The sequence below is a fragment of the Carcharodon carcharias genome, chromosome 21, assembly GCF_017639515.1.
Source record: "Carcharodon carcharias isolate sCarCar2 chromosome 21, sCarCar2.pri, whole genome shotgun sequence".
Taxonomy (NCBI): domain Eukaryota; kingdom Metazoa; phylum Chordata; class Chondrichthyes; order Lamniformes; family Lamnidae; genus Carcharodon; species Carcharodon carcharias.
In genome coordinates this window covers 59,283,576-59,355,664 of record NC_054487.1, presented here as the reverse complement: position 1 = coordinate 59,355,664, position 72,089 = coordinate 59,283,576, and positions in this window count along the sequence as shown.

Here is a 72,089-nt window from a genome sequence, read left to right as displayed (position 1 = left end):
CTAATAGCACAATGGGTGATTGATTTTTCTCATAAATCAAATATGAAAATGTAGAGAAAAGCTTAGATATCCATTTAGTCTTTACTGTGATGACTAGAGAGATGACAGTTAGCAGACTTACACTGTTTAAATTACTTTAGAATGTTGGAAAAATATGTCCACAGATTATTTGCTGACCAGATTATGGCATTCTGAGTAGAATATGTATGAGGGTTTATTTTCTATTTAACTTTCCCATTGGGGTCAGAAAAGCTCTGTTCTTGCATGATACAGTAATCAATGATGTCAGAAAAGATTTAAATGCGGTTATGGTACATTAGGTTTCCTTCATCTGGCAAACTCTTCAACTTCAGCAGTCTACGCTCGTCAACCAAGGTCAGTAGTGAAGTCATTTTCAAACTTCTGTTTTACTTTGAAAATAAACCTAAAAGCAAATGTAGTCAACTATCAGATTTGCAGAAAAAGAATTGCGTAAACTTGCACAGAAAAGTGAATTTTGCGTCAACTTAAAAATCGAGGTGGTGCACCAACGAGCAACTAGTATATTAAGCTATCTAGCACCATCAATAGTTGTAGAACCAAAAGCCGCACCTAACTGAGAAGCATTCTATCAAAAGTTGCTCCATTTGATCAAGGAGTGATTGCTTGCAGCAAAATAGCCAAATGCTCCTTTGTTACATTAAAGTGGAGGGTCTGAAGTCAACACAATACATTCAAAGCTCATCTTGCAGCGGTGATCATGAGCTGACCCTCTGTGGCTTTGGAGCCTAATAATATTACTGCTGTCATGTCAATGATCTCAACAAATTTCACCCTTGCTACCACAGGTATACCATGCATACAGGACCTTATTTCCACTTGTGAGCTGCTGAAACCCAAAAATCAAACAACATTGAGTTAATGCCAGTAGATGTATAGCTTCTCTTGTTGGGATATGCAGTTTGAATGGATAACAGCAGTCTTTCCAAGCATGTTCTGTGTAGCAGGTTCATAACTTGATTGTGTTCTTAGGTTAGGAGGGTTTAAAAAAATGTACTTCAGACATAAACAATTGGATGCTCATCTGGTAGACCAACTAGGATGCAACTGAAGATTGACCAACTTTAAATGGACGGTCATCAAAAGTAAGAAAGTGTTTGCTGTGGGAAAGCATCAATAACAACCACTGTGACAATCAATCAATCAAAACAGCCCATTTGCGCACATTGTGCGAAGCCTTCATTCATGGATTGAACTACACAGTTACAAGCAGGCATGTGGAAAACAATTTTTGACCAATCATCTTCAAGATCACAACAGAGTTTAAGAAGCCCTAAATCTGAATCTATGGCAATTATTCTAAACTGTAACTGTGATAGATACTAAGTGTACAGGGGAGCAAATAAAAATTACGCAATTGTTCAGCACAACATGGAAATACAAGCTGAGGCAAATAAAGGCACAAAATAACCCAGTTATGGTTAGTGCGGGTGATTGGGCACAACAATAATATTTTTGAAAATAAGAGCTCTGCAAGTTAGTAATATTTATTCAAAGTCTACAAATTTTAGCCCACAACAAAATTGCATCCAAAAGCTGCACTGACTGAAGAACATTTCTCTTAATTATTCTGCAGCTCCCTGCATGGGAGATACAATTATCTAGTCATTGTAAAATACAACCTTCGTGAAATTTTTGATCACTAAGTTCAAGAAAACGGAAGCCAGGTTGATAAAGTATTGAATAAAGGTTCCCTCTTCTTCCATGGTTTTTCTGATCTAGCTGTTGACTCAATATTTTTCCTGCAAGTTTACTATTTTGCGACTTTGCTATTTTAATTGCTCCAGCTTTGGTGCCTTCAGTTGCCTGGGCCCAAAGCTCTGGGGGAGAATTTTCTCCCTGTCCGGAGGGCTGAGCGGGAGCGGGCATGGGCAAGCGTGCAGCTGATTGCCGCCCGTGATCGGCTGCGTGCTGCCATTTGACATGGACAGGCCAATTAAGGCCCGCCCAGTGTGACACACACCCGGAAGTGCTGAGCACTCCCTGTGCAGGTGGGGGGAGGAGGCTGAGTCGGGGCCTGCGATCTTTCCCTGAGGCACGTAGCTGGACGGGCAGCTCCATTAATTATTTTAATTAGTTTTTAAATTACCTTAATAGCCTTTGACAGTTCGGCGGGTGCGCAGCTGACCCTGGTGTGTGCCCGCAGAACTGAAGATCGAATGACGCATGGTGACATTGGGACGCATGCCCGATGTCACCGTGTGTCATTTTATGCGCCGGCAAGCAGGGCCTACCCTCGCTCGCTGAACAGAAGATTCAGGCCCTTATGTAGTTAAATGTCATACTTTGTTTTATAATGCTCCTGTGAAGTGCCTTGGGATATTTTATTACATTAAAGGGCGTTATACAAATATAAGTTTATGTTGTCATTCTGTTGGTGTTCTGCTACATCAACCAATCTTCTACACTGTTTCCATATGCACAAGAAATAGAAAAGGAATGTTCTTAATGTTCCTAATTAATATTAGTTTTGCCTACCAATATCCCTTCCCTTCAAAATTGCTCTTGAAACCCAATTCTTTGGCCAAATGTCGATTACCCATCTTGATCTCCTTTTCTGTTTGCTGTCCATTTTCCCTTGAGCCTCTGTGAAGCCCCTTGGGATTTATTTTATACAATTAAGTTGATAATTAAATGCATATTTTTGATATGGTTGTTGGTGTTGATATTTGGATGAATAGTAAGGTGCATCTTTGGATAAATTTACTAATGCTTTGTTGCACTGTTTGTTATTGCAGGCCCAAAGATACTCAAAAACTAGTTAGAAAGCTTTCTTACTTCTTTTCATGGGAAATTATCTGTTGAGAGAAACATCAATGGATAGGATTTTGAAAACATTACTAATAATGGCCTAAAAGCAATGACTATACCTGTTGTTTACAATCAATTTAACAAGGTATATTTGTAAATCTTACGCAAAATAATCATGCCATGGAGCTGTTATATAGCAGTCTATTCTTTGAATTTAGTTTTGCAGGGTTAAAAAGAATTGACCAAGTAGCCAGCCAGAAATTTTACAAAGTTGCTAAGTAAACAATTAGTTCCATAAAGCTGATTGGCCAGATGTTTAAGGAGGATAAGTTGAATTGCAAACAAATGTTTAGAGTAAGAAATGAGAGGCTATGGTGATTCTGTAAATGCTAACAAGTCAGAGGAAAATGATGAAAGAGGCTGTTGTGAAGGGATCAAAGAAGAGGTGTGTGGGTGTGCTTGTAAAGAGATTGTGGCCTTGTGCTGCATAGCGAAGGAAATGGCGGGAAGGTGATTATTGAGAGTGCCGAGGAGGCAGTGAAGGATGTTTTAAAAAACATATCTATTCAGGGGTTTTGGGCATCATTGATAAGGCTAACATTTATTTCCTATCTTTAATTGCCCTTGTGAAATTGGTTTTGAACGACCTTCTTTTACCACGGTATAGGTACTCCCACAGTGCTGCTCGGCAAGACTTCTGGGATTTTGGTCCAGCAAAGATGAAAGAACAAGTGATATATTTCTAAGACACATGGTTTGTGACTTGGAGGGGAACTTGAAGGTGATGGTGTTCCCATGTCCCTGCTGTCCTTGTTCTTCTAGTTGGTAGAGGTTGCTGTTTTGGGAGGTGCTGTTGAAAAACCCTTGATGAATTGCTGCAGTACATCTTGTAGATGGTACACACTGCAGCCACATTGCACCAGTGGTGGAGCAAGTGTATGTTTAAAGTGCAAATCAAGTAGGTTGCTTTGTCTTAGATGGTATTGAGCTTTTTGCATGTTGTTACTGCACTCATCCAGGCAAGTGGCAAGTATTCCATTACACTCCTGAGTTGTGCCGTATATATGGTGGATAGAGTTTGGGGAGTCTGGAGGTGAGTTATTCTCTGCAGATTTCCCAGCCTCTGACCTGCTTTTGTAGCCAAAGCGTTTATTTGGCTGGTCCAGTTCAGGTTCTGGTCAATTGTGACACCTAAGATATTGATGATGGAGAATTTGATAATGATCCTCCTCCTCCTTAAGGTACCAAATCCTAAGAAGATGGTTACAACTATGGACTTCCATTGGATTGGTCCACAATTGTGCTTGGCAAGGATCGTAGTGGCTTGCTGTTGCCTTCTGTATTATGGCTAACCAAGGAACTCTCCTGCTCTCACTGCCTGCCATCAGGCATATTGGAAGAATTTACAGGCTGCTAATCAACCTGTTTGGTCATGTTATAAAATCATCTTCTATGCCCATCAAGTCCTGAAGTGGGCCTTGAACCCAGAGATTCAGATGCTAACACTGCACCACAAGACCTCCTTTGATAATGATAATGACATTAAATGTAAAGGTAAGGTGCTTAAGCTCTGGTTGAAAATTGTCATTCTCTGGCACCTTTGTGGCATGAGTAATATTTGACACTTATCAGACCAAGCCTGAATACTGTCCAGGTCTTATTGCATATGGACATGGACTGTTTCATTATCCAAGGAATTATGAATGGTTCTACTGAACACTATACAATCATCAGCAAATGTCCTCATTTCTGAAGTATGATTGAGGGAAGGCCATCGATGAAGTAACTGAAGATGTTTTGGCCTAGGACACTGCCCTGAGAAACTCCTGTAGCTGTGACCTGAAATGATTGGCCTCAATTACCACAACCATCTTCCTTTGAGCTAGGCATGACTGCAACTAGTGCAGAGTTTCCCCTTGATTTCCATTGACTTCAATCTTGCTAGGGTTCCTTGGTGCCACACTCAGTCAAATGCGGCATTGATGTCAAGGACAGTCATTCACCTGTGGAATTCAGGCCTTTCATTCATGTTTGGATCAAACTTGTAATGAGGTTTGGAATGGAGTGGTCCTGGAAGAACCCAAATTAAGCATCGGTGGTGGGTTATTAATGAGTAAGTGCTGCTTGATGATTTTATTTAGGTAAAAGTGCTATGTAAATCTAAGTTGTTGTTGGTCTCTTCTATAAGTTGTCCAATAAGGTGCAATAGCAGAGTATTTAGAACATAAGAACATAAGAAATAGGAACAGGAGTATACTATTCGGCCCCTCGAGCCTGCTGCACCATTCAATATGATCATGACTGATCTTCTTGTGTTTCGATTTCCACATTCTCACCTAACTCCGATAACCTTTGATTCACTTGCCTAACAAGAATCTATTTACCTCTGCCTTAAAAATATTCAATGACCCCGCCTCCACCACTTTCTGAGGCAGAGAGTTCCAAAATTGCATAACCCTCTGAGAGAAAAAAATTCTCCTCATCTCTGTCCTAAAAGGGCGACCCCTAATTTTAAAACAGTGCCCCCTAGCTCTGGACTGACCCACAAGAGAAAACATCCTTTTGAAGTCCACCTTGTGAAGTCCATTCAGGATTTTGTATACTTCAATCAAATCACCCCTCACTCTTCTAAATGCCAGTGGAAACAATCCCAGTCTGTCCAGCCTTTCCTCATAAGACAACCCACAAATTCCAGGTATCAATCTAGTAAACCTCCTTTGAACTGCCTCCAATGTATTTACATCCTTCCTTAAATAAGGACACCAAAACTGCACACTGTATTCGAGGTGCGGTCTCACCAATGCCCTGTATAACTGAAGCATAACATCCTTACTTTAATGTTCAATCCCTCTCGTAATAAAGAATAGCATTCCATTAGCCTTCTTAATTACTTGCTGTACCTGCATACTAACTTTTTGTGACTCATGTACTAGAAAACCTAGATCCCCCAGCACATCAGAAGTATGCAGCTGTTCTCCATTTAAGTAATGCCCTGCTTTTTTTGTTCTTCCTGCCAAAGTGAACAACCATTTTCCCCACATTAAACTTCATTTACCAGATCTTTTCCCACTCACTCAACCTATAAATATCCATCTGCAACCACCTCATGTTCTCTTAAAAATATACTTTCCTACCTACCTTTGTGCCATCTGCAAATTTACTACCATGTCTTCACTCCCAAAGCCCTCTGAATAAATGTTGCTTGAATGTTGGTGAAGTCTTCATAAAATCTCCCAGAAAGTCTGCCCTTTCAAAGGTCCTCTTCACAGCTCTAGTGCCAATGAACATGAAGTGCTGAGTATCCCTTTAAGTAGGGCTTGAAAACAACATCAATGTTGTGTTTACTCCAAACAACTGATTGCTGTTAGGAGAGAGTGTAAAGTGATGGTCACTAAACAGCTGTGCAGCCTCTTTAATGAGCACCAGCAGACATTTTAAGTGCCAAGCAGCTGTCATTGAGGTCCCAGAGAATTGTTCCTTGCGCAAGCTTCAACTCCTTTACCAAGGCGGCCTCTTCTGCTAAATGGAGAACTGGCATTTCAGCTCAAGGCCTCAACTTGGTCACCTCAGAGGATTGTTAGCATCTGCACATGCTACCAAAAATGACCCCTCGGGCTTTCTAATGACTATTGCAGGTGAGTTTTAAACTGAAACTTAACAGGGTGCTTGTGTAGATGGGAGCATGGGGGAAATTTTAGACTGGAAACCTGGTTTCCTGCCCATTGTTTTAACTTTGTAGCATACATCTTTTGGCTCAATCAGATTCCATACCCAGAAACCAGACTGATTGACAGGGTGGTCCAATTGGCTGGGAGGTGATGGTGTAGTGGTATTGTCGCTGGACTAGTAATCCAGAGATCCAGGGTGTTGCTCTGGGGAACCTGGGTTTGAATCCTGCCACGGCAGATGGTTGAATTTGAATTCAATAAAAATCTTGAGTTAAGCCTTCTATGGTGTAAAAATCCATCTTGTTCACTAATGCCCTGTGGGAAGGAAATCTGCTGTCCTTACCTGGTGTGGCCTACGTGTGATTCCAGACCCACAGCAATGTGAAATGGCCTAGCAAACCATATAGTTGTATTAAACCGCTACAAAGTCTCAAACAAGAAATGAAACTGAATGGACCATCTGGCGAGCGACAATGGCAAACTCAGTGTTATCGACTCTGCAAAATCCTCCTTACTAACATCTGAGGGCTAGTGCCAAAATTAAGAGAGCTGTCTCATAGACCGGTCAAGCAACAGCCTGACTTAGTCATCCTCATGGAATCATACCTTACAAATAATGTCCCAGATGCCACCATCACCGGCATGACAGACCCAGCAGGGTGGTGGCACAGTTGGGAGGGAGTTAGCCTGGGAGTCCATAAACCCTTGAAGTTTCAAGGCATCAGGTCAAATAGGGGAAAGGAAACCTCAGCTAATCACTATAGCTGATGAATCAGTGCTCCTCCATATTGAACACCACTTGAAGGAAGCACTGAGGGTGCAGGCTGTACTCTGGATGAGGGACTTCAATATCCATCACTAAGAGTGCCAAGTTCTAAAGGACATTAACTGCTAGATTGGCAGTTGGTGAGGGAAAAACATACTTGAACTCATCCTCATCAATCTGCCTCTGTCCATGACAATATCGGTAGGAGTGAAAACCGCACAGTCATTGTGGAGATGATGTCCCACCTTCACATTGAGGATACCCTCCATCGTGTTGAGTGGTGCTACCACAGTGCTAAATAGGATAGATTTTAATCAGATCTAGCAACTCAAGAGTGGACATCCATGAAGCTGTGGGCCATCAGCAGCAGCAGCAGAATTGTATTCAAACACAATCTGTAACCTCATGGCCTGGCATATCTTCCACTCTACCATTACCATCAAGCCATGGGATCAGCCATGGGTCAATGAAGAGCGCAGGAGGGCATGCCAGGAGCAGCACCAGGCCTACCTAAAAATGAGGTGTCAACCTGGTGAAGCTATAACATCGGACTACTTGCGAGCCAAACAGCATAAGCAGCAATCGATGGACAGACCTAAGTGATTGCACAACCAATGGATCAAACCTAAACTCCGCAGTCCTGCCACATCCAGTCATGAACGGCAGTGGACAATTAAACAGCTCATTGGTAGAGGAGGCTCCACAAATGTCCCCATCCTCAAAGATGGGGGAGCCCTGCACGTCAGTGCAAAACATAAGGCTGAATCATTTGCTACAATCTTCAGCCAGAAGTGCTGAGTTGTTGATCCATCTTGGCCTCCTCCAGGGGTCCCCAGCATCACAGATGCCAGTCTACAGCCAATTCGATTCACTCCACATGAGATCAAGAAATGGCAGAAGGAATTGGATAGTGCAAAGTCTATGGGCCCTGACAATATTCCAGCAATAGTACTGAAGACTTAAGCTCCAGAACTAGTCACACCCCTAGCCAAGCTGTTCCAGTACAATTGCAACATTGGCATCTATCCAGCTTTGTGGAAAATTGCCCATGTATAACCTGCTCACTGATGCCCAGTTTGGGTTCCACCAAGGTCACTCATCTCCTAACCTCATTCCAGCCTTGGTTCAAACATGGACAAAAGAGCTGAGCTCCCAAGGTGAGTGAGAGTGACTGACCTGGACATCAAGGCAGCATTTGACTGAGTGTGGCATCAATGAGCCCTAGCAAAATTGGAGTCAATGGGAATCAGGGGGAAAACCCTCGACTGGTTGGAGTCATACCTAGTACAAAGGAAGAAGGTTGTCGTTGTTGGAGGTCAGTCATTTCAGCTCCAGGACATCACTGCAGGGGTTCCTCAGAGTAGTGTCCTCAGCCCAACCATCTTCAGCTGCTTCATCAATGACCTTCCTTCCAACATAATGTCAGAAGTGGGGATGTTTGCTGGTGATTGCACAATGTTCAGCACCATTCATGACTCCTCAGAAACTGAAGCAGTCCATGTTCAAATGCAGCAAGATCTGCACAATATCCAGGCTTGGGTTGACAAGTGGCAAGTAACATTCATGCCACACAAGTGCCAGGCAACGATCATCTTCAGCAAGAGAGAATCCAACCATCTCCCCATGGCAATACCATCTCTGAATCCCCCACTATCAACATCCTGGGGGTTACCATTGACCAGAAACTGAACTGGGCTAGCCATATAAATAATGTGGCTACAAGAGCAGGTCAGAGGCTAGGAATCTTACTACGAGTAATTCACCCTTAATTCCCCAAAGCCTGCTCACCATCTACAAAGCACAAGTCAGGAATGTGATGGAATACTCTCCACTTGCGTGGATGAGTGCAGCTCTCACAACACTCAAGAAGCTTGACACTGTCCAGGACAAAGCAGCCCACTTGATTGGCACCACATCCACAAACGTTCACTCCCTCCACCACCACCACACAGTGGCAGCAGTGTGTACCATCTACAGCATTGGCTGCAGGAATTCACCAAGGCTCCTTAGATAGCACCTTCCAAACCCACGACTAGTACCATCTAGAAGGACAAGGGCAGCAGATAAATGGGAACAGCACCACCTGTAAGTTCCCCTCCAAATCACTCACCATCCTGACTTGGAAATATATTGCCATTCCTTCACTGTCGCTGGGTCAAATTCCTGGAACTCCTTCCCTAACAGCACTATGGGTGTACCTATGCCACATGGACTGCACCGGTTCAAGAAGGCAGCTCACCGCCACCTCCTCAAGGGCAACTAGGGATGGGCAATAAATGCTGGCCCGGCCAGTGAAGCCCACATCCCATGAATGAATAGAGAAAATGGTTTGATTCACAACCTTGAAGAAGATCCAATCCTGGTGGGTGTCCATTCCCAGGGAAACTCTGATCCCTGACCCCAATCCCTCAGGGGTTACAATCCCAAAACTCCATTGTAGACAGTTGAGATATTGGGGTGAGTGGGACATAGCAATCTTACCCCTCTTAGCCCACAAGCAGCCTGTGAAGGCATGCACCTTCTACCCGGGCTTTCGGGCTTCTCAAGCTCTGAAAAGTCCGGCTGTTTGCTGTAAAACCTGAAAAACGGGTTAAATCAGAGGCTGCAAACCTCATTATAATATTTAAATTTCTCAAGAGAGCTGGCTGTCTCCCACCTCCTTAAAACATAGGAGTGGGAAGATTGAAGTTGGGTTGGGGTCAGGTTCAGATTTTTTTGAAAGTTAACATCTGACCCGGATCCAACCAGTTGCATTTGCTGAAATTTGCTGAAAGCTCACCAGCTGGTGCCTGATGTGGTGTTAAAATCAGTGTCATAGGAGGTGAAACAAAAACAAAACTTGCTGGAACTGAACTCAGAACCGAAGAAGAGTCATACGGACTCAAAACATTAACTCTTGTCTTTCTCTACACAGATGCTGACAGACCAGCTGAGCTTTTCCAGCAATTTTTGTTTTTGTTTCAGATTTCCAGCATCCGCAGTATTTTGCTTTTACCACAGGAGGTGAAATTCGTTTAGACCAGTAACACAAAATTGGTTCGTTGACAATTGCTTTATCTTGAGCTGCAACATAATTTGTGGAAAACTTGAAAATGATTGTCCTTTTTGTGATGGTCGTTTTGAAATGTTTTGCAATGTTCTTTCAGATATTTTATGAATAAAGTATATTTTTGCAAAAAAAAAGTTTTACACCGTACTCTACCCTTCTCTTCCATTTATTTGCAATTTCATAATTCATTGTAGTATTAGCATTTGGAAAATGGGGATTAATTTCTGAGCTGAAAGTACAAAGTTAACATTTACTGAACACAACTTTAATGCTAACTTTGGTAAAATGTAAAGCTCATGGGTCCAATATGATGAGGCACTCTGGGCACAAATTACCAGGACAGCTGCATCAGATAATATCCCAGACATTCATTGGTCCCATGGTGATCCATTTAGCATTGAGGGTAGGACAACTAAAAGATTTATAGATATAATCGATGATTGTTTTCTTGTGCAGCGTATTAACGAGGAAGCTTATGTCAATTGGGTATTAGGTTTCATTTTTAATAGCTACCCTGATGCAGTGTCGGACCTCAATATAGGGAACACCCAAGCAACAACGACTATAATATTATCCAAACCCATTGAACAAACCAAAGCCATTTAAAATTAATGTTGATATCATGTATCAACAGAGCAAGGTTTTCACAGATGGCAGAAGACTCCAATAAAATTGATTGGTAACACGTATGGAGGAGACATTGACAACAGAGAAATAACATTGGGCTGAACTTCACCAACCATTTGGGAACAGGCTGCGAGACAGGTGGGGGTGCTTAAAATTGTGAGAGAAGGTGCAGCGGGGTGAAGTGCCTGTCCTCTTTCCGCCGTCATGTCATCTTGCCAACCACAGGGAGGGTGGTGGACTGCCCCCCCACCCCCCCCCCCCCCACTCCACTCCCTCTGCCCAGAGACCAGTTGAGCCACTTGTGGTCAATTAGGGGCCTCTTTCCATCTCCACTGGCAGTGGTGGGGTAAGTCCTGTCAGCCTCCAAGTGAGCTCAGGGTGGAGGGGGTGCTCCTATTTGGCCACACTTTGGCCAACAATGGCCATGGCTGCCCCCATGACAACAGTGCCACTTGCCCTCACAAACACCACCCCCCACCCCTGACTGCTCTGGCACCCCCAGACCCCACTTACCTGGTTAGGAGGGTGCCATCTTTCCATAGCATCCTCGTATTCCAGGTGCAGTCCCAGCAATGGTCACTGCTCCTGGTGGCACTGCTGAGATGGCTAATCTGCCAGCCCTCCAATTGCCTGGCAGCTCCCGAGAGCAGGCGACCATTATTAATAGGGATGATTGGCCTGGCGGCAACCAATTAGCTGGCTGCCACTGACAGGACATGACCCTAGGTCCCAAAGGCTGTTGAAGTGAGTTGCCCACCAACCCTCCCTCCCCTCCCCCCACAAACCTCACCTCCCGCTTTTGGGCCTGTCATGAAGGTATAATAATTCTCATAATGTTATTGGAATTTATTGTAAAATAGTTGTATCTGTGTCTATATTTGTGTGTGCATGTGTGTGTGTTTGTGTGTGTGTGTAGATTAAAGGCAGCTGGTCTGAAGGCTTTGATGTATTAGAAGATAAGCTAGGTTTGAAATGTTAAATAGGTAGACATAGGTGTAAAGGGAATATTTGCATTTTAAAATAAACTAGACTAGCTTGGATTCAAAGGAGGGAGTGAAATGTGTCACCTAGCTAGGTGAAGTTCAGAATCAGTAAGTTTATTTTTCCCAAAGATTTATTTTAAAATTAGTACCATGAGAGATTTTTATTACCAGAAAGGTAAAGTCCAAAGACTTAGTGAAACAATGGGAATTTGCATTCAAAGGGGAAAATATGTACAAAGGAGCGAAGGCTGTGTGTAACGGTAGGAATTCTAAGATCTAACAAGTGTGAAATGCCTTCAGCATCTAAGCCTCAAGCTGTTGTCTACAAAGAATTGAAGTTAAGGAAACTCACTTTGAACTGGATTGTTCAGGGTATCATGTTTCTTTGCCTGGATCTTTTAAAACCTGTGTGTCTTACTGTTGTCTTAACAGAAGTATAACTAGGAGTTAGATTAATTAGGGGATTTAGAAGTTATCATAGTAGTAATTTGTAGATCTTTGTATTTAAAAACATTTCTTCTATTAATAATGTTTTCATTTAGTTTGGTAAGAAACCTATAAGACTTGGTGGTCTTATTACTATTGAATTCCGGGCATGCATCTCGAAATTTATACAAATTGCAGAACAAGTTGCGGCAGCTGTTTCAAGCTTCCCTTTGGGATTTGAGCAGCTCAGCATTTACCATCAGCTGCGCCATAACAGGGCCCAATGGCAGGATCTCTGTCTTGATGATGACAAACTTCTGCCAATTATTGACCTTCAAAATCCTCTTAATACAAAAGGAAGCCATAAAAGGCCCTACAGTTCAAAGGGACGCTCATAATAAAATTCTGTTTCATCCTTGAGATGTCTGCCAGGATAAATTGGACTTACGAAAAAATACTTTTACAGATTAAGGACCCTACTTCTCAGGTAAGTATTGATCTCAAGTAAAAGCAATAGGAACTCTGATCAGAGTAGCTAAAATGACATTGAGGGAAAAAAATGGTGAATGGCTATGGCAGCAATAGTGAGGTACTTTTCACTTATTTGGAGTGAAGACTACTAAGGACTGTATTGAGCAAATGAGCAATTCTCCGGACAGATTGAGGTGGACAGATCTTTTAAATGGCTGGTGATGCTAAAGTTGGAAATATTGAAATGGATCAAGATGTACACAGGCTAGTATAACAATTGGGCTGCTGTCCCTCATGGCATTCACCAATGGGTATCCAGAAAAAATGGGAACGATGAGCACCTTACTGTTATGACATGGTTGATGATGTGTGCCAGGTGAATCAAATCCACGAGGGAAACTTGGTTGCACTATCACAGCGGTTTTGCAATTTGTACTTATTTTGAGATGCTTGCCTTGAGTTCAGAAATAATGAGTCCACCAAGACTGTAGAGCTTTTTTTTAAAAAACTAAAATGAAAACATTTATTAACAAAAGAGAAAATTTCAAGCACATACATAGGTCTACAAATTACAACTATAATACTCCTAAAATCCCGAATTAATCTGACTCCCAGTTATACCCACTTTAAGGCAACAGTCCAAAATAGATTTTAGATTTTAAACAGATCCAGCAAATTAACACAATACCCTGGACAGTGTAATTCAAAATGATTTTCCCCAACTTTGGTTTCTGCAGACAGCTTATGCACAAAAGCAGGAAGCTTCTCACACTTCTAATAGATCTTACATTGCCTTCCCTGATATATAGCCTCGTTCCCTTTTATATATGTTTTTCCCTTTTTAATATGTAAATTCCATTGTTTCCAAATGTCTTTGGAGCTTTACCTTTCTTATAATATTAATCTTTTAATGTTGCTACTGTTCTCATTAACATCTTTGAAATCCAAATCCCCCTTCAACTATCTAAAAATGCAAATTCCCTTTACACCTTACATGCTAAGACCCCAACCATGTTTACTTATTAGCATATTAAAGACACTTCTACACCTTATTTCTTTTGATAACTTTAACTTGCAGTCTGCTTGGCTACAAAATGTAATTAAATCACACACACAGACGGAAAAACACAACTATCATAAACCTACTTCACAATAAACCAGAAAAATATTATGAAAAATATTAAACCTTTATGACATTACTGCTATAATAAACCGCTTGCCAAATTCTGAGATTGTTCTCATGGATTGAATGAAAACCTGCATGTTACAACTATTTAAGAAGGATAATTATTCAGAACTGTCAAATTACAGGCCTTCAGTTTGATTATAGGCAAGTTTCTAGATGGGAATGATTAGTGATGCATATATGATCAACTTGATATTGATAAGGTGACTAGAGACTCTTCACATAGCCTCTGGAAAGAAGGTCATGTCTCCCCAACTCGATTGATATTTTTCAGTAAATTTTTAGTTTGGTGGATGTAAGTTGCCCAGTTGACATTTTAGAACTTGATTTTGAGGAAGCCTTCGACAAGGCCCCAAACAATAGGGTACTTAATAAAATAGAATCCTGTAAGATTAGTTGGTCGCTGTTGGGCTGGATAAGGAACAGGTTCTATTCTCATAGGCAGAAGTTTGTTATTTATTACTGTAATTTTGAGTGGCAACCACTTACTGGTAAAATCCTGCAGGGGTCAGCATTGAGGCCAGTGCTCTTCACCTTTTGTCAATGATCTGGATGAAAGCATTGGAAGAACTGTCAGCAAGTTCAAAGGTGCTGCAAAGATTTATGTGGGTGTTAGTACCTTAGGTAAATAAAACATATACAGCAAATCTGGATGTGATGAGACCCAGCTCTGGTAGATGTCATTTAGTATTGAATATGCATGTGGATGTTGATTTATGCAGTGAGCGCAGATTTGCTGTAAACATTTTAGAGCATTCTTACTGATACCAGCTCTTTTATTTCCAGTCTTTTTCTTGGAGAACTTGGATTTAAATTCTCAAAATGCAGTGGTGGGATTTGAACTCATATTCACTGGATTATTAATCTAGACAACTGGATTATTAATCCAGTAACATGACCACAACATTACCATACTTGTAGGCTGCAACAATTGGAGTACTACAAAAACAGGTCACTCATCTATTGATTTCTCTCTCCATCTCTCATCATCAGAAATGGCCTTTCTTTTGCTATATACCGCTTTCTGAAACTCCCTGAATGCAAACTTGGATATTGCGGAAATGAAGCCCATATCCTACCACTCTATGGTTCAACACAGAGCAACACTATATGCCACTTTATGATACATTTTTCTGGTGAAAGTGCAAGATACCCATGGTTAATTCTCAGATTGAACTATCACACAGAACAAGATAAAATGGGAACTATTACATTCAAACATATTTATATAACTTATCGTATAAAACTGCTGGTCAAGGTAACTGGAATTCTACAGACTTGCTTGTCCAGATTATTTTGCTGTAGTACAGGTGGTGAAACAATCACTATAAAAGTTAATCTTTCCAGATCCAGTTGAAACAGGGAAGCCTTAGAATGTATTGTATAACCTGACCCTCAGTTCAAGAGTTATAAAGGTCCATTTATTCATTGGTAAAGTCTAGATAAGGTTTCTAGCTCTGGTGACCTGCAGTTAACTGCTAGCTGTATTGTATGAATGGCCCAGAAATCAATACCTTATTATTTAAGTGAGCACTCAGGATTTTTCACGAGCTGATAGGATCACCATTAATCTGAAAAGACAAGGCAAATAGAGGTGGTAAAGGACTTCTAAAATATCCTTGTTACTATATTCAACAATGCCATTACTGAGTATAGTTAAGTGCATCGTATTAGGTGTCTGATTTACAAGCATAGCTACAACTAAACACAATCTGAAAACTCTGTATTGCCATCCAAATGTATTCCCTTGCTTTGATGAAAGTATCATAGTTTGGAGTTTCCTTGAAACTTGTGCTACAACTGCAGGATAAGTACAGAGTTACTCAAAGATAAAAACAAAAAAACTGCGGATGCTGAAAATCCAAAACAAAAACAGAATTACCTGGAAAAACTCAGCAGGTCTGGCAGCATCGGCGGAGAAGAAAAGAGTTGACGTTTCGAGTCCTCATGACCCTTCGACAGAACTTGCGTTCGAGTCCAAGAAAGAGTTGAAATATAAGCTGGTTTAAGGTGTGTGTGTGGGGGGGCGGAGAGATAGAGAGACAAAGAGGTGGAGCGGGGGGGCGGGGGTGTGGTTGTAGGGACAAACAAGCAGTGATAGAAGCAGCTCATCAAAAGATGTCAACGACAATAGTACAATAGAACACATAGGTGTTAAAATTAAAGTTGGTGATATTATCTAAACGAATGTGCTAATTAAGAATGGATGGTAGGGCACTCAAGGTATAGCTCTAGTGGGGTTTTTTTTTATTTATATAATGGAAATAGGTGGGAAAAGGAAAATCTTTATAATTTATTGGGAAAAAAAAAAGGGAAGGGGGAAACAGAAAGGGGGTGGGGATGGGGGAGGGAGCTTACGACCTAAAGTTGTTGAATTCAATATTCAGTCCGGAAGGCTGTAAAGTCCCTAGTCGGAAGATGAGGTGTTGTTCCTCCAGTTTGCGTTGGGCTTCACTGGAACAATGCAGCAAGCCAAGGACAGACATGTGGGCAAGAGAGCAGGGTGGAGTGTTGAAATGGCAAGCGACAGGGAGGTTTGGGTCATTCTTGCGGACAGACCGCAGGTGTTCTGCAAAGCGGTCGCCCAGTTTACGTTTGGTCTCTCCAATGTAGAGGAGACCACATTGGGAGCAACGAATGCAGTAGACTAAGTTGGGGGAAATGCAAGTGAAATGCTGCTTCACTTGAAAGGAGTGTTTGGATCCTTGGACGGTGAGGAGAGAGGAAGTGAAGGGGCAGGTGTTGCATCTTTTGCGTGGGCATGGGGTGGTGCCATAGGAGGGGGTTGAGGAGTAGGGGGTGATGGAGGAGTGGACCAGGGTGTCCCGGAGGGAGCGATCCCTACGGAATGCCGATAAGGGGGGTGAAGGGAAGATGTGTTTGGTGGTGGCATCATGCTGGAGTTGGCGGAAATGGCGGAGGATGATCCTTTGAATGCGGAGGCTGGTGGGGTGATAAGTGAGGACAAGGGGGACCCTATCATGTTTCTGGGAGGGAGGAGAAGGCGTGAGGGCGGATGCGCGGGAGATGGGCCGGACACGGTTGAGGGCCCTGTCCATCTCTGACACTTCCCTTCCCTTCCTTGACCTCTCTGTCTCAATCTCTGGTGATAGACTGTCCACCAATATCCATTACAAACCCACCGACTCCCACAGCTATCTCGACTACAGCTCCTCACACCCCGCTTCCTGTAAGGACTCCATCCCATTCTCTCAGTTCCTTCGCCTCCGTCGCATCTGTTCCGATGATGCTACATTCAAAAACAGTTCCTCTGACATGTCCTCCTTCTTCCTTAACCGAGGTTTTCCACCCACGGTCGTTGACAGGGCCCTCAACCGTGTCCGGCCCATCTCCCACGCATCCGCCCTCACGCCTTCTCCTCCCTCCCAGAAACATGATAGGGTCCCCCTTGTCCTCACTTATCACCCCACCAGCCTCCGCATTCAAAGGATCATCCTCCGCCATTTCCGCCAACTCCAGCATGATGCCACCACCAAACACATCTTCCCTTCACCCCCCTTATCGGCATTCCGTAGGCATCGCTCCCTCCGGGACACCCTGGTCCACTCCTCCATCACCCCCTACTCCTCAACCCCCTCCTATGGCACCACCCCATGCCCACGCAAAAGATGCAACACCTGCCCCTTCACTTCCTCTCTCCTCACTGTCCAAGGATCCAAACACTCCTTTCAAGTGAAGCAGCATTTCACTTGCATTTCCCCCAACTTAGTCTACTGCATTCGTTGCTCCCAATGTGGTCTCCTCTACATTGGAGAGACCAAACGTAAACTGGGCGACCGCTTTGCAGAACACCTGCGGTCTGTCCGCAAGAATGACCCAAACCTCCCTGTCGCTTGCCATTTCAACACTCCACCCTGCTCTCTTGCCCACATGTCTGTCCTTGGCTTGCTGCATTGTTCCAGTGAAGCCCAACGCAAACTGGAGGAACAACACCTCATCTTCCGACTAGGGACTTTACAGCCTTCCGGACTGAATATTGAATTCAACAACTTTAGGTCGTAAGCTCCCTCCCCCATCCCTACCCCCTTTCTGTTTCCCCCTTCCCTTTTTTTTTCCCAATAAATTATAAAGATTTTCCTTTTCCCACCTATTTCCATTATATAAATAAAAAAAAAACCCACTAGAGCTATACCTTGAGTGCCCTACCATCCATTCTTAATTAGCACATTCGTTTAGATAATATCACCAACTTTAATTTTAACACCTATGTGTTCTATTGTACTATTGTCGTTGACATCTTTTGATGAGCTGCTTCTATCACTGCTTGTTTGTCCCTACAACCACACCCCCGCCCCCCCGCTCCACCTCTTTGTCTCTCTATCTCTCCGCCCCCCCACACACACACCTTAAACCAGCTTATATTTCAACTCTTTCTTGGACTCGAACGCAAGTTCTGTCGAAGGGTCATGAGGACTCGAAACGTCAACTCTTTTCTTCTCCGCCGATGCTGCCAGACCTGCTGAGTTTTTCCAGGTAATTCTGTTTTTGTTACAGAGTTACTCAATCTGGCTGTAATTCAGTAGCTCCAACACTGGAAGGGTTGTAGACAATTTCAGGTTTCATTGTTGCTGATTGAATTCCATTTCTGGGCCATTTCTTTGCTACACTGTTGCTGATTGAATTACATTTCTGGGCCATTTCTTTGGCTATTTTCATCCAGAGACCTGCACTGTATTGTGATTAGTGTTGTAAAACTGCAAGATCAAGATCTTAAGGATCTCTGAGCACATTTAATTTCTCTAGAAGGAGCAGCCAGCAGAAATAGTGTCTCTGTTGGATTTATCCCCCTTCAACATCATAATGGAAGAGGGAGCTGAGACAGGAGATGTTCGAAATAAGGCATCACACACAGATGCACCAGCCCACACAATAATACTGTCCCCATAGAGTGTATCGGCCCCACATGAGTTTTGAAGCAGCATCACAACAACAATGTTTCCAGAGACTGAGGTTCACCAAGAAAGCCATATGATGTCTCTGCAAGGTTCTTCATGTTGATCTGCAGCCATGGCCTGCACTCTGCAGGGCTTTGACTACGGATCTGAAGATCACCACAACATTGAAGTTCTGTGGCTGTTTCATTCCAGTTAGCAATGGAAAAACTAGACAAAATAAGCAAAGAATGTCATCCTCCAGTTCCATGTTTTCCATATCACTGTAACTGCCAATTCCAGCCAGGGAGCTTACCTATATGGATATCTGGCGGTGGGGGCCTAGTCTTAGCATTAGCCCCTGAATCATATGAACTGGGCGACTCTGCAGATGCTTCAGTGGGACTCAGGCCTTGAGAAGAACATGTGCTCCTAGACCGGGAAGGTGCCCATGTTCTCTGCAGCAGACAGCTGGAGATGGACAATGTAAATTACTGTATTTTCATTTCTCCTCTTTCTCCAGATGGTGCTCCGCCTCCTCTTGCTCCTCCATTTCCTTCGTCTCCTCAAGCTTCTCTGCTTCGTCTCTTAGCTATATCTTTCTGCTCTTCCTTCTCATTTTAAACACCCTCCCTGGGCTGCACTGGAGTCATGTCAAGAAAAGCCCGAGGTTAGAATGGTTGAGCAGGTGATCCTTGGGATGCAGTCTCCATGGAAGGGTGGTATGGTGAAAGGTTGGCTGCTAACAGCTTCTGAAGTACTCAACTTATGCTGCATCGGTGAAATCTACCAAGGTCACTGCCACTTCTGCAGCGTGACTGCATTACTTGTTGCACACTATAAATGTATGTTTTAATTATTATTTTAGTTGATTAAAATTCTTTCCTTTGACCATGGATTCTCAAGAAATGCCTTGTTTCCCTTCTAATTCAACTTAGTTTTCTTATCCCAGTGTCATGTCAGTCATTTTGAACAGGTACGGATATCAATAAGCATTTGGAATAGTCAGACTGGTTTCCAGCAATTAGAATATAATAGCAGCATCAGAGACTAGTATTAAAATGTCACCTCTGATCGCACAGAGAAGCAGACGTGATAATGTTAATGGTCAGTATGTCTGTCAATTTGCTGGCCGATTCACAATTGCTCATACTGTTCTTGCCAGCAGTTTTAACTATCTGGTCACTGAGCCAGAGTGAGTACTCGTAGGAATAAGTTTCAATGAGCAGAATTTTATATCCCGCAGGCGGCCACGCGCCCAACCCGATCAGATGTAAAATTACACAAGAAGACGTCAAGCGAGCGTCCTGACGTCATCGCGCACCCACGCAATATTTCGCTTGGTGGGTGTGCGCAAAGATCGGAAGCGCGCCTGCCAACAATTAAGAGCACAATTAAGCCTATTAATGGCACAACTGACTCCGATTTTTCGTGGCCCGTCCAACCTTATGGTTGGCGGACGGGTGAATCGGCCAGGTGGCCTTTGCATTTTTCATCAAACCTCATCCCAGGGCGCGATAAAATTTCTGTTATGAAATAAAATAAAAATAAATAACTGTGGACAGCATTTTTATCAGCCATATTTTCAGGTGATTGATGGACGTTTTTTGCAGCTTTCTACACCTTTATTTTAGCATTTTCAGGTCTGCAGCTCCCCAAGGCAGCGGCCTGCCTTCAGGAAGCTTCCTTGCAGCGCTCACCTGTGGAAACGTCATCGCCCGCCCTCTTCTTGCTCCCACCCCGGCAGTGCTGAGCTTTTCAATGCGTGTTTCACGCTGGCTGGCCGTTAATTGGCCAGCCAACGTGAAATCGAGGTTGGGGGCTGAGCGCAGTTGTGGGCCCGTTTCCCAACTGATTCCGGGCCCGGCGATCCCACCCGACTGCCAAAGGTTAAATTCAGACCAACGCGTGAAGAGGTGCTAGAGGAGTGGGCAGCATAGGAAGATGAACCTGAACCCAATTGGTCAGAGGGAAGCTTTCTTATGCCTGCGTTTGGCTCCTCACAGAGCCTTAAAGCTACAATTTGAGCATCGATGTCTTCTGAGGCCATTTGATAATGTTCTTGGGCTGCAATTTACATCAAAGGCCTGTCAGTCCTATTCCCCATCTTTAGAGATACAGCTGCTACAAATAATACTGCAGCCGGCAGTAATTGACTGTTGGCAAAGAAAGGTATCAAGCAAACAAAAGAAAATAAAAGATAGGCTCACCAAAAGCAAAATGGTAAACAGCAGTTGGAATACGGATAAGTCACTCTTAGCTGCTAATCAACAACAAATATAGCACATAATACCTTTAAGGTGAGGCTTGTCTTACCTCCTATGCTTGTTTTTATAGGCTCGCAATGCTTGTCAGTAGAAAGTGTGGAAATTTGTCCATGACTGCTCTTTAATTAGTCCCATCCTGTACCTTATGTGACAATTCTCATTGGATATTTTTAATCCCTGCCAAAAAGATTGCAAGATCAAAACAGGGTAAGATTCAGTTCTATTGCCTACTTTCCTTTCTCCTCCCCAGGCCTGTTGTGTATCTATGTAGCATATGCTTACTACTGGAATTTCTACCCTAATGTGCTGATTTATGGTAACATCCAGTCACCGATGAGACTCCTTAATAACATTTTTTCATTAAATAATGAAAAAAGCCATTAGCTAAAATGAGGGAAGTACTATGCTCCCTTGCATCTGATATATATAGGTATAAATTATGTAATATAGCTCCTAACAATCCGTTGCATTTTCAGTCATATAACTTTATGGGAAAAGACTATTAAAACCACCCTCAATGAAATTAAATATCATCACCAAGTGCAGTATCATCCAGTTCAAAAAATGTAGTAATGCTACTACCATTAGAATATTCTCCCCACTGAACCAGATTTGTTATACTCTATTATAGGACTGTCAGGGAAAATGTTGTAATACAGACTGAAGTTGACATTTAGCCTGCTTGATTCCGTTAATATGAAGCTATTTTTAGTCATAGAATTGTCCTTTTTTCCACTTCTACCTTGACCCTTCTTCAGCTGGTGAGAACAAGCACTTCAGTTTCAGCTAAGATGGTCTAGTATCTTGCAATTTGTGTGCAGTTATGTGTACAGAATGTGTGAAATAAAATTTATTGCTAATATTTAACAGTCACATTCAGTTATGGATGTTTCTGACAGTGAATAAACGTATGCATGTGTTTGTATATGCATAGGATTAAATACAGTGGCACCAAAATTCCTTGATTATCCAAAAGGAAGATGTGGTGCTTTGATGTCACATGGGGGAACAACCTGTGTGCCTGACTTCAGAGGGCATTGATCACTGGTATTCGGCCCCCTTTCTAAGATGATTGATCTCAAATTCAAGTAGTGCTATCTTGAGGGTTTCCCAGCCGATGGCTCTGGGCTAGAGACTCTTACAGGACCCATTTTCACCACTCTTCTGAGCCAAATGATGGTATCTTTCCAGAGTTCAGGTTGCTCAGGAAAAGGGGCAGAGGCAGCAAGAATTTCACTGGACTGTTCTATACCATCAGCCCACCTCTTTTTACACATGAGGCTATTGCTAGAGCAGGAATTCCATCTGTCTGCCTCCATTGCCAATGAAATTTCCTAATGGACATCTCCAGGTCGAAGACCCAGAATTTCTGATCCCAATGAGATTGGGTGAAATCTCTGATTTTTGTTCATGTTCCTTTTTGTGCCTGCCTTACTGATTTGAGTTGAATACGGGCTCTATGGTCATGAAAGGTTGAATAACTTCAATTTTCACTGGAGAGGAAGAGCAAATAACAGAGCCGTGAGGCATTTTTATTACAATCATGCAACACAATTCAACAAAAAATGCCCTTGTAATTTGTTTTTGTATATAATGAGTGAAAAAGATTTGCCAAGCACAATGTCCCTTTAATCATTTCTAGGGCAACATAGGTAATAGCAGCATAAGAAAATAAGGCGAAAGGCAAATTTTTATTTTAGGAATAATGAGCTTTGACTGAACCAGTTTGGATCTAACTTATGCATATGAGACCTTTTCTTTCTACTTCTATCACCTGACAACTATTTCAGCCTGAAATACTTCTTTGGTTGATGAAACAATCATTGATTGTGCAAAAACTCTTCACTTTCAATCCAGTCAGTGTAGCCTGAAAAATCTCAGACTCACAACTTTAATGATTTAAGGAATTCTTGGACATGACATCTTTGATGACTTAAGGGATACTTGGACTCATAGGCTGCAAAATTTAGCTCCATAGCGCCCGCTTTTTCAGTGTTATGGATCCCATTTTGGGTGAAAAGGGAAAGTTGCTGTAGTGCCAGAGGATGATGGGCTGATCTCTCATTAGAGAGGTGACTGGTGGTGAGTTTAACCTGAGGGTCACCACACCTCAGGCAAGGGGCAAGGTAGAGAAGGCAGGGCCTTCATGGATGACCTCAGCCGGTACGGGAATTGGACCAATGCTGTTGGTGTCAGTTTGCATCACAAACCAGCATGCCAAATGGTGTCCACATCATGCATGCATATTCCTGGTGTGGGCCGTGCCAGCTGCCATTTTGGTGATGGCGTTATCTAGTCTGTTAAGAGCATTCATTTGAAGTAAGCAGAGTAAGCTGATTGTGACATCAGTCAGTGTGAAACACTGATTTGATTCTTGCGATGTCATTTTCAACCTCAATGCTCCACCTAACACCCTCTCTTACCCGTCAGTATGCATTCAGCAATGGAATGGATCCCTCACCAGAGCTATTTAGAGGAATCACAACTCCTTTCAACTTACTTGCTGCTTGATTTCTACTAGTTGCTGCTGAGTTTGTTGATGGGCTGTGAGTTTTCAACTGCTACTTAAAGTTGGTGAAGATTGCAGTGAGTGATTTTGTAGATGGCAAAGACCTTGGTTCTGCTCAGTCCACTTGTTCTAAGTCATGGATATTGTAGTTTCCATCCATAGTGGCCTGCAGTGTGAGAGGGAGATCTAGAGTAGGCAAAACAAGGAGGATAAAATGCTTATGTATGGAGGAGGAAGAGGGGGAAAAGGACTGCCAGTAGCTCTCTTCAGGGACCACTTCTCTTACCTTAGCCTCAGTGAGGAATTGTCTGTGCAATGTCTCTGTTTTATGAGGGATAGATGCTCACTGAAATTTGCCACCTGTTGCAGGCAGGCCAATAGCCTCAGAATAGCCCAAGGACAGTACAACCAGTGGTTGTAATGGTGAGTCTGGCCATGCTTTGCATCAGGATCTTTCCAGGCTGGAGCAAGCATCTTCTCTCACATCTCACGGTTTATCATCCACTTTTATAGAAGGGAGGTTGCTGAAGCTCTGTATGCCAGGAGAGGGGACTACGTTGCATTCTCTCCAGCTAGGGTGAAGTAGGCAGAGTGATGATGTGGCTTCGTCAGGATAGCAGGCTTCCCCGTGTTGCAGATACCATTAACTGCACACTCGATTCTTTGTGGGTGCAGCACCTAAATGCAGGGATGTACCAGAACTTCAAAGGGTTCCACTCCCTTAATGTGCAGTTGGTATGTGACTATGTTCAGCACATCATGGATGTTTATCCTAGCAGCAGTCTTGATGCCTTTAGTTTGTGTCCGCTGTTCCATCAATATTTGAGCCATCATGTCAAACCAGAGCGTGGCTTTTGGGTGACAAGAGCTATGCGCTGACCATCTGGCTCATGATCCCATTGCTTGACTGAAGCAAGTATGAGCAGAATTTGGATAAGGAGAGCCATTCTGCTACACAAAATGCCATTGAGCAGACTATTGGGGTGCACTGCTGCCTGGACTCCACTGGAGAAGCCCGGCAGTATTCACCAGGATCTGCGTCATGATTTGCCGTGACCTGCACAATCTCACCATCAAGAGGGCACTATCCTTGTCATCAGGAATAAGGGAGCAGCTGTGGAGGGGGAGGACTAAAGGTGACGGCAACCATCTGAGCTAGTGGCTGTGAGTTTGTGCTTGAGTGATATCGTTTCTTTATCCTCAGCCTCCTATGATCTCTTCCACTTCCTACTCCCACGTGACTGCCTGGCCAGCTTGTCAGTTCTTGGGTTTCTGAAAGTAGAAGGGCACAGGGGTGAGGTTGTGTTAGGGGAAGATGGAAAAGCACAAGACACATTCTTACACCATATACAGTGTGTAAATCAAAAGAGATTGCACGTCGAGGGACAGTGGGCTATAGAAGGAGGATTAGATAGTAACATAATGCAATCTTCGATTCTGTCTGCCCTGCTGGTGGCCATGACCTCAGTCATGGCTGCTTCAATGATGGTTAGCACTTTGTTCTCTACTGCATGTGAAGATGCAGCCATGCCTGATCCCTGTTAGGTGCAAGTGCCTGTGGTTGTGCTTCACCTTGTCCTGCAAGTAGGAAAAGGGATATATGCCAGTGAGTGTGGCGTAATGTGTGTTGTGGCCCTCATGTTTGAACAGCTGGCAGCATGTGCAAACTGTGAGGTGTGGATGTGAGGCTAGCAGCAGTGCTAAGAGTATGAGATTGAAGTGAGACTATGAATATTAGGTCCTATCTTGATTAATGGGGATTGTAGGTAGCTGAGAGTTTGGGCTATGGTGTATTGATCAGAATGAGATTAGTGCAGTTGGTGGAAGGTGACATTTGAAGATGAATTCACTTACATTGACCACTCGTTTGACATCACAGAATTCTTTTGGCATTCCATTCCTTGAGACTATGCCGTTGGCATTGACTGATTGGGAGTTGGGGATTGATAAGTACTCAATGAAGCCTCTCCACTGGCCTGGAGAATAAAGATGGTACAATGTGTTGTGTGATGAATCCTAGTGCTGCTATCATGATATATTTTGTTGTCACTACTCTTGAAGGATACTGCTAGGACACCATGAAGTTATCTTGTATAAGTTACAAGGAAGTCTTTATTAATAATGCTGAACTATGTACATATTACAGTAGGTATTGAGATGTACTCCATACTGGGTCCTTACACATTGCTACTTATCTCTAGCCTGATCCTAGCTCTAGGTCATGTGCCTTCTTACATCACCATATGAGTGGTACTGTACTCAATCTCATGTTAACCCTTTAGATATCAGATCCTTCTACCATTCCTCCCCCCAAGCCTTTATCCCCTGAATAGAGATTGAACTTAGTTTACTTCCAGTTTGCTTCAAGTCTTACATTACTATAAGTCTTGTATACTAACTTTAATGTTGCAACTATAAACTTTTCTAACTCTGTGCTATTTCACAGTAAACATTAATAATATTAACATTAACAGCATGCATTAACAATCTCCCATCTCCCCCACCTCAAGTCCTTGACATCAGAGACTCAGGTGGTCTGGAGGTCTTGTACCTCCTCTTTTACTGTCCAGTTGGGGGAGTGATAGGCTCTAGAGGTTCTTGCTCTTGGCAGTGGTTTGGAGGGCCACACTGGGATGTAGGCGTGGTTTCATTCACTTATTTCATTGATGATGGTGCTCCATGCCAGGTCAATCTGGGTGGTTTGGTGGTGATTGGTTGTAGTTAGGCATGATCATTTCTTTCTGGGTGGACAAAACTGGTGTTCATCAGGTTGTTGGTGTTTTCTCTTCCCCTTTTGCCTTTTCAGGTGTCTGGAAGCTCTTTGCGGTTGAGGGAGAATGTTTCTGTGGATAGAAGAGGACTGTGTAGGGAGCTCACCTTTGTTTAGTTGGGTAGGTTGCGTAAGGCTGGTACCTGGTTGCAGCGGATGCTGAGGTTTCGGCACACTGGCTGGAGGTTGTCGGGTTTGTGCGGTAATTGGCATGTCCACCATCACAGGTGGAGGTACAGGCTTCTCTGAAGGTCATTCCCACCCTGGCGTTGCTTCCTACCAGGAGAGCTGTAGCAACCTCTTTTGCGGGAGGTTGGTCTGGCCCTTTGGAAGGTTCAGGGACCTGGAATGGAGAAGAACACGCCTTTTCCTTGCAAAGAGGAGAGAGGTTACTAATGAAGTCAACATTTGAATGCTGATTTAAGGTTGAATCTTCAGGAGGGTGTCATTCTGGCTGGGTGGGGACCATGGCTGTCTTCACCTCTTCTGCTGGCTGAAGAAGATCAAGAGCTATGCAGGGATTCCTGAATCATTGAGCTGGTGGACTGAGAGTTGGTTTCTATCCATGAATTGTTCTGTCCACAGATCAAATTCCCCTTGGCAGAGTATAATTCCTCCATGTTACCTTTCAATTACATTCTGTATTTGCTCTTCTGCCAATTGGTTTTGCAAGAGCTCATGCTGTTTAGTGAGAATTTCTCCCTTTGCTCACCAGTCTCTGTTCTTGATTTTCATCTCTTTGTACTCCTCTTTGGGAATGTAATGTTTTTCCAAGATCCCTTCCAAATGTGCGACTGTTTCCTTCGGTGCTGCAGTCTCGGCTTCCACCCGGAACATCCCTGAGTCTTCAGTGAAAATTGGGTGGCCAGTTCATTCAGAGCGGCAGTAAATTAATTTTGTCTCGCTTCGTAATGTTCCCGAGGGTCAAACTCGGGCCTGAGGGACCCTTGTAGCACGCAAAGATCCTTGAACATGTTTTCCTTTTTGTTGAGAATCTCAAGCACTTCATCTTGAGTCCCCTTGTAATTTAGCAGCGTCTCATTGCATTTGTTCTGCCATTCTGCTGCTCATGGTGTTCTTTATTTCACCATGTTACTGAAGGGTAATGGACTGTTTTTCAGTCTGATCCTGAAAAACAATCAGCTACAAGGGAACTCAAGATGAAGTGCTTGTGGGGAGGACACCAAGTCAGGGTTTGGGCTGGTGACTGAAATTATCAACAGCATTTCTGCCTTATTCGATTAAAGAGAGAATTCACAGGACTGGCTAACCTGGAAATTTAAATGAATTTTCTCTCACCCTGCAGGCTGCTGGCTCTGCTTGGCTGAAGCTGAATTTCCACAGTGATCGTCGGCCTTGTTGGTCCACTTTGTCCTCAAGAAGCAATTGATTTTAACATGTGATGCGTCCCCCTATGGAATTGGGGCTGTCCTTTCACATCGAATGGCGGATGTCTCACAATGTCCCATTGGTTATACATCTCACACAATCAGTGTCGCAGAGCGACGGTATTCCCAGATTGAAAAGGAGGGCTGATCTATTGTACTCGATGTCCGGAGGTTTCATCACCATCTCCATGGTCGCCATTTCTATATCATAACTCACTGCAAGCCCCCACCCGGATTATTTGGAGAAGACAAAGCGATATCACCTATCACATCAGCTTGCATCCAGAGATGGGCACTAATATTAGCTGCCTATGAACACACTTTTGTTCACCTTCTCAGGAACTCAAACCGTGCATGCCGACGCACTAAGCCTCCTTCCCCTGCCAGCTAATAACCGGGAGGCTCCGATTCCTCAGGAACTGGTCTTAGTGCTAAATTTTCTGGAACCTTCCCCTGTTCAGCCCAGACAATTCAGTGAGTGGACAAGCCAGGGCCCCCTATTGCCTAATGCCCGGGAGCAGGTCTTGAATGGCTGGTCAGGTGGATCTAAATCCGAGGAGATGAAACTCTGTTCTGATCGCAAATATGAACTCTCCTGCCAGGATGGCATATTACTCCAGGGAGCAATGGTTATCGTACCCCTGAGGGGGCATTGGTCATTATTAGTAGAGCTCTATAACGTTCACTTGGGCATTAGCAGAATGAAGATGCTCACACGCAGCTATTTGTGGTGACCAGACATTGGACTTGGATATAGAAGCCCTGGTCAGAAGCTGTCCTCAAAGCCAGCAGATGCAAAAACTTCCCCCTTAGCTTCATTGCATCCATGTGAATGGCCGGTGCTGTCAAGGGTGCGTCTCCACGTCGATTACGTGGGAACCTTCTTGGGCATGATGTTCCTTTTACTGAGTGACTCCCACACCAAACGGATGGACGTCTATGAAGTCCGGTCGCCCACGTCGGCTGCCATCATAGATCGTTTGCGGCAGAGTTTTGCAGTGCATGGGTTGTCGGAGGTCCTCATGTCTGACAATGGGACCGCTTTTACCAGCAGGGAGTTCCACAGGTTCACAGTCCTTAATGGCATTACCTATATCAAAATCTCAACCTACCATCCAGCATCGAACTGAGCTGAGCGGGCAGTCCAAACCTTTAAATCCAGGAGGAAAAAGATGGAAGGGAATTCCATTGTCACAAGATTGTCCTGGTTCTTGTTCACATATACACATATGGAGATACAAAGACTGGCATTGCCCCTGCAGAATGAAGAGATGTCTCCACATCCGCCTGACCCTTATCCAGCCAAATTTAGAGGGGAGGGTGGAGAAAAGCCAAGATGTGCAGAAGACCAGGCACGATGGCCATGGTCACGATAGAACTTTCACGATGGGAGATGCGGTCATCACAAAGAACTTTGGAGATGGCCCCAATTGGCTGTTAGGCAAGGTGAGTGCAGTAGCTGGACCCCTGTCCGACAGTGTATCAGTAAACTGCAGATAATTAGATGACACGAGGATCATCTCTGTAAAAGGACACCAGACCCACAAGAAGCAATGCAGTCTTCATCTACGCTTGAGTTTCTTCCGCATGTAGAGGACAGATCAAATGGTTTGGAAGCACCGATGGGGCCTGTGGGACCCAAGGGGGTCGGGGAGACAAACCTGCCAATTTCCACTGAAGAACCTAGTGGACAACTGTCCCATGAAAAGGAGGCCTAGGAAACACCAGCCGAGGTTATTGGACTACAACGCTCATCCTGTCAAAGAAAGCCTCCGGAGAGACTTGACCTGTAAATAGTTATTGTGTAAATAGTTAATGGGGTTTAAACTTGTTAGCTGTATTTTAAGTAAAGGGGCAAGGATGTGGTAAAATGAGGTACCCTGTCCCTTTAAGAGAATGCAAGTGTACTGATCATGTGACAGCAATGACGAATCACTGTACAGCGTGGGCAACTGGACACTGTAAGAGCAGAATTTAGCCCTTGTCGGGCAGGCTCGGCGGGGCGGGAGGGGTCAGTCATGAATCCAACTGCTGCCCGCGATCGAGCCCCAAAGGCGATTTCAAGCTGGCGGGCCAATGAAAGCCCGCCCAGTGTGAAATGCAAGCGGCAGCACTCAGTGCTGCTTGTGTGGGGCGGGGAGGAGGGTGACCAGGGTGAGCGCGAACTTCATGCATGCACGCGAATAAGTGCTTCAATCTCCCTGAGGCAAGGAGGTGCCTCAGGGAGATGAAGAGCTTTCCAAAAAAAAAATAAAGATTAGAAAAATGTTATAAAACCTGTACTCTCTGTCACACTAGTAGGGACATATTATAAGTGAAATTCGAAAAATTTTATTACATTTTTATTTGATGTTGGAAACCTCATCCCACCCATGGATGAGGTTTCCAAAAAGTGCAAAGGCTGCTTAAGCCTTTTTGCTTGCCTGCCAACCATAAGGTTGGACGGGCAGTGACAAATTTAAGTTAATTGATGCTTTAATGGCCTTATAGGCCTTTTAATTGTCAGCAGGCGCGCTGCCGATTTCCATGTGCGCCCACCAACCGAACTATTGCGTTACTATGCGTTGACATCGGGACACTCGCCTGACATCAACGTGCGTCATTTCACGCTTGAGTGGGTTGGGCATGCGCCCACATGCTGAGGTGAAAATCCTGCCCTAAGTCTAGATCTAGAGATTTCTGAGTCAGCATGTATGACCTGGTGCTCTTCCCTATGTCTCAATAAACTATCACTGTTTATTCTTACATCAGTCTCTCATCATTATTAATTGCAAGCAGCAATTGATGAGAACATAGGAAGGCATGCAGCTAGAGTTCGGTTGGCCAACAAACTCATTTACCCAAGCCATAAAAGCACCTGACCCAAACGAGCGTAAAATGATGAGCAATAACGTTGGATGAGCATACTGACGTCATTGCGCACTCGCGTGATATTTCAGTTGGTAGGCGCGCGCAGGTGTCAGCAGTGCGTCTACCGACAACTAACAGGCCTATTAAAGCTATTAAAGTACCAATTAAAGGAAATTTTCCACTTCCCATTGAACCTTACAGTTAGTGGGCAGGCGAAAAGGCCAAGTGGCCTTTGCATTTTTTAGGAAACCTCATCCATGGGTGGGTTAAGGTTTCCAATAGCAATTAAAATAAAAATTTAAACTTTTCATTAATAACATGTCCCTGATCTTAAGAATATAACATAAGAACATAAGAACTAGGAGCAGGAGTAGACAATTCAGCCCCTCAAGCCTGCCCTGCCTTTCAATATGATCATGGCTGATCTCATTTCAGCCTCAACTCCAATTTCCCACCCTCCTCCCATAATCTTTCAATGTGTTACTAATTAAAAATCTGTCTATCTCCTCCTTAAATTCATTCAGTATCCCGGCATCCACTGCACTCTGAGGTAGTGAATTCCACAGATTCACGACCCTTTGAGAAAAATAATCCATCCTCATCTCTGATTTAAATCTACCATCCCTTAGCCTAAAACTATGGCCTCTCATTCTAGAATGCCCCACAAGGGGAAACATCTGCTCCACGTCTACTTTGTCTATCCCCTTTAGCATCTTATATACCTCAATTTGATCTCCTCTCATCCTTCTAAACTCTAGTGAGTATAGGCCTAAACCGCTCAATCTCTCCTCATAAGACAAGCCTCGCATCTCTGGAATCAATCTAGTGAACCTCCTCTGAACCGCCTCCAATGCAATTACATCCTTCCTCAAGTAAGGGGAGCAAAACTGTGCACAGCACTCCTGGTGCGGTCTCACTAACACTTGCCTATTTTTATACTCTATTCCTTTAGCAATAAATGCCAAAATTCCATTTGCCTTCCTTATTACCTGCTGTAACTGCATACTAGCTTTCAGTGATTCATGCACGAGGACACCCAGATCCCTCTGCACTAAAGCATTTTGAAGTTTCCCTCCATTTAAATAATAAGTTGCCTTTTTATTCTTCCGACCAAATTGGATCACCTCACACTTATCCACGTTAGACTCCATCTGCCAAATTTTGGCTTATTCACTTAACCTGTTCATATCCATTTGTAAATTTCTTATTTCTTCATTGAAACTTACTTTCCCACTTATTTTGGTGTCACCTGCAAATTTAGCTATAGTACCTTCTATCCCTGAATCCAAGTCATTAATAAAGATTGTAAATAGTTGGGACCCAAGGACTGAACCCTGTGGCACCCCACTAGTTACAGTTTGCCATCCAGAAAAAGACCCTTTTATCCCGACTCTCTGCTTTCTGTTGGTTAGCCAATCCTCTATCCAAGCTAATATATTATCCTTAATTCCATGTGATCTTATCTTGTGTATTAATCTTTTGTGCGGCACCTTATCAAAGGTCTTCTGGAAGTCCAGATATACTACATCTACAGGATCCCCATTATCCACTTTGCTTGTCACATCTTCAAAGAACTCTAGCAAATTGGTCAAACACAATTTACTCTTCATAAAACCATGCTGACTCTGATGGATTGCATTTCGACTTTCCAATTGCCCCATTACTACTTCCTTAATAATGGATTCCAACAATTTCCCAACGAAAAACGTTAAACTAACTGGTCTATAGCTTCCTACTTTCTGCCTCCCTCCCTTTTTGAAGAATGGCATTATATTAGCATTTATCCAATCTACTGGAACCTTTCCAGAATCCAGGGAATTTTGGAATATTATAGCCAATGTATCCACCATTTCCACTGCCTCTTCCTTTAAGACCCTGGGATGTAGGCTATCAGGTCCTGGGGACTTGTTACCCTTTAATCCCAATAGTTTGCTCAGTACCTTTTCTCTAGTGATGGTGTTTGTTCTAAGTTTGTTCTTCTCTATACCCTCTGCATTACCTGTTGCTATTGGGGTGGTACTAGTGTCCTCCACCGTGAAAACTGAGTCACATGAGGGGACATGTTTTTTAGCATTTTAAAATTCTTAATATTTATATTATCATAAATCTTCAGCTCCCTGAGGCAGCTCTGTGCCTCAGGGAGCTTTCCCTGTGTGCACCTGCGTGCATGAGCCAATTCCCCGCTTGCCCCCCTCCCCCCACCCCCCTCCACACAAGCAGCGCTGAGTGCTGTAGCACATGTTTCACGCTGGGCGGGCCTTAATTGGACCGCCCCCATGAAATTGTTGTGCGGCCCAATCACGGGTGGCGGTCGGTTTCCCAACCACTCTCGCCCGCTCCCATCGGGCCTGCCTGACAAGGGCAAAATGCTGGCCTATGTTTCTTTGTCCTGTGCACATTCAATAAATTGTCATTGAAGTGGAAATAAAAATAATTTAAAATATTTGAATGATGAGAGATGTGCCTCCATGCTGAGCAATTGATGAGATCTTGTTCTCGTTACATTTACATTCATTGAAGGAAAGAAAAAGAATCAGAAGAACTCCAATTATTACACCCGCCCCACTCTCAGTTTATAAGCAAATGAGATTTAAAGATCTGGGATTTTTATTGTTGTGTCAAACAAATAAAATCTTTACGATACCCTTCCTCCTCGGGTTCATTTATAATGATCTGTTTTTCCGTCCACTTAATCTCTGCAATAGACTATACAAAAAACCCTCCTAATCAGCCAGTTCAAGTTATAATAAATTATTAAATGCTGCTATCTATTGAGCTCTACGCGTGTACACTAATACCAAACTGGGAACGGTCAGACAATACTGTTAGGTTTAGTTGGAATGAATGAATGAAGCAGTATAATACAAAGAAATTTAACACCACTGAACAATACCAACAATATCCCACACCAGAATATTCATTTTCAATTGGAAAGAACATACTCACCACCAGCAGTGAAGACCACTTTTGTGGAAGTTGAATTAATTATTGTGAAGAAAATGTGACCAGTGTTGCAGAAAATAAATATGAATTTTACACACTATTTATCTTCAACTATTGCCCTTTCTGATTATAGTGAAATAATTAATTTGGGCTTAGCCTGAAATCACAAGACTAAAGGAAAGGATAGAATGACAATATGCATAGAAAAGGCAGTAATAGCTTTTGAAAGGATAGTAATTTGTATAATTTAGTAGGATTTCTATTTTTTTGCTCTGTCAGAAATCTGATGTATGTGGAAATCCATCGCCATCTTCAAGCATCTCCAAACCAAGCTACTAAGAAATTTACAAAGATGGGTTTCTTTTTTTTGTCTGATATGGAATGCACACACTCTGTCCCTCATGAGACATACCCCACTTATTTAAGTCCAGAGAGTTTTGGCACAAATTCACAGAAACAAAACTTAGCAACCCCCAAATGGGCACAGAATACAGCTGAAATTTAAGCAACAAAACCTGTGCAGTCTATAAACACAGGGAACTGGGACTGGTATATTATCCATTGTGTGTCCAGTCAGGCCCTGCCAGGGGATTGGCTTGACTTATACTGGCAAAGTAAAGGCCATTTACCTCGAGCTTGGCAGGAAGACATCCAGCCCGAGTGACAGACCTATCCCTCTAGGTCCCATGAATAAATTAGGCTGACAGAAGACTGTGGCTAGGATCTGAAATTTTATTGTGATTTTTGACCCCCAAGCTTAATCTGTACTGGGACAGGTGAAATACAAGGGGCAGAATTTTCGGAACCTGTTGGCGGCGGGCATGATGGGTGGCATGCACGGAAAGCATGGTGAGACCCACTTCACGACGGTGTGAAGGCAGGTCACGGTTACCCTCTCAGCCTACCGATGGCCAGCCGCGTTTCCCACCATCGGTTGGCGGGGAGCTAATTGCAATGCATCAGCATATACTTAAAAGGCCATCCCTCCAGGCTCTTGGACCCCCACTGGATTGTCCACCCAAGTCGGTTGGAAAGTTGACGTATTTCACAACAGCCGCCGGCGACATGCACTTGACAACCTTCACTTTGGGGGAACTGAGGTGAGTGAGCAGCAACATTCTCCACAGCTCAACTGTTGCTTAAAGGCCTCAGGGGCACTGGGTGTGGGGACGGGTTTGGGGGAAGGGTGGATTGGGCTTGGGAAACTGATACCTGGCCTCGGAGGCGGCTGCTGAAGGGCAAGTGCCCTGGGGCAAGTGCTGGCCAGCCTTGGAGGTGACTGTTATCAATGGAGGGGGGAAGGGGTGTTGGTCAAGTGCTGCCCTGGCGCAGCATCCCATGCACAGGCTATCGAGGTGGGGAGCAGGGTAAGTGAGGGATGTGACCATGCATTTGGGACACCTGTATAAACTGACCATGCCTCTGCAGCCAGGACAGATCAGACGCAGCCACAGTGATATGATTGGGGTCAGGCTCCTAGCCTACCCGACCATGCAAGCAACTTGGAGGCACCATAGGGTCATCAAGTGCTCCATACATTACCTCCCCCATCACCCTTCTGGCACAGACTTCGAGTCCAACACCACTTTATTGGACCGTGGAGCAGTTGGCCTTCACACATTGTACAATCTCCTCGCCAACACTGGCCATGTAGCAGTCACTGCTGGAGGCATTCACAGCCTCTTAAAAACTCAGCATCCTGGTTTGGACCAGTGTCTCCCCATGTCTCAGGCTGACAGGGTAGCCATGCAGCGCACTCATCTTCGGCCATCCGAGGGGTGGCCAGCACTCTCCGGGAAGCATTAAGGGGCAGCCACACAGGGTCAGGAAAGGTGCTGAGTACAGCCATGATAATTATGTCTCTCTCTCTGTTTCATGCTGCAGGTGGACCAGGTCAGGGTCATGGATCCTGATCACCTAGCTGTATGCCTGATGGCCTACAGAGACTGTAGAAGATGGAGAGCAACTGAGGAACCTGGCCACGCAAAGGCAGGAGCAGCAAACCCATGAAGAAGGGGTAGCAGGGACTCCTGCGCACACTGTCCAGGAGCAACAACGACCTGTGGCTGGTCAGCGCCTATTGACACTCGGGGTCTATAGATGCTGCCTGCCATTCCTACAGGTGACTGAGAACCAGTGTTGCCGATGACTGTGTATGATTAGGGACCTGGTGGCTCACATCTGCCACTTATTGCAAGATTTGGCACCAAGGGGACATGGAAGGTATTCACTGACAGTGGCTGTGAAAGTCATTGTGGTGCTCAATTTCTATGCCAGTGGCTCCTTTCAGGGCTCCACAGGTGACCTCTGTGGGATATCACAATCTGCCACCCACAAATGCATCCATAAGGTCACAGATGCCATCTTCTCCATGGCACACAACGTTGTGCATTTCATTCGGGACCGGAAAAGCCAGGGTGCAAGGGCCACTGGGTTCGCTCTGATCTTGGGATTCCCACAGGTGCAGGGTGTGATTGACTGCACTCACGTAGCGCTCAGGTCTCCATCGCTACACTCGGTGGACTTCATCAACTGCAAGGGCTTCCACTCACTGAATGTGCAGCTGGTGGTGTGACCACCAGAAATGCATCCTGCAAGTATGTGCATGGCTCCCAGGTAGTGTGCATGACGCCGACATTCAAAGATCCCTGCAGTCTTCCAGGGTCCACAGAGGCTGCAGGGATGCTTCCTTGGGGACAAGAGCTACCTGCAGAGGCTGTGATTGATGACACCCGTCCGGCGGCCTCAGACTGCAGCAGAGCGACGCTATAATGAGTCTCTTGCAGCAGCTCCCAACTTGGTGGAGCAGACCATCGGGTTGCTGAAGATGCAGTTCCGGTGCCTGGACTGGTCTGGTGGAGCCCTGCAATACAGTCCGCAGAGGGTGTCACACATCGTTGTCGTCTGCTGCGCCCTTTACAACCTGGCGCTGCAACGGGGAGAAGAACTGGCTGAAGAGGAGATGGAGGAGCTAGACGTCTCCTCCAATGAGGAGGATGCCGATGGGGATGAGAGTGAGGGGGTCCTCGGTGGTGAAGATGATGGGGTGAGGCTCTCACACTGGCTAGATGAGGCACGCATTTGGGAGGCACTCAAACCTGCCGGATTTGTGGAGGATGATGATGACATACAGTGAGGTGTCCCCATAGATCCTCACATTGCAGTTGTGAACATTTTTTCCAGTCTGGCTTATGGCAGCGCCAATACTCTCTGTGAGAATGCTCCTGTCATGGAGGTGCAGTCAAGGCCCTAAAAGTTCTCTGGATCATAGGAGGATGATGACAACATGCAGTGAGGACATTCCTTAGATCTTCACATAGCCTCTGAGAATGTCTGACTCCTGTGTGGCTGAGGGCAATTTGCTTGCGCTCCATGATAAGGGCTACCTCAGAGACGCAGCCACGAAAACTTAGACGCATCTGATGTTGTGTCTGCCTTCAGCGCCTCAGCCCTTCAGGAGCTGGTGCACAGCATCACTGGTTGAAGATGCTGGTGTGATGGGGGCCAGCCCCACCTTAAAGGTGCTGGGAACACACCAGAGTGTATGAGAGAACTCTGTGGTGCCTGCCCAGTACATTCTGGCAGCAATGACCAGCACCGTCGAGGTGCAGGCATCAGTAATGTTTCCAGGGAGTGTGAGGCTGGACCATCACTGTGGTCTGAAGGCTGCACAGAGCACAGGGAAGAGGTCCTGGACTGAGACACCTGCCTTTTATCCTGTGCAGAAAGATTTCACATCTGAGTGACAAGAACACTGCTCATCAGAACAAGGAGCCAATGGCAGGGTGACATTCTTAGGAGTTTATTGACAATAGTGAACAGTTTGTACAAGTGATTAAAGCCCATGCCCAGGCTGTGTAACCACTTTTACCTAACTTTCATGGTGCTTCCCGGACGCTACAGCAGAGGTGGAGGCAGCCTGTTGACTGTGATGCCCAGTCTGTGATGCAGGGCCGAGACTTGGAGGGCCTTGGTCTGCTTCTGTGTTCCTGTTGTGTGGCATTGACACCTTCCTTGGCCTGTGAAGCTGGAGCTGTGGAGGTCACAGGAAGAGAGGATTTGGATGGGTTAGACACTCCCAGAGTCATCTGGAGTCTGTACCTGCTGATCCTCCTCCCTATGGGTGCCCAAGGGCCGCTGGCTGACTCCATGAGTGGAAGCGGTAGCTGGAATGAGATTGAGCTGCCCAGCAACCTTCTCGTGTACGCACTGTGGGAGGCCAACTATGGTGTCAGTGGTAGAGTTAAGTCCGCACAGCACAGCAGGAGTAACGTCCTGGGCCAAGGTTTCCATGGCAACCGCCATCCTGCCAGTGTTGACATCAGTGCGTTGCAATGCGAGCACTACCACCTCAGCCTGAAATTGGACAGTATCCTCCATCGTACCTTGCAATCTGAGGAGTGCAGCTGACGTAAGTGTGGGCATGGGCGAGCGCTGAATTGGAAGCTCCCTGAAGGCAGAGAGCTGCCTGAGGGAGCTGAAGAATTGAAAACCAATAAATAACGATTTTAAAATCCGGAACATGTATGCACACATCAGAATCAGTCACCTGAGCATATAAATGATGAAGATTCTGTCCATACGTATTTATTCTTTGAAATTTAATAACAGAAACCTCATCCCGCCTTTAGATGAAGTTTCATCAAAAGTGTGAAGTCCGCCTAGCAGATTCGCCCGTCGCCAACCGTAAGGTTGGATGGACCATGAAAATTCGGGGACAATTACAACTTTAATGTGCTTAGTTGCCCTCGTAATTGTCTAACGGAACGCTCGCCCGACATCATCACGTGCTATTTTACATTCAAGCGGGTCGGGCATTTGCCCGCACCCCAACCTAAAAGTTCTGCCCAGGGAGTAACTGTTCTCATTGGTGGATGGGTTGAGAAACAGAGAACATTGATTTAAGGTGAATGGCGAAAGGACCAAAGGCGAAATGACAAAACACATACTTACACAGTGAGTGATTAAGATCTGGAATGCACTGCCTGAGAGTGTGGTGGGGGCAGATCCAACTGTGGCTTTCTAAAGAGAATTGGATAATTATCTGACGATAACAAAAATTGTAGTGCAACAGGGAAAAGGCAGGGGAATGGGATGAGCTGAATTACTCTTGGCAAGAGCTGGCACAGACGTGATGGGCCAACTGGCCTCCTTCTGTGCTGCAACCATTCTATGGAGAGAAATTTTCCTATGGCGGGTGGGCTGGGCGGGAGCAGGCTGAGGTGGGCGCAGAGCCGATTGCTGCCTGCGATCGGCTGTGCGCCGCCATTTTATGTGGGCGGGCCAATTAAGGCCTGCCCAGCGTAACACGTGGCCAGTAGTGCTCAGCGCTACCTGTGCCGGCCGGGGGAGGAGGGAGAGGCGGGGCCTCCGCTCTTTTGAAAAAGCGCAGCAATTTCCCGAGGCACGGGGCTGCCTCAGGGAGATTAAATAGATACTAAAACTTTTTAATAAATAAAGTAAGAAATTATTTAAACATGTCCCTTCAGGTGACAGTGTTTCCAAGATTTATTTTATTATTTTATAAAACCTTCAGGAAACCTCATCCGCTTGGGCTCTTCGTCTGCCCACCTTGGATGGATGGGCAGTGTTCTTAACAAGGTTAATTGCTTTTTTAATGACCTTAATAGGCTGTTGACAGTTTGGCGGGTGCACAGCCGCCTCTGGCGCTGACCTGCCGAATGAAATATCAAAAAGACATGCGTGCCTGATGTCATCGTGCGTCATTTTACGCGTCAGCATGTCAGGAACGCCCCCATATGCCGACGTCAATATTCTGCCCTATGATCCTATGATTCCCTTTGTAACGGACATCAATAGCCAGATTTGCAGCAATGGCTGGTTTACCTCATGCATAGTGCATGAGTCATGTAACAATAGGGAACCAGAAGATCAGCCAGTGGTTTATGCGAGCAGGAACAGTTCCACTCCACTAATGTTCAACTGGCATGTGATCGCTGCTGAAGGATAATGCAAGTGTGTGCCAGTTTCAGTGGCAGCTGCCGCGAGAACCTTGTATAATGCCACTCACCCATTGCACCCACTTTTCCCATCGAGGAATGTTAAAGGATTGCTGCTAAGTGGCAAGGGACACCCTGTCCACACATGGTTGATGGTACCTCTTTGTAACTTCACCATACCTGAACAAAACAGGTACAATGAAAACCATGAGCATATCAGGAAACATACCACTGGCATTTTTCCCCACTCTACTGACGATGAGCTGGGAGGGGGTAGAGCTGGTAAAATGGGCTACAATGTGTTGGGAGGGATGCCTGATATCTTCCCCACCATTATGCCTTCTTGCCTGTGGCAGGCAAATTTGCAGATCAGCCGCCTATCCGATGGCCAATTGAGTTACTTAAGTGGCTAATTAACGGCCACTTCCCACCTCCTTGGCCACTTTGTCCACATTGGGAGGGCCATGTGGAGAGACCACCCAGCGAAACCTAGTGGCCTCCCTATAGGATCTGATTGGGAGGTGTTTGATTCTCTCCCTTTTGGGAGGCTGGTACTTCACTACTCACCCCTTCCACCCAATTGCCAGTGCCTGGCTGCCAGGCCCTAGGTTCCCACATGTTACCTTAACTCTCTTCAATTGAGGCACCCTCTCCCTGCATGTGCAGCCCCAGCTGGTGGTGGTGCTGCTGAGCTGCCCTCTGATTTGGTTGGAAGCTCATAGGGGTGGGTCGCTTTCTTAATTGAAGATCAGCCCTGGTGCCTGCCTCCTAATGGGCTGCTGCCGCCACCACTTGCTGAAGTGGGATCGTCTCCCGCTTTCGGTCCAAGCAGTCCCAAGAAAATTCCGGCTAAAGTTTCAGATATCTTAATGACTCCAGAGCAGGCAGTGTCTTTGCTAAATCCTGGCAATGCAAAGAGTTTAGAGTTGAAAGATGCATAACAAGAAGAAGCATCTTTAGATGAGGAATAATTAGATAAAAGAAAGGCAAAATCGCAAGAGGAGATGGTGCTGTTACCCTGAGAGAGGGTAACATGGCCTTATTGAGTCACTTGTGGGCTGCAGCTCAGTGTTTCCACTCATCTGTGGAAGAGCAGACATCAAAGACCAGTGATACATTAATAACTCCAACTTATCTGCTCCACCAATCTCAGGCGTGGGGCATGACAGCCTTTTGAATTTCCACCAAAGCTGCAAAGGTTATGAGCATTGATTCCTGTTGTGAGGTCCTGTTTGTGATATCCCTGGAGGTGACCACATTCTTCAAGGTCAAACTGATGCCTTGAGTGATGACAACACACCGACTAGAAGCGGATTCCTCCCCACTTATATCTTTGCTAGTGAAATTTTGTCCAAATTCTGAATAACTGCTTGTGTGAGGTAATGGGGTTTTCTCTTTGTTGCTTGTCTCCTGAAGTGCCCATCTATGTCCTCCTTAACAGCATTGGAAGAGGACATCACCCTCTAGCAAGTTCCCTCCTGGGCTGCCACTGCCACCAGTATTTGCTGCTGCCTATTATTACTGGATGGCACACCATGTGCAGACTCCTTTAGCTCGTTACCTAGCCAATTGGCATTGGGTGTATTTCAGGGGCCCTTGGATTGGGTGGGCAGTACCATGAAATTCATGCTTTTTGGCCCAAAGAATGGGATGCAGCAAGGTCCCCTTAAGCATCTCCTGAATTCAGGAGACGGGAATGAGAGAGTTGGTTTGAAGCATGTGGGGAAAGTTCTGGATGTTGAAATCTGGATATGGAATGGAAAACTCTGTGCAAGGCCAAACGGCTGACCTTGACTTTGTTGGGTTGCATTGGGTTCAATCCAAGTTACCAGCAATGGAGTTGAAGCCAAAGACACGTAGAGGTCAAACTGTGTAGCTTCGGGTTTGTTGAGAGTGAGTTATTGGAAGTTAGAACTCATAAAAACGGGAATAAAAAAATTACGTTTCCCAACAGTATCTGTAGATAAAATAGTTAAGCACAATTAAATAAAAGCAAAAAACTGCAGATGCTGGAAATGCAAAACAAAAACAAAAATACCTGGAAAAACTCAGCAGGTTTGGCAGCATTTGTGGAGAGGAACACAGTTAACGTTTCGAGTCTGTATGACTCTTCAACAGAACTAAGTAAAAATAGAAGAGAGATGAAATATAAGCTGGTTTAAGGGGTGGGGGGGTGGTGGTGGGACAAGTAGAGCTGGATAGAGGGCCACTGATAGGTAGAGATAGCCAAAAGATTTCACAGACAAAAGGACAAAGAGGTGTTGAAGGTGGTGATGTTATCTAAGGAATGTGCTAATTAAGGGTAGAAAGCAGGACAAGCAAAGTACAAATAGCCCTAATGGGGGTGGGGTGGGGGGAAAGGAAGGAATCGAAATAGGCTAAAAGGTAGAGATAAAACAATGGATGGAAATACTTTTAAAAATATTGGAAATAGATGGGAAAAGAAAAATCTATATAAATGATTGAGAAAAAATGGAGGAGGATCGGAAAGGGCGTGGGGATGGAGGAGAGAGTTCATGATCTAAAATTGTTGAACTCAATATTCAGTCTGGAAGGCTGTAAAGTGTCTAGTCAGAAGATGAGGTGCTGTTCCTCCAGTTTGAGTTGAGCTTCACTGGAACAATGCAGCAAGCCAAGGATGGACATGTGGGCATGAGAGCAGGGTGGAGTGTTGAAATGGCAAGCGACAGGGAGGTCTGGGTCATGCTTGCGGATAGACTGAAGGTGTTCTGCAAAGTGGTCACCCAGTCTGCGTTTGGTCTCTCCAATGTAGAGGAAACTGCATTGGGAGCAACGAATGCAGTAGACTAAATTGAGAGAAGTGCAAGTGAAATGCTGCTTCACTTGAAAGGAGTGTTTGGGCCCTTGGACGGTGAGGAGAGGGGAAGTAAAGGGGCAGGTGTTGTACCTTCTGCAGTTGCATGGGAAGGTGCCGTGGGAGGGAGTTGAGGTGTAGGTTGTGATGGAGGAATGGACTAGGGTGTCCTGGAGGGAATGATCCCTACGGAATGCCACCGGGGGTGGGGGGTGGCGGGTGAAGGGAAGATGTGTTTGGTAGTGGCATCATGCTGGAGTTGGCAGAAATGGCGGAGGATGTACCTTTGAATGTGGAGGCTGGTGGGGTGATAAGTGAGGACAAGGGGGACCCTATCATTTTTCTGGGAGGGAGAAGAAGGTGTGAGGGCGGATGCGCTGGAGATGGGCCGGACACGGTTAAGGGCCCTGTCAACCACCGTGGGTGGAAAACCTCAGTTAAGGAAGAAGGAGGACATCTCAGAGGAATTGTTTTTGAAAGTGGCATCATCAGAACAGATGCGACGGAGGCGAAGGAACTGAGAGAATGGGATGGAGTCCTTACAGGAAGCAGGGTGTGAGGAGCTGTAGTAGAGGTAGCTGTGGGAGTTGGTAGGCTTGTAATGGATATTGTGGACAGTCTATCACCAGAAATTGAGACAGAGGGGTCAAGGAAGGGAAGGGAAGTGTCAGAAATGGACCATGTGAAAATGATGGAGGGGTGGAAATTGGAAGCAAAATTAATAATTTTTTCCAGGTCCAGACGAGAGCATGAAGCAGCACCAAAGTAATCATCGATGTACCGGAGAAAGAGTTGTGGGACGGGGCCGGAGTAGGACTGTAATAGTAAGGACAATTAGAACCTGGTTCAATGAATCAAGTCATGCAATGCTTGATGCAATCTGTAGAGCTTATTAAATGCCCGAAGCAGGTTATGTGACAGTTAAAATTCCTCCAGTTCACCTACGTCAGCAGGCCAATTACTGTACCCGAGGTTTGAATATTATTATTATATAAATAATTTGCTGTTCTGTGGTGTGGGGGAGGAGCTGCTGATGGAAGGAGAACTGTTAGAAAATGTTCTAAGTACTACAATAGAATGACAAGTGGGAATATGAAAACATAGCATAGCATGAGTTTAAATGCTAAGGGACCAACATTTATCTTCAAAAATCCATGCAGCCCATGAAAATATTTTTATTAGCAATCTTAACTTAACTGAAATGTTTCAGTGAAGGATGCTGGTGAGCACAGAGTACAGAAAAAATATGGATTTTTTACTCCTTGAGGCAGTGGCATATGGAGCTGATGGCTGCTAGTGTAAAAGCATGAACTCTGACCCACTAGAATTCCAAGATTTTACATCACTGTGTGGTTTTCAGGGGTAGGGAGAGTGTGAAGAAGCAGCAACATAGGATGTGCTTGCCTCCAGCAGACATATGCTTTATTTAACATACTCATGGGGGAAGGGTCACCATCCAGCTTATCTCTTGCCAACACATGCGTGTAAGAGATCAATTCTAAAACAATGGAGCCAGATTTTTCCTGTGGGTTTCAGGACCTCGGTGTTGGCATCAAATGTCAAATGTGCCTGAGCCTGCACTTGCCGGCAGCGATACTCGCTCAGCAACCTTCTGGGAGGTGACATCTTAATTGGCTGCCTCCAAGCTCGCCTTCCAATGAAGGATGGAGGGTGGGCTCTTGATGCTGAAGGCCCCAACAGAGGGCTGGCAGTTCTGGAGCCCCGGCTGCCCCATCGGGAGGCACTCATGGGGCAGATTGGGTACTGCAAGAGTGCCTCAAGAGGCACCCTTTGAAGAATTAAATATTCAGTATAAAAAAACTGTGGCCATTCTGCCAGGCCATCATTGTGGAGGGAGAACCTCTTTACTGCTTGGTCTGTGGCCAAGACTGGAGCTGTCACAAATCAGCGGGTCCATGCTAGGTTGCTTTGCAGTATGTGTTTCTGGCCAACTCCCGGCCTGCCACCAGCCTTCTGCAGCCACATTGGGGGCACCTGTCCACCACCAGGACAATCTAGATAGTGGGTCTTGTGTGCCCTCAAGGGACAACTTTAATTGATCTAATTGGCTACATGTTGCTGATGGACAGGTATCCACTGTCACCCTGGCCTCCCAGAAGCTGGCATTTTTTTTTTAATCCTTTAACAGGACGTGGGCATCACTGGCTGGGCCAGCGATTTTATTGACCATCCCTAATTGCCCTTGAGAAGGTGGTGGTGAGCCGCCTTCTTGAACACTTCAGTCCATGTGGTGTAGGTACACCCACAGTGCTGTTAGGGAGGGAGTTCCAGGATTTTGACCCAGAGACAGTGAAGGAACTGTGATATAGTTCCAAGTAAGGATGGTGTCTGTCTGGGGGGGGATCTTGCAAGTGGTGGTGTTCCCATGCATTTGCTGCCCTTGTTCTTCTGGGTGGTAGAGGTCACAGGTTTGAAAGATGCTATCGAAGGAGCCTTGGTGGAAGGTACAAATAGACCAGAGTCGGGAACATGTCCGTAGACCTGCACACCAGTTGGTAGTTAGAAAATGCTGCCACACCCACTTCCAAAACTGCCTCCATTTCTGGTGCAAAACCCAGCCCAAGTTCCGTTAAATGAGCATCCTATATTTCTAGGCAAACAGCTTGGCTAATGGGCACTAATAAGTAACTTTGTCCCTTCATATTTTAGTTCCTGTTGACCAGTCTTTTTCTCTGCTGGATTTTGGGAGCCATGAACCTTGGTACCAATTTCCCTTTTGATCCAGGCACCTTTACTGTCTCCAACATATTTTCTAACAGGGATCCTCCTATCTGAGGGGCAGAATTTTCTGCCTGTTGGGCGGGCGTGCCTGACCCAATCTCCAGTGGGTGGGGAGCCAATCCCCGCCGGAGAAGCAGGCCCCGCAGCCATTTTACGTGGGCGGGCAAATTAAGGCCCGCCCAGCGTGACGTCCAGTGGGAAGCACTATGCGCCCCCTGTGTGGGTGGGGGTATTCCCTAAAAGCGAGATTGCGCTCTTTTGTGCATGCTTACAAAAGACTGCTCATCTCCCTGTGGCTAAGTGCAGCCTCAAGGAGATCGCTTCCACTTTGAAAAATATTAAAAATAGGAAATAAAATTCCCTAACGTGTCCCCCTCATGTGACAATGTTACATGAGATGGGACATGTTGATAATTTACACTATAACTTTATTAAACTTTTTAAAACCCTGCTTGAAACCTCATCCTGCCGGTGGATGAGGTTTCATGATTTTTCCTATTCCCTGCCGGGGCTCCTGGCCTGCCCACCAACCTTAAGGTTGGACGGGCAGGTCCTTTAATTGTTTAAATGATCTTGTCAATGGCCTCAATTGGCCATTGACAGGTCGGCGGGCCCGCAGCTGATTTTGCTGTGCCCCCGCCTTCTTGAAAATTTAAATAGGCCGTGATGATGTCGGGGGTTCCGCCCAATGTCATCCCGCGTCATTTTGCGCATCGGCGAGAGGGCCCTGCCCTCCGCTTGCCGATGGCAAAATTCTGCCTGAGGAATTTGGAAAAAGAGGTGGATGGATGTATAGATGGCAGGCAGGTCAGGCTGTGGGAGAAGTGTTTTGTGCATATTTGCTTGGACCCTCACAACTGCAGATGAAGGGATCCAGGACTTGCCTTGGCAGAAAGTGAGATGTGCTGAGGCTCATTTTCTCAAAGGAATTGTGACAGCAGGCCTGATGGTGCCACTTGGATATGCAGATTCCTGATGAACAGTAATGTTGGATGTTCATTGGAATGCACCTCCCCAAACTTCACCACTTGCCACCCCCCACCACTCCCGTCACAGTGTATTGTGGTTTAATTGGTGCTCCTCAAAAGAAGGCATGTCAGACTGAATAGCAGTTAGTACTCCATGTTGGCCGCATCTACCAGGATGCCACAATATCTGCAGGCTCTAGCAAACCTATCTGGCGATAACCTTGAGAAACCATCTGCACTGGGTCTGGGGTAACTAAGAGCAAGGTGCAGAGTTGTGCCAGCTGTTGACATGATCGCCTGTAGTTCAATGTAGTAAAGGGCTGGCATATCCAGTGACAGTAATAGCAGCGACTTGGAACCTGGCTCCAACTATTTGCAAGTATTCTGCAATGCTAATATAAGGGCAGGATGCTGTGGGGATGGTACCATGGAATGACACAGAGAGTTTGTCTCATAACCACCTAATGCAGCCATCAAACAGAGGATTCGGCGCTGTGTTGCTTTAGTCAGATGCCTGCAACTCATGCCTGTACTTTGCATTGCCTGACTCGACATAGTTCCCACCACCCAAACCCCCTACTTCATCCCCACTTTAACCTTGACAAAGCAAGATGATGGGTTGAAATGTCTTTTGTGTCTCTCCAAAATCTTATTAAATTTTTAGGTGCAGCAGAAAATGAAATAATGCTTCTGGTGTTTTATTATGATTTTAAAAAATTTATCCTGCACTATATTTTTAGTTTCATTGCAGACGTTTTATGGCTTCAGTATCCATCACATTAAAAATTGAAAAGCTTCCATGATTGCATGTTCTTAAACATGCTATTCCTAATATGAATGAGCGATAGACAGGTGGCTTGAATCTTTACTTTTATCACTTAAAGAAGGAATATATTGGGTGGAATTTTCGCATAATTGCACTAATTGTGGTAGTGGGCAGGTCCTACCCGCTGATGAAATTGGCAGGTTTTCACACTATATCTTCCCAAGCCCATCTCATTATATATTCACTCCCGTTTCCATGGCAGGCTGGCTCTCATTCGCCTGCTCGCCATCACTCCACTGTTGCATTACGCTGGCCACCATTTTTAAAAAGCAACCGCCAGCAAAGTGCTCTTCACCGCCAACTCACCACCACTGCCTGGGAGACATGGCTTGCAAAGGAAAAAAAGACAGCAGCCCCCCGCTTCAACGACAGGTCCCTTGAGCGACAGCTAGATGCTGTGGAGGTCCGCTGGGATGTGCTCTACCCCTGCTCTGGCCGCAGGATGGGCAGCAATGTCACCAGCCTGGCTTGGGAGGTGCAAATGACCTGCAGAGGAGCCACCCAGTGCCACAAAATGATGAATGATCTCCTCAGTTCTGCTAGGGTAAGTCACTCTTTTCATCACTCCCAACTCACACACTCAGAAACCCATCACACATCCACAGGACCCTCATTCACTGCCAGTGCAAGGGACATCACCATTCACCATCTCGCACTCACCGTCATTGTCCTCATCTCATCCATGGGACCACTCACCACCCACACAGGCCGGGCATACTTATCATCTGGCCCGGCAGGCATCCTGACACACCCTCCCTTAGACACATCTCTACCCATGCAGGACAAACTGGCTCACAACAGGAGGGAAAGGTCAAAGGCAGGTGGAGGGATGCCAGAATTCAAGGTTCTGACAGAATTTGAAAACAGAGCCATCCAGCTGGCCGGTGATGACTGGACTGGTCCTGTGCTGACAGTGAGGTCAGCGCCGCTCTGCCAAGTGAGGATCCAGCAGTGCAACATCCATCAGACAGTCATGCCGTGAGTAATGTGTCCTGTTTCACAGGCCACTGCCATGCACTAATTATCTCTCCTTGCTTTCGCAGGCACATCTGGGAAGCAGCCGGCGGAGTCCATGACACAGAGCCTCCAATCAAGCTCCGAAGAAACCTCTGAAGAGGAATCTGAAAGCACCTTCCCTGAAGTCCCATCACTACGCTCACCCACACCCTCCACCAGCACACAGACACATACCTCTGGACTCGGTCATGCCACAGTTGCTGGAGCTGCAAAGGCAAGCTAGGGAACAACAGGAAGGATGTCGTCTGCACTCCTCAGATTGCAAGGCATGATGGAGGAGTCCATCCGTCTTCAGGCTGAGGTGATAGCACAGGTATTGCAATGCACCGAGGTCAGTGCTAGCAGGATGGCAGCCGCCATGGAGACCTTGGTCTAGGACGTCACTCCTGCATGCTGCGCAGACTCAACTCCATTGCTGATGCCATAGTTGGCCTCCAACAGTGTGTGTGCGAAAGCTGGGCAGCTCAATCTCACTCCAGCTACCCCTTCTCCTCAAGGAGTCAGCCAGGGGCACTTTGGGCACCCATAGGGTGGAGGATCAGCATGTACACACTCCGGGCCCATCCACCAGGTGACTCTGGGAGTGACCGGCTGAATCACCTCTTCCTGTGACCTCCGCAGCTCCAGCTTCACAGGCCAAGGAGGGTGTCACTGCCACATAGCAGGACCCTGAAAGCAGGCTGGAGCCCTCCAAGTCTCAACCTTCCAGAGGACGCTCGCCAAAGTCATCACAGACAGCAGGCTGCCTCCACCTCCACTGTGGATGTCTGGGGAGCACCAAGACATAGCGGCAGGGTTATGAAAATTAGGTAAAAGTAGCTACACAGCCTGGGCACGGGTGTTGATCACTTGTACATACTGTTTACTATTGTCAATAAACTCCCAAGAATGTCACCCTACCTATGGTTCCTTGTTCTGATGAGCAGTGTTCTTGTCACTCATATGTGAAATCTTTCTGAACAAGGTAAAAGGCAGGTGTCTCAGTCCAGCGCCTCTTCCCAGTGCTCTGTGCGGCCTTCAGACCACAGTGATGGTCCAGCCTCACACTCCCTGGAAACATGACTGATGCCTGCACCTCGATGGTGCTGGTCATTGCTGCCAGAATGTAGTGGGCAGGCGCCAGAGAGTTCTCTCATACTCTCTGTGTGCTCTCAGCACCTTTAATGTGGGGCTGGCTCCCATCACACCAGCATCTGCGACCAGTGATTCTGTGTACCAGCTCTTCAAGGGCTGAGGTGCTGAAGGTGGACACAGCATCAGATGCACCTAAAGTTTCATGGCTGCGTCTCTGAGGTAGCCCTGATCATGGGGTGCAAGCAAGCTGCACTCAGCCAGACAGGGGATCAGACATTCTCAGAGCTTATAGGAAGATCTATGGAATGTCCTCACTGCATGTTGTCATCATCCTACTGCTATCGAGCGACTATTAGGGTCTCCACTGCATCTCCATGACAGGAGCATTCTCACAGAGGGTATTGGTGCTACGAGAAGCCAGATGGAGTCAAATGTTCACAACTACGATGTAAGGATTTACAGGGACACCTCACTGCAAGTCGTCATCTTCCTCCACAAACCTGGCAGCTATGAGGGCCTTCCAAGTGCGCCTGCCTTGTCTAGCCAGTGAGAGCCTCATCCCTGTCATTGTCACCACCGAGGACCTCCTCATCCACATCCCGTTGGCATCCTCCTCATTGGAGGAGACCTCCAGCTCCTCCATATCCTCAGCCAGCTCCTCTCCTGTAAAGGGCGAGGCAGACGATGACAATGCGTGACACCCTCTGCGGACTGTATTGCAGGGCTCCACCAGACCAGTCCAGGCACCGAAAATGTATTTTCAGCATCCTGTTGGTTTGTTCCACCAAGTTGCGAGCTGCATGAGCCTCATTATAGCATCGCTCTGCTGCAGTCTGAGGCCACCACACGAGTGTCATTAGCCACGGCCTCTGCAAGTAGCCCTTGTCACCAAGGAGTCAATCCTGCAGCCTCTGTGGACCTGGAAGATTGCAGGGGTCTGCGAGCAACTCAGGGTGTAGGCGTTGTGCACACTCCCTGGAAACTGTACGCATACCTGCAGGATGCATTTCTGGTGGTCCCATACCAGCTCTACGTTAAGTGAATGGAAGCCCTTGTGGTTGATGAAGTCTACCGAGTGTAGCGATAGAGGTCTGAGCGCCACATGAGTGCAGTCGATCGCATCCTGAACCAGTAGGAATCCCAAGATCAGGGTGAACCCAATGGCCCTTGCATCCTGGCTGTCCTGATCCTGGGTGAAATGCACAAAGTTGTGTGCCATGGAGAAGATGGCATCCATGACCTCATGGATGCATTTGTTGAATTGTGAAATCCCACAGAGGTCACCTGTGGACCCCTGAAGGGAGCCACTGGCATAGAAATTGAGTGCCACAGTCACTTTCACAGCCACTGGCAGTGGATGCCCTCCATGTGCCGTTGGCGCCAAGTCCTGCAGTAAGCGGCAGAAGTGAGCCTCCAGGTTCCTAGACATGAGCATTAATTGGCGACACTGGTTCTCAGTCATCTGCAGGAATGGCAGGCAGCATCTATAGACCCTGGGTGTTGCTAGGCGCTGACCAGCCACGGCTCGCTGTCACTCCTGGGCAGCGTGTGCAGGAGCCCCGGGTGCCCCTTCTTTATGAGGTTGCTGCTCCTGCCTGTTCACAGCCAGGAGCCTCAGTCACTCTCTCCTCCATCTTCTACAGTCTCTGTAGGCCATCAGGCATACAGCTAGGTCACCAGGATCCATGATCCTGACGTGGTCCTCCTGAAGCATGAAATGGAGAGAGACGTGGTTATCATGGGTGTACTTAGCACCTTTCCTGGCCCTGTGTGACTGCCCCTTAACCCTTCCCGGAAAGTGCTGCTCACATCTCGGATGACCAGAGATGAGTGCGCTGCATGGCTGCCCTGTCAAGCTGAGACATGGGGGACACTGGTCCAAACCAGGTTGCTGAGATTGCAAGGGGCTGTGAGTGCCTCCAGCAGTGACTGCTACATGGCCAGCGTTGGCGAGGAGATTGTACAATATGTGCAGTGCAACTGTTCCATGGTCCAGTAAAGTGGTGGTAGACTTGAAGTCTATGCGGGTGTTCTGTGGGGTGATTATATATGGAGCACTTGATGGCCCTTTGGTGCCTCCGTGGGTGGGCAGGCTAGGAGCCTGACCCCAATCATATCGCTGTGGCTGTGCCTGATCTGTCTCAGTTGTGGAGGCATGGTCAGTTTATACAGGTGTCCCAAATGCGTGGCCAATTCCCTTGCTTACCCTACCCCCCACCCCGATTGCCTGTGCACGGGATGCAGCGCCAGGGCAACACTTGACATCCCCACCCCTCCTTGCCCCCCTCAGCAGTTGCCTCTGAGGCTGGCCAGCACTTGCCCCGAGACACCCCCACCCCTGAGCAGTCGCCTGCGTGCTGTTGTGAAACACGTCAGTATGCTCTCCCGTCAATGTGGAGGATGATATGGCAGGGTTCCAAGAGCCTGATGGGGTGATGCTAATGTGTTTCAATTAGCTCCCTGCCGACTGATGGCGGGAAATGCGGCCTGCTTTCGGTGGGCTGAGCGGAAGATCGCAACCTGCCTTCACACTGTCGTGAAGTGGGTCCTGTCATATTTTCCAAGTACATTGCCTATCAGCCGCCAGTGGGCTGGGAAAATGTTGCCCATTGTGTGAGTTCAGCACTTTCCTTGGAACCTCATTGCTCACATTGAGTTCTGATTGTTTACAGATATCAAAGTTTCATTATAAAGGAATAAGATTTACAGGAAATTTGGGTGTAAATAGAGGCTGGGAAAATGGGAACACAAATGGGCATAGTTTCAGGTCTGACTTTCCAATTATGTTCCAACAAGAAATTCTGAGAGGTTATTTTCAGAGTAATCATCCTGCTTAACACTCCTACTGCTTCTCTTGATATATGTCAGTGTTATGACAATTAATTTGAGATACACTTTTCACATCTGTTAATCCTTTGAAGCAGTTTTTTGGAGGCCAGTGGGACACATAAATGTTAATTTAATAAGTCAAAAATATACGCAGCATAACACTGATTTGGCTAGTTATGGGTTCATGTTATGACGATAGTGAAGTCTGTCCAACAGTGAAGCTGGTCTTCAGAGGAGCGAATGAAATTTCATCCATTTGCTTTGCTTAACGGACTTACCTTATGGCTAACATTGCAAATGGAGGGCAATGAGCTGAGAGGAACATGATGAGCTGGATTTTAATGTTGGGATGCGCTGGGGGAAATGGTGGGAGTTGGGGTTAAGTGGGGCCTGATAACATTTTGAAAATCTGAAACTACATGAAGTGCGTCATTCAGAGGCTTTTTAACACAGCCCATACATTAACATTTAATTTCTGGGTTTCCCAACTAATTAGCATCAGCGGGTGTGATGATGCTTTCATCATGACATGATTTCAAATCCATTATTTAAATGGACACTCCAAATTTGCACGTTGGAAACAGTTGGAGGTGTTAGAGAGAGAGAATGAAGTGTTGCCATGCAAGCTAGAAGGTAAAAGACTTTGACCTATTTCAGTGATGCCTCCCTTGGTGTACAACTGGGAGCTGTGAGGACCATGAGGAATATGCTGTTACCTAGCATGGGAGGAACAAGTTGGCTGAGGGTCCTGAGAAGGCATGGTTGGAGAAGGCATAAGAGGTCAGCAACACCTTGGTCTGCCTTCTCAAGCCTACTTCAGCACATCACTCGTCACACCAAATTATCTTGCAGGTACACTAATCCATCTCTGTCCATGTACTTCCTCACATCCGCATCTGTCTGTCCACCACTGACACTCACTCATCTCATTGAAACGTATCAAACATATAAAATTCTGACAGTGATGGACAGACTGGATACAGGGATGATGTTTCCTCTGGCTGACCGGCGTCTAGAATAAGGGACCACAATCTCAGGATACAGGGTAGGCCATTTAGGACTGAGATGACGAGAAACTTCTTCATGTAGAGGGTGGTTTCACTCAGATGGTGGTGAATCTGTGGAATTCTCTACCACAGATGGCTGTGGAGGCCAAGTTACTGAATATATTTAAGAAGAAAGTAGATAGATTTCTAGACGCTAAAGGTGTCAAGGGGTATGGGGAGAGCGGGAGAATGACATTAAAATAGAGGATCAGCGATGATCATATTGAATGGCAGAGCAGGCTCGAAGGGCCGATTGATCTACTTCTATTTTCTATGTTTCTAAGGCCATGCCTCTCCCTCATAGTCATCCTCAACACATGCTTTCTATTCATCTGCTCAATACATTCCATTACTCTCGTTCATATATTTCTTCTTTCGCTCCTCACAGGAAATAAGAGCACAGAACATGAGAGAGAGAGATAGGGAACTGGATTTGGCTCTCCAGCGACCTCACAGCTAGCATGCGCAAAGGAGCAGGCGCTGGAAATCAGCAGAGTGTTAGAGTGCTTGACCATCAGAGATGGGGAGATGGGGCCTCCAGTGATAGAATTAATTATCAGAGAGCCACATGACATACTTGATATCAACAGCGAGTGAAGGATGATCACGTATGCATTGATAACATCAAACTTTCTTACCTTCACAGCACTCATTCATGTCATTTATCCCCGACAGTTCAACGTTTCGTAGGAGGTGGACCAAGTCACTGACAATGACTCCTCAGATGAGGTCACTCCCTGTAAGGCTGCACCAACATAGGATTCATGCAAACCAGTTCAGAAACTCACATTTCAGTGGCTCCAGTCAGGGCAGTAGTTGGGTTTTCATCTGATGACTCACACATCACATATGAGAAGAGCAGATGATGGAGTCAGTGGAGTGTGTTGAAGGCCTCAGGATGCTCCCAGCTCTGCTCAGCTGGATGCAAATTCTATACCTCAGGGTCTGCCACAGAAGAGGATGTTTCTGGAGTGGCAGCAGAGAATGTATGATATACTGGCAGGTATTGCAGCCTCACTGTACATGGATGTAGAGAGATTGGAGGGTTCTGTCTCAAGTAGAAGTGGCAGGCTGTCACAGGCCTTTGCAATGACGTCTTTGTCCATGGAAAGAGTGGCCTGCATTAGCAGCATCAGGTGCAGCAATCAAACGAATGCCCGCAGGGCCTCACCAATGGCTGGCACACTCTGAATGCCACCTTAAATAGGATGGATGGTGCCCTAATCTTGGCCATTCATCCCTCCACAGATCTGCGGCAAAGTGTTCTCCAGCTCATTGCTACAAGTTAAGTGTGGCTGGGCCATGTTTTTTTAAAAAATTCATTCACAGGATGTGGGCTTCGCTGGCTGGGCCAGCATTTATTGCCCATCCCTAGTTGTCCTTGAGAAGGTGGTGGTGAGCTGCCTTCTTGAGCTGCTGCAGTCCAGGTGGTGTAGGTACACCCACAATGCTATTAGGAAGGGAGTTCCAGGGTTTTGATCCAGCAACAGTGAAGGAATGGTGATATATTTCCAAGACAGGATGGTGAGTGATTTGGAGGGGAACTTCCAGGTGGTGGTGTTCCAATCTATCTGCTGCCCTTGCCCTTCTATATGGTAACAGTCATGGATTTGGAAGGTGCTGTCCAAGGAGCCTTGGTGAATTCCTGCTGCTACCTTGCATCAGTGGTGGAGGCAGTGAATGTTTGTGGATGTGGTGCCAATCAAGCAGGCTGCTTTGTCATGGATGGTGTTAAACTTCTTAAGTGTTGTGGGATCTGCACTCATCCTGTGGGAAGTATTCCATTATACTCCTGACTTGTGCCTTGTAGATGGTGGACAGGCTTTGGGGAGTCAGGAGGTGGGATACTCATCGCAGGATTCCTAGCCTCTGACCTGCTCTTGTAGCCACAGTATTTATATGGCTAGCCCAGTTCAGTTTCTGGTTAATGGTAACCCCCAGGATGTTGATTATGGGGAACTCAGTGGTGGTAATGGGGCGATGGTTAGATTCTCTCTTGTTAGAGATGGTCATTGCCTGCCACTTATGTGGCATGAATGTTACTCCCACTTGTCAGCCCAAGCCTGGATATTGTCCAGGTCTTGCTGTATTTGGACATGGACTGCTTCAGTATCTGAGGAATCACGAATGGTGCTGAATATTGTGCAATCATTAATGAACATCCCCACTTCTGCCCTTATGATGGAAGGAAGGTCATTGATGAAGCAACTGCAGATGGTCGGGCTGAGGACACTATCATGAGAAACTCTTGCAGTGATGTCCTGGGGCTGAGATGACTGAACTCCAACAACCACAACCATCTTCCTTTGTGCTGGGTATGACTCCAAACAGCGGAGAGATTTCCCCTGATTCCCATTGACTCCAGGTTTGCTAGGGCTCCTTGATGCCACACTCGGTCAAATGTCGCCCCGATGTCAAGGTCAGTCACTCTCACCTCATCTTGGGAGTTCAACTCTTTTGTCCAAGTTTGAGCCAAGGCTGTAATGAGGCCAGGAGCTGAGTGATCCTGGCGGAACCCAAACTGGGCATCAGTGAGTAGGTTACTGATATGCAAATGCTGCTTGATAGCACTGTTGATGATCCCTCCCATTACTTTACTGATGATCGATGTAGACTGATGGGGCAGTAATTGGCCGGGTGGGATTTGTCCTCCTTTTTGTGTACAGGATACACCTGGGCAATTTTCTACACAGCTGGGTAGATGCCAGTGTTGTAGCTGTACTGGACCAGCTTGGCTAGGGACGCGGCAAATTCTGGAGCACAAGTCATCAATACCATTGCCAGAATATTGTCAGGTCCCATAACTTTTGCATTATCAATTGCCTTCAGCCGTTTCTTGATATCACATGGAGTGAATCGAATTGGCTGAAGACTGGCATCTATGATGCTGGGGGGCCTCTGGAAGAGTTCAAGATGAATCATCCACTGAGCACTTCTGGCTGAAGATTGTAGCAAATGCTTCAGCCTTATCTTTTGCACTGATGCACTGGGCTCCCCCATTCTTGAGGGATATTTGTGGAACCTCCTTCTCCAGTGAGTTGTTTAATTGTCCACTCACCACCATTCACAACTGGATGTGGCAGGACTGCAGAGCTTAGATCCGATCCATTGGTTGTGGGATCACTTAGCTCTGTCTATCACTTGCTGCTTCCGCAAGTAGTCCTGTGTTATAGCTTCGCCAGGTTGACACCTCATTTTTAGGTATGTCTGGTGCTGTTCCTGGCATGCCCTCCTGCACTCTTCATTGAACCAGGGTTGATCCCCTGGCTTGATGGTAATGGTAGAATGGGGGATATGCCAGGCCATGAGGTTACAGGTTGTGCTCGAGTACAATTCTGCTGCTGTTGATGGCCCGCAGCGCCTCATGGAGGCCCAGTCTTGAGTTGCTAGAGCTGTTCGAAATCTATCCCATTTAGTACAGTGGTAGTGCCACACAACATGATGGAGGGTATCCTCAATCTGAAGGCAGGACTTTGTCTCCACAGGGACTGTATGGTGGTCACTCCTACCAATACTGTCATGGATAGATGCATCTGTGCTGGTATATTGGTGAGGATGAGATCAAGTATGTTTTTCCCTCTTGTTGGTTCCCTCACCACCTGCCAATGACCCAGTCTAGCAGCTATGTGCTTTAGGACTCAGCCAGCTTGGTCAGTGGTGGTGCTACCGAGCCACTCTTGGTGATGGACCATGAAGTCCCCCACCCAGGGTACATTCTCGCCCTCATTATGTCCTCCAAGTGATGTTCAATATGGAGGAGCACTGTCAGATGAGGGAGGAGGAGTACGTTATAATCAGCAGGAGGTTTCCTTGCCCCTGTTTGACCTGATGCCATCAGGCTTCATGGGGTCTGGAGTTGGTGCTGAGGACTCCAGCAACCCCCTCCCGACGGTATACCACTGATAGTGGTGTCTGGGGCAGCTGCATCTGTGGCAGGCAGGTCGGTGAGAATGAAGTAAAGTATGTTTTTCCCTCTTGTTGATTCCCTCACCACCACCTGCTGCTGCTGACACAGTTATGATTCTCTGAGGATGATCATGTCTTGACAGCTCTCTCAATTTTCACACTAGCGCCCAGATGTTAACATGGGGCACTTTGTAGGGTCACCAGGGCTGTTGTTTCCAGTGCCTAGGTCCATGCCAGGTGATCCTTTTTGAGGGCATTTAAGAGTCAACCACATTGTCATCATTAATTTTTAATTCCAGATTTTTTCTTGAATTCAAATTCCACCACCTGTCATGGCAGGATTCAAACCCAAGTCCACAGAGCATTATACTGGGATTCTGGATTATTAGTCTAGCAACAATATCACTATGCCATCACCACAAGACCACTATGCCAAGAGCATCTCAGCAGTCAGAGCTGGGATCTGAGCAGCCTGCCTCTCTCTGCTCAAACTACGGGATTACAACATGTAGAAATGCCAAGAAAAGAAAGAGTAAAGTGTTGTGGTTGCATAAGGATATGCACATGGCTGTGTTTCACATTGCTAGAATATCAAGTTTCTGTTTTATATTTGTGGAACGTAAATTTATTCTTTTGCATAATTTTCAAGCAAGGTAGACAAACAAGTCTCAAATGTGTCCCCACGCACATCCTGGGATACCCCCCTTCCCCAGTAATGCCCGAGCCCTGAAGCCTCTCCCCTCAACCGAGATCTTGCTTTGGAATGTGGTTGTTAGGTGTGCACACCGGTGGAACTTAAATGAACCTTGCAATAATGAGGGCATTCCTGCCATCTGAGGTTGCAATGCATGTTGTTAGTGGTGCATTTCTCACACCACTTTCCACTTCTTGCTATGTCCAAATCTTACTGCTGTGCTGGTGTGTATTGAAAGGAGCCACCAGATCGGACCAGGGACCTGAAGCTCACCTTTAGCTTGCTCAGTGGCTGGTTCGAATACACAAATGGTAGTCATATGGCATTCATTGTTTTCTCCTGAGCCTTATACCTTGGGTTTCTGACGGTTGTCATCAGCCATATTTTGAGTGGGTATCCTTGTCTACAAGCAGCCAGCCAGTAGCACTGCTTCGGGGTGCAAAGAAATCAAGGAAGGTGGACTCTACAGGACAAAAGTATTTTGAATGTTCCCTGGAAATCTTGCACAGACCTGCATAAGGGTCATTTTGTGATTGCACCAGCTGCAAGTTAACTGAGTGGAAGCTGTTATAATCCCAGCTGATGTTATTCCTGGACAAGGCAGATCCCTGGGTGGATGATCGATTTTAACTTTTATTTTTTGTTTAGAAACATGGAGGGCAGCGACTGAACAGAGTCACAGGGTGGAATTTTCTCTGCCCGTTGGCGTTGGGCGTCATAGCGGGTGTGAGCGGATAATATGGCAGGATGGCCAAAAATCGGTTTCACAATGTTGTGAGCGCAGTTTGCAATCGTCCGCAGCGCTCGTCAATGGCTGGCTGTGTTTCCCACCACCGCATGTCAGGAACTTCATTTTAATACATCTGCATATCATCATAAGCCCTGCTTGCTGGAATCATCCCCCCCCCCACCGCAAGCTGGATCACCCGCGATCATGCTTTCACAACTGAACGTAAGGGATGTGTACTTGGCGAGCTGCACTTCACTTGAGACTTTTAGACTTGTTTGTTGACCTTGCTTTGGGCAGCAATCATGATCACCAGCGCCAGGCTTCACAGGCAGCACCACATCACTTTTAGGTGGCCTCACAGGCAGGTCTCTCCCTACCAGACCAGCAGTGAGATGGAGGTGGCTTTTCAAAGGCTGCAGGGTTAAGACTTGCTTGGCGAAGAGGAAGAAGTGGCCTCAGGCAAGGGAGGAGGCTGCAGGACTGGGGCATTACTTGGGAAGGGGGGTATCCCAGGAAGTGTGTGGGGGACACATTTTGATCTGTGCAAGTGGCCTCAAGAGGGTGAGAGCTGAGGAGGCAGAGTCCAGAGGAGATGAGGCCAGGTGGAGATGTGAGGGTGTGTGTGAGAGAGTGAGTGGTGATGTCCCTTGTGCGGCAGTGAGTGAGATGCCAGTGAATGGGTGATGGGCTTATGAATGTGAGTTTAGAGTGATGAGGTGGTTGTCTTAACCTGGCAACACAGATAAGATTATTCATCCTCTTTTTGCATTGGATAGCGAACATCTTGTGTGCAGCGTTGGCACTGACCACCTCTGCCACAGCCTTCTAAGCCAGAGTGCTGAGACTGATAGACCCCTGTGGCCAGAGTGGGGGTATCGGGGAGCTAAGTCTTCTTGCCTTTCGGGGCCATGTCTTCTGTGCAGTACTTCTGGCTGGAAGCACTGAGAGGCATTGGTGTGGCTGCCCTTTAAATCTGGTGCCCGGTGTGAGGAAGCAGAGAGGTGACAGCATGGTGGGTTAATCGGATGCCACCTGCCAGCACAACAGCATGTTTCCTGGGAACGCATGATTAACAAGGCGGTATTGGGCTGATATGGAGTGAAAAACCGCCATTGTGGCCGATGGGTAAAATGTTCTTCTCCCGACCGCTACCACAAATCTGGGACGATTCAGCCCACAGAGTCTGCTGATGTACTTTTAACAAAGGAATAAAACATTTACTAAATAAGAAAAGGATTATCTATCTATATTACGCTATTCCTTCATCCACATCAGAATGTACCTTTACAAATATATACAGATTTATAAGAATATAACACAAGTTACAAAAACAATTATCTTTTGGCCTAATGTTCACAGTAAGAGTATAGTTCATGTAAACCAATAGGCGACCTGTGGTCGGACACACCACACCCCAAGATCAAGTGACAGGTGCCACCCAAAGCAGATGCTATGGATTCGTCAACTCCCCCTGGTGCTTGTCACACTGTGAGCCAACTGGCCTCATGGAAACTCTGTATTGCACAAGAGGTTTCCAATCTCCACTCTTAACGAACTCACCTTGGAGTTTTTTCCCAAACAATGCTTTCACTTGGATTGCTTTAATAAGAGCCCATCTTGCAGGTTTCGATCTCTTCTTCCGATGTTCCTCTCCTCTAGATCGCCACGTGCATTCAAACTTCACCTTCCACACACTCTCTCAGAGACTCAGCCATGCCAACAAAACACCACTGCTTCACAGGCCCATAATAAGGAATCACCAACCTTTGGCTGTCTCCTCGGCTCTCCTGGCTTCTCGTAAGCCCACTTTGCCTTGACTCTCCTCCCCGGAGCTTTCTCTCTTTAATTTGGAGCTTTTTCTTCTGCTCCTTACTTTAACTTTCCTGAACAGGACCTTGTTCCAGGAAGAGAAATATGGACTCGAAATGTTAACTGCATTCCTCTCCACAGATGTTGTCAGACCTGCTGAGTTTTTCCAGCTATTTTTGTTTTTGTTTCAGATTTCCAGCATCTGCAGTATTTTGCTTTTACTTTATTCCAGGTTCCTGTCCCTGTTCTTTGACTTAACTTAAAGGTCTTCTTGGGGCCAATTGCTTTTTCCTTTAGGAGCTGCTCCCTGCAGTTCCCTCTCCAAGTAGACTGTAGACAACTTGGTATTTCCCTTGAGATCCAGAACTCACTTGACATTCATTGTTACTTTAACTTTAGAGCAACTCATCTAAGATTCTTTGGCTTATTTTCCTCAGCAATCTGCTGGTATGTCCATCTAGAGAGAGACTTAAACTGCTCCCTTCACCTTAGAGCATAATCACCAACTGAACTCAAATTGCTTTCTGTTTCTCTGTCTTTGTGGGCCCCTGTTGTTAGGCAACAGCACAATTTCCCCACTTTGTTTTAACTTCCCTAAACTACTTCGAGGGTCGTAAAACCTCATTAAAATGCAGGTATACAAACAAACCCACAGAATTGTAGGCAGCATTCTAAATTGAAACCAAAAATCCAGGCTTCACCTTTCTAACACAAATCAAAAAAATTAAACTTAAACTTAAAGTTAAACTTAAAGCTATAGCTTATTCCAAATACACATAAATACGCATATGCCTTACTTAAAATGATCTCTAGTTCCTAACAAAACCTTTGTGATTGATGAAAAATTCTGGGTGATCTGCGGGGTGTATGGGTTGTCAGTTGTGTGTAGGCATCTGTGGGAAACCAGCCACAGCCACAAACCCAACCACTTGTGCATTCTGACTGGAGTCATCACAGGTGAAGTTGATATAATTGCTGACCCTTGCAAAGAAGGTTCAGTCACCTGTCTTCTACCTTTCTGCCAACCTTGAAAACCTTTAAATATTTATGAAAAACACAGAAGGGGGGTGGGAGGGTGGGGGCAAAAATATTGAGGGTAGTGGTGGCCACTGGTAAAGCCTGACCACCAGGTCCGGTTGGCAGTAGGTCTTGTTCCAACAGGCTACAATGTCCACTACCGTGACTTGACGCCTTGAGCCTCCTGAGGCTTTGCTGTTCTAACATGTCGAGGAAGCTTATCATCTGCCTGTGCTGGGTATGGCTTCCTGTGAACTGCATCTCTCTACTGCTCTCCTCTCCCCTGTGGAGCTGCATATCTGTGACTGGCAGGCTGATGGTCCAAGTCCTGCTGCTTCTGGTCATCTTGGTCCTCATCTGAGGTCCAAAATAACAAAGTGTAAGCAGAACTGATTCTGGTCTGATGGATCAGAGGGCTAAGTGCAGATCAGGCCCCTGAACACCTCCAAAGTTTGTAATGTCATCCCTCAGTGCAAATACTGTGAAGAAATCCTTTCATGCGAGCAGAGAGGAAAGCAGCTGTGAGTACTATTTCCCTGTCATGTCCTCATCCTCTTAAACTACCCCTGTGTATTCATTTTACTTTCACTCTGAAGTTCCAGAAGACCCTGGAAACTCATTGGTCCAATGCTAAACCCCCAAACACATGTTAACCTTGCTATAATTGAGTGATTAACATATTGAAATCGACAGCCCGTTCCTCTTGAGGTGGCTGTGCACATTCAGCCTGATGCACTGGAGTGAAATGTTGATGTCTATGGGTTGAAACTGACGTGTTTGTACTTTTCCAGGATTTCAGCTCCCACCTGCACCCAAACTCACCCACTCACCCATGTTAAAAGATCCCCAAACAGTGAAGACACACACAATACAATCTAAAGGAAACAATAAAAAGACTTTCCTATTTGTGTTACCTGCTAGTTCTGTGAAAATGTTTATAAACCCAAATCCAACTGCTAAACACGCTGTGCATTTTGAAGTAAGTTTTCAGTCACATTTTATTGAATTAATTTGGGTTAGATGTCATGTGAAGATAATCCTCCAGCTGTTTACACTCTGTTCTGTTAAAATAGCTGAACACATGCTTTCTGAATATGAGCAGAAGAAAGCTGATGAGGAAAATGAAAACAGCCACTGTGGAGAGAAAAAGGGCAGACAACAACAAACTGAACAGTGAAAGAGACGGAGGCTAAGGAAAATAGAATGAAAATGACAGTCAGGTACAGCCAGGTACAGGAGACAGGAAAAGAAAAGACAGGACTGAGTGGGAAAAGTAAAATTTGTACAAAAGAGTAATATGTTAATAATTTGCACTTGCTAATAAATGTTTATATTTTGTTCAAACCATTGTGAATCTGAAAAAAAATCCTTATTCAGGACAGCAGCAGTTTCCAGGTCTTTCTCTCGGAGCATTAAAACGCCCAGCAGCAGTTCAGTGTCCTATTTTAGAGAGTGAAAGAATAGAATATGCATAATTCATCATCCCCAACACCACAAACAATTTCTTCGGCATATTTAAGAATCTTGCACAAGTGAGGAAAATTTCCAAAGTAACCTGCACTTTTAAGATGTCACCTATCTAAAGCACAAGTCATAACCCTTTCTTTAGTTGTTTTTAATCAGAATGTTTCATGCATTCATGCCCACCTTTAAGCAATTTTGTGGATTGCTAAAAACTAAACGCAGCCTAAAATAAGGACGGACACTTTGCAAAAGTGAGGCTATTTCATGGAGATAAAAATAATAGATAATTGTAACTTAACTCACGAGGCAACAAACTGACGGGATCAGATCAGTCACCTTTTTTACAACCTGCAGGGGGAAGGTGAATATGGAGTCGAGTAGGCGGGAGGGGTGAGATGAGCAGGGGCAGGGGCACAAATTGGGGAAGGTGAATGGAGTGCCATTGCATTGGGTGGGGCGGAGGTTAAGCGTGGGTAGGCAACAGCCCACAGTAATATTGTGAAGCCAGGAGAACTACATTCAGATAAGTAAACACAAAAACATACCTCCTTGTTGGCAGCATCTCATGTAGTTCATATAAACATAACTTATTAGGCCACAATCGAATTGAGAAAACTGAGCACAACAAGCGTGATACATGCTAGACTCATTTTAGACAATTTGGCATCAGGCTCCTGGAAAAGAGAGACACACTGGGCATTTCTGGGCAAGTAGGGTGCAGGGTGTGAGCTGGGGGGGGTGCGGAGTGTGGGGTGGGGTGGGGGGGGGTTCGGTGGGAGGTGGGGGGGGTGGAGGGTGGTGAACCAGAGTGCAGGAGCCAATGCCTGAAATTGGTCCCCTAACCTTAACAACACATAACAATTTCTATCCTGAAGAGTCAAAAGCATTTTTTTCAGAATAGTTGGAAGTTAGAATTTTACAGGTCAACCAGGGGTGGGAAAATAGCAGGTGAATCCCTTTTAAAGTTAAATTAGGGTGCTGTGCCTTTGGTGGCATGCCCACCACTGGCCCACTCATCCCTGCCATGCCATGATTTTAGGGGCAATGGGGAAGGCATCAGGTGGGTCACCCGTCCGTAACCCAATTGAGGCCCTTAGGTGGGCAATTAACTCCCAGTTAAGGGCCTCATCCTGCTGCCGGTCTGATTTAATAGGTAATGGGAGTGGTTTGTGTCCACCATGTAGAGAGCCAGATTTAACCCTGAGGGCTGCTGGTCAGCTTCCTTCCTGGGCCCTCTGTGCTAATCGGGGGGGCCCCCACACTTGTGCCATCCCATGTCCACCTTTCCCCCACCCTGTCCAACATGCCCCCAAACCCCTCACCTGGGCCTACCAACCGGGCCCTGATGCGACCCCCTGAGTCTCGGGGCATCTCTTCCTCCTCAATCTCCTTCAACACCAGGGGTGACCACTGATCCTGGTGTGGTGCAGAGCTGCTGGCCTTGAATTGGCCATCAGCTCTATGAGGTGGGACTTACTCCCAGAGATGTACAGATGCCCTGTCTCTTACTAATTAAAAGTCTGTCGCTCGAAAAGTTAAAGAAGGGTGAACCAGCCAAGCAGAGGCGGGCTCCTCCCTGAGAAACCCCTCCTCAATGTATAATCCAACCTGTAGTGTCCCACAGGATCCATTCAGGAACTACTTCCATTCAGTGAAGAATATCAACAATAGGCTGAGAGAATGCAGTTTTAAAAGCTGTGGATGATCAAAATGAGCATCCCTCAGAGATGCTCCTGCTCCAGTGGTGTTAAATTGCCCACTTACGCACATAAATTAGGTTTATCCTGCACTTCCAGTAAAGTATTGCCTGCAGAGTGGGTGTGATCTCAGGAATTTCCTTGTCATAGCCAATTCTTTCAAAGACAAAAAAAAAGCCATAATGGGAAATAGATAAGGCTAAAGAGTGGCAGGTGGAATTCAATGTCAGTAACCACGTAGTGTCTAAAAAACAGGAGCAATTATACCCTGATTGGATGTAGGCTCAGTGATGTGGAAAGCTGAAGGATTTAGGTGAGCAGATATTAAAAGCAGCACCTGAGATTGATAAAACTGTAAAAAAAAGTGAATGGAATTTTAGATTTTATCTTAAAGGCTATGGAAAGCAAGTCAAGACGTAATGACGATCCAATAAAAAACCTTATTAAGATCTCAGCTAGTGCATTGTGTGCAGTGTTGGACTTCATGCTGAGGCTTTACAGGGATTCATTTGGATCCAGCCTGATATGTGGAAATACAAATATGAAAAAAAGACAAGACAATTGGTTTGTGTTTCTCTGGCACAGAACTGAATATGGGACAATATGATAGGAATGTTTAAAATAGTGAAAGGATGGGACAGGGTGGAAATAAGTGCGGATCTATTGAGGCTAGGGAGTGGATCACCTGCCTGTAATAGAATCTGTGAAATCAATGGAATGAAGATCGGACAAGTTCTATAAAGGATAAGTGATCCACTGGGCCACAATACCAGAGGAACATTGACATTAAGTGCAAGGGAAATTGTGTTTGACTAATTTATTTGAATTCTTTGAGGAAGCAATAAGCAATATGGATAAAGGGGAACCTGTGGATGTGGTGTACTTAGATTTCCAGAAGGCATTTGACATGGTGTCACATCAAGGGTTATTACACAAAAGAAGAGCTCATGGTGTAGAGGATAACATATTACCATGGATAGAGGATTGGTTAGTTAACAGGAAACAGAGTAAGCATAAATGGATCATTTTTCAGTTGGCAAGATGTAACTAGTGGATTGCTATAGGGATCAGTGATGCGGTCTCAACCAATCACAATCTATATCAATGATTTGGATGAAGGGACTGAATATATACTTGCTAAATTTGCTGATGACACAAATACAGGAGGAAAGAAAATTGTAAAGAGGGCATAAGGCGTCTGCAAAGGCTATAGATAGGTTAAGCGAGTGGGCAAATATTTGACAGATGGAGCATAATGTGGGAAAACAGGAACTTATCCACTTTGGCAGGAAGAATAGAAAAGCAGCATAGTATCTAACTGGAGAGCGATTGCAGAGCTCTGAGGTGCAGAGGGATCGCGGTGTCTTGGCACATTAATTACAACAAGTTAGTATGTGGGTACAGCAAGTGTTTAGGAAGGCAAATGGAATGCTGGCATTTATTGCCCGGGGGATGGAATATAAAAGTGGGGATTTATTTTCTACAGTTGTACAGGGTATTGGTAAGACCACATCTGGAATTCTGTGTACAGTTTTGGTCAACTTATTTAAGAAAAGGCATATTTGCATTAGAAGCAGCTCAGAGCAGGTTCACTTGATGAATTCCTGGGATGATGGGATTATCTTAGTAGAGAAGGTCAGACAGGTTGGGACCGTATCCATTGGAATTTAGAAGAATGAGAGATGATCTTTTGAAGCATATAAGATCCTGAAGGGATTTGACAGAGTTGATGCTGAGATGATGGGCAGCAAATTATGATGGGCCACGGGGGGCGGGGGGGGGAGGAGGTTGGTGGCAGATTGGTCCCACCCCCGCCAAGAAAAAAAGTTGGTATCGAGCCAACTTGCTCCACACCAGCCCACTCCGCAGCCTTAATACACTAGGGTTGGGCTAAATTGATGCATTTTGGGATTCCCGCCCCTCACCAGGGAGGAAGTCCTGCCCTTGGGAGCTGCCAGCTAATCAGATTGGCCAACAGCTTCAGCAATCTGAACAGTGCTAAAAGCACATTAGTGGGTACTTGCAGGTCTGCAAGCAGGCACAAGAAGAAGGCCCATGAGTCCCAGAGCAAGTTAGGCTTGGGTACTTGGGCAGGGACGGTTTGGGCAGTTTAGGGAGCAGGGCAGGGGAGTGGGTGTGGTGTGTTTTATTAAGCAGGCGGGTAGGAAGAAAGGTGCAGTACTATCTTAGAAGGACTGGCCCCGATGTGCAAAGGGCACCCTCTGAAGATAGCATTTCCTCTTCCTCCAGCCCTTCCAAAAATTATTTTTCAATAAACTGCCTGCCCACTCCTGCTCAACTGCCCATGCCAACAGTATTACGGCATGGGCAGCATATTATTGGGATCAATAACCTGTTAACAAGCTCAATTGACCCTTGATTATTTATTTAAATATGCCAATTTTGGCACCCACCCACCCACCTGTATCATGGGGGTGAATTCGGGGTTGGGTGGGAAGGTGGTGGGGTTGGTATCCAAAAACACATCCAGCCAGGGCACATAAAATCCAGCCCAATGTTTCCCCTTGTGGGGGGAGACCAGAACTAGGGGACACAGTTTAAAAATAAGGGGTCTCCCATTTAAGACGGAGATGTGGAGAAATGTTTCCTTTTAGAGGGTCATGAGCATGTAGGACGCTCTTCCCCAGAGAGTGAGAAGGGGCAGGGCCATTGAATATGTTTAAGGCAGAAGTCGATAGATTTTTGAATAACTAGGGAGTCAAAGGATATTGGTGTTAGGCAAGAAGGTGGCATTGAGTCCATAATCAGATCAGCCATGATCTTACTGAATGGTGGAGCAGGTAACGGGGCCAAATGATCTACTCCTGTTCCTAATTTTTATGTTTGTATGTTTGTAAAATGTACTCTCGGCTTCTCTGTTGATGATCTCTGGAACTGCTTAAATGCCAACCAGTTGTTACTTCATTACCTAATATTGCCTTTGCATATGCGCCTTCCATTAAGCTTTTATCATGTTTATAAAAAGGGGCATACATTTAACATATTAATAATTTATATTTGTTATCACAATCAACATCCCTGCTGTTCCGAGCGACTGGAGAAAACTCATCAAGCGATTCTTCTTCCTCTTTACATTTCTTGAAGCTGCTACACTTATTACTGCAGAAAGCACTTTCCTTCCTCGTCAATCTTTTAAAAACATTTAAGCATCAAAGTTCAATAACTGACTGCAGGAAAATGATTCGGAACGTTTTGTTCAAGCTTTGTTTTCTTCCCCTCTAACAGCATCTGGGACAATAGATTTAAAATTAGAGATCTAGCATTTCATGAACAATAGCTATTTCTACACATCTAATAGTTTAAAATTACTGAAATAACGGAAAATGAATGAAAAATTGATTAGTCTTTTCCACTGATAGCTTAAATAAATGGGTGTTTGAGAGTTGCAGGTGATTATGGCGCTACCACTTACTGCACGATTTGCTGCAGATAATGCGCAAAGAATTTTACCCATGAACTATGTATTTTAGCATATAATTGATACAGAAAGGCTGGACCAGAGTCATTTCATAGTAATTAGGCTTTCTCTATAAGTAGATTCATTGTATCATGGAAACATGCTTTCTTGTGATTTACTGCAGGGCTTCATTTAAAATAGAATGACAATTTTCATTCAATGCCCTTAATATAACAAAATAAGTTCAAATGCTTTACTGGGATGGGATTAGACATCAAGAAATAATAAAGGAATTAAGAAGAAATGGCTCAAGAACAGATACTAGCTTTGAGGAGACTTTAAAAGCAGGATAAAAAAGATATTGGAAGAGAGTCCAAGAATATGGGCTGAAGACAACTGAAAGCTGTGACTGAAGGTGAATGAAGAGGGAAGGTGCAAAGTAGGCCAAATTTGGATGAATAGAGAACATGCTTGCACTAAAGGTTAGAGGAAACTGAAAGGTTTGATGGGGAAGCTTTTGAATTCAACGTGCTTGGGAATAGGGAGCCAGTGGACGTCAGCAAGGACTATAGTGTGGAATCTAGGATGCAATAACATACGGACAGCTGATTTTTGTATGGGCTGTAATTAATATGGAGTGGAACTCAGGAATCTGCTAATAAAAATGTTACTTTAGCAATTGGATGTGATAAATGTGTGAATGAGTGTTTCTATGGGATAGGACTGAAGTAGATGGTGTTGCAAAACTGAATATGGATGATCCTGCCAGTGGTTAAGATGTAGGGGTTGTGAGATTTCACCTCACCAAGTTCAGTCTGAGTGAACTGAGAAAGGGAATAAAACTACGGGCTTTAGTGTGGAATTTTGGGTGGGAGTGCAGAATGAGATGATGAGGATTGAGTGTGATGAGGAATGAGTGCTAAGTTGGGAATTTGGTGGGGGTGGAATTCTCTCTGGTAAGTTTTTCTCAAGTTATAATGTAGATTAAAAGTCAGATTCTGATTTAGAACTTTAAAATTGCAAACTACTTAAAAAGCCTAGTTAACAGAAACTACCTGGCAATCAACTGAAAAGTGGTTGCCTGAAAAGATGTTAATTACTGTAGCAGGAAGCTGACTTAGTAGTTGCAATTTGGGTGTGAGTCACCAACTCTCTTTAAGAGTAAACAGGCTTTGCTACTGCACAGAGTGAATCGATGAGGACTGAGTGCAATGAGGGATGAGTGCTAAGTTGGGAATTTGGTGTACAGTCTGACTTAGAACGTTAAAGCTGTTAGCTACTTGATAGAAACTGCCTGGCAGTGGCACTTACATGCCAACCAACTGAAAGTGGTTGCCTGAATAATGTACTAACTGTAGCACGAAGCTGACAAGATGACAAAAACTGAATGTGAAGAGGAAGGAGTCTTAAGTCTGGAATTTGGTTCAGATGGGAATTTGGGGTGCAGGGGAAAGGAGATGCTCCTTTTTTTCCATTTCCTCAGCCTCCAGTAGCTGGTGGATGTTTTTCTTTTATCTCCAAGTTAGGAGACTGTAATTTTCTATTACTTTAGCCATATAAATTAATAACTAATTGACTAATTAAATAAAGAAGGTTAGACAGATATGGTAGGGGAGCCGGTATGCCATTATTGCAACATGTGGGAATCTGTGGAACGGATTGCAATTTGGGACATCCATACCTGTGGTAAGTATCTGCAGCTTGAGCAACTTTAGCTCAGGGTTGCTGAGCTGGAGTCTGGGTTGTGGATATTGTGGACCATCAGGGTTGGGGAGAGTTACCTGGACACTTTGTTCCAGGAGGCAGTCACACCCCTTTGGTTAGGTAGTACTTTAGAGTTGGTCAGTAGTCAGGGACAGGAGATTGTGACTACAAGTCAGATAGGTTTGGGGATCCGGCAGGTAGTGATGGAAGAGCCTCAGCCATTGACCTTGACCAACAGGTACAAGGTACTTGCTATGTATTTCAATAAGGACAAAGACTGCAGGGTGAATGAGCAAACTGACCATGGCACCATGATGCAGGATGTCATTCAAGTGGGAGAACGAAAAGTAATGAATGTGGTAATGATAGGGGACAGTACAGTCAGGGAGATAGATATTGTTTTCTGCAGCTTTGATGGGGAGGTCCAAAAGTTGTGTTGCCTGCCTGGTGCCTGAATTAAGGTCATCTCCTCACAATTGGAGATGAACTTGGAGTGAGAAGTTTTGGATACAGTAGTCATGTCCATATAGGAAACAATGGCATATGTAGAACTAGGAATGGTGTTATGCTGAGAGAATTTGAGGGGTTAGGGTTCAAATCAAAATGCAGAGCACCAAAAGTAATCATCTCTGGATTCTTAACTGAGCCAGATGCCAATTGACACAGAGTCAAGCAGACTAGAGAGTTAAACATGTGGCTCAAAGATTACTCTGGGAAGAAGGGGTTTTGATTCATGCAGTAATGGCGCCAGTACCTAGTAAAAGAGAGCTATTCCTTTGGGTTGGGCTGCACTAATAGTGGGCTGGGACCAGTGTTCTGGTGAAGCATTTAACTAGGGTTTAAACTAATATGGGAGAGTGGTTCGTGGGAGATGGGATAGGGTTAGGGTGAAGGGAAATTTATAAATTCAAAGAGAAATGTCATGGAAACAGAACAGCGTAGCAATGGAAGTAGAAGTTGAGTAGGACAGGAAGGGATCAGAGTTTAACAGTAACTGGGCATCAATGAGTAAGGTTCTTGCAGGGAATCGTAGTAATAATAATAATAAAAACTGCCCCTCTGTAAATGCCAATCAGATAGCGAATCATCTCCTTCACATGGGAAAGGCACCGCTGGAAAAAGGAATAAGGAAGCAAATACAAAGTGAGTGCAGGTCCTTCCACCGGCAGAACACTTCCAGTCCTGAATCCTTCAACACCCTGCATTTGGACAAAGTTCCACAAACTGCTGTTTATGACAACATCGTCCCTGAGTTTTTAAAACAGTTTGGCCCATAGGCCTACTGCTTGTTGGCCCAATTCTTCACAAGGGTCACATGTGAGGGAAGACTGCCAAGATCCTGGCACATGTCTAAAGTCATCGGCCTCCCAAAATCAGGCAAATACCCAAATTGCCATCAAACTGCCAGCCAATATCCCTGCTATCAGTATGCTTCAAGGCAGTAGAGTGCCAAATCATACAACGAATCAAGCTACAAGTGGACAACATCCCAACTATGGGCCAAGCTGGCTTTCAGTAAGGAAGAAGCACGTGATCAAGGCCTTGCATGAACCACTTTCATTGAAAATGGCTTTCAAAGGAATCTCAAAACAGAGTCAATTTTCCTCGACCTCACTGCAGCATACAATACAGACTGGCACATTGATCTATTTGTCAACATATCAAGAGCACCCCCTCCCTAGGTTATTGGCCCATTGAGCTACTGTTCCAGGACAGATGGTTCAGGGTGCATATGGGTGACAAGAATAGCACTTGGAGGAAACAGTTGAATGGGCTACCCCAGGGACCTGTCTTAGTGACAACCCTGTTCAATTTGCACACAAATGACCTATCCCCAACTTGAGGTTTATTTGTACAGATGACATTTGCTGTGGCACACAGGCTCAGACTTTTCCTGAGCTGGAAGATACACTAAATGATTATATTGCAAAGCTGGCCAATTACTGCAAGATATGTGCCTAAAACCAAGCACCAGTAAAACAATCTCTAGCACATTCTATCTTCACAATGATAGAGTTAAGAGGGAACTGAACATCACCCTGGATGGCCAGGGACTGAAGCATGATTCCCATCCTGTTTATCCAATCGTCACCCTTGACAGAACCGTCTCATACAGACAGCACATCATCAAGACTGCAGAAAAAAATTAAAACCCACTATAATGTCCTCAGTAAGCTGGCCAGTGCCAAGACCCTAAGGACCTCTGCTTATGCCAACATGGCCACTGCAGAATACTGTGCATCAGTATGTTGCCAATCTGGCCACACCAAACTTTTCTATGTGCAACTCAGTTGAACAATGTGCATCATCACAGTACTCTTCGATCCAACTCACCTCCCCTGGCTTCCAGTCCTGAGCAACTTTGCCCCCCCACATCAGGTAGATAATTGCATCAGGAAAGCTACTGGAGAAGGATGATTCAAACCCAAGATTGCCCTTATTCAAAGACCTCCTCAGTCCACCAGCAGTATGCCTTCCCTCACACCACCCCGTATGGTTAAACCCACCATGCCGAGGAGTAACAGCTGAGGATCTATGGCAGGAAGATTGGCAGGAGAAAACATCCACCAAAAACCATTCTCTCATTGTAGATCCCAATGCTCATCTACCCAGCTTTGATCTCCCACAGTGTCGATGGGCCCTTTGAAACTGTTTCTCAACTGTCCACGGCCTCTGTGCAGCCACCCAACAGCAGTGTGATCACCAAGAATATCCAGGCTGCAGCTATGGTGCAGCCCAAATAATGACTCACATTGTTGAGAAGTATCCACTGACTAAACTTGAAGGT